We start from the raw sequence: 72,089 nt of genomic DNA, 5'->3' as shown, positions 1-72,089 counted from the left end.
ACGCTTAAACCTAGAAAAGTATTCCTCTGCATGAGCTCTTCTTCCATACCTTACAAGAAAATCTGTAAATCTGAAATCTTCTGTAATTTTACAAGAAAATCTGTTTATATACTTATGTAAAACATTGTTATAGTCTTCCATTAATTTTGTTGCAGGTAGTGAAGATGCTTGCCCTGGTGGTAGCTCTGTTCGCCATCTTGTGGCTCCCCTACAGGGGGCTGTTAGTCTACAATTCGCTGGCAAGCATGTTTGGTGGTGCACTCTACATGCAGCCCTGGTTCCTCATGTTCGCCAAAACTTGCATTTTCATTAACAGGTTTGTTCACTCACTTCAAAATCCATTTTGAGCTTCACTCCATTTGTAGACTGGCTGGCCGCTATGGCTTCTTATAAAATGAGCGCTGCTATCCAGAGATTGTCAGTTTTTGGTGTGAGGGTAAGCATTCCTGACGGCAATTAGGAGGTACTGGGTTCGATTCCCGGGCTGACAAATTATTTTTGAACTAGCCGTTAGGCTCGCTTCGCTCGCCATATACGTCTAGCCAGGGGGCTCTCACCCTGGACCCCCGACTGGTTTGTCCAAAAATGAGATCAGCTGGCTCGCTTCGCTCGCCTGCATGTAGACCTCAGTGGAACCTCTGTACCGAAATTTGAACGTATTATGTCAATTTGATCTCGAAAAACACCTGTTACTATATCGGCGTATCTTTGGCGAACAAAATTCTTCCACCTCAGCTAAACCTGTGTACTGAATTTTTTTAAATATATTTCCATCAATTATTGAAAAAGGTGAGGGAACGCAGAAAAGCTGAGAAAACGCTAATTTTGGCTAATTGGATAAACAAGTATTTAGGAGGTCCTGGATAAATGCAATTCAATCTTCAACTTGGTGCCAACCTAACAAAGTCAACTCAACTTAATGCCAACCTGACAAAATTTTAAATTTAGTTACCAGAGCAACTGTTTCGAAGAGGTACTCTCTCTAGATTATAGTTCTATATTAACATATGGTATGGACATTTCAATTATCATTTTAAGATATTGGAATAAGAAGAATATACATTCTAAAAGAACTTTAAACCCTTAAAAACCACCCTTAGAGTTAAAATATCGCCAAAAGATTTCTTAGTGCGCCTCTAAAGGGCCAACTGAACATACCTACCAAATTTGAACGTTTTTGGTCCGGTAGATTTTTAGTTCTGCAAGTGAGTGAGTGAGTGAGTCAGTCAGTCAGTCAGTCAGTGAGTGAGTGCCATTTCGCTTTTATATAATATATAGATAGTAGCGCTCATGTTGTCAATATTTGCAGTAGCAGAAGTCTTGAATGCAGTACCTAGCATGAATAATTATTAATTCATTGGCATTTGAATAATTGCAATATCTCGGTAATTTCCATTCATATTCAGTTCCATCTGAAATAAATCATATTAGAATATGATTATAGGCCTATATATATTACAATATGATTCAATATAGAATATCATCTGATATATCATTTATATCATATAATAATCAATATTATTATTAGTAACTTATTTATAGCTACAAGGAAATTCAATTCAATCATATTTATTTCCTCACAAAAATTTACAAAGCGTGTACAAAATGCGTTTGTTACAATAAAATAATATTAAGATAAACTACATTACTGTTCTTATTCTACATTTTAACAATATTGAAAAGTGGAATCCTCCAAGAAGACTATTGTGGAAGGGGGAGAGAGTTTCTAGAAGCAGATAGTACGGTAATAAGATGAAAGGAGATGAAGAGTATTAAAGTAATACGCAAAACTATTGATATAGTAAATTCACAAAGATGAATTACTGAGTGCAGCCTCCAGACTGGCAGACAACAGACTTACACAATTACAATACAATTTTACTTTCCTTGCCCTATTACCGGTACGGTAAGGAAAGTATTGCTTTCCGAAAAAATTAAGGTACCCCAATTTCTAAATGTTTATACGTTTCAAGGTCCCCTGAGTACAAAAAAGTTGTTTTTGTCAACATATCAGTTGGAGAGTGCGTAATCAAGATGAAAGTATCTAAATTTAGAGAAAGAACAAAAAATTAGCCAGATCAGATCATGCTAATAATAGCTAGGTACCAAAATACTGATGAATGCCTTTTATTAAAATTATCAATGATCGAGGATGAATCTTTTGCTATCAAGCACCCCGAAGACTTCTGCAACTGCAAATATTTAAGTTTGTTGTAGTTTTGACACTGTGTATCCTTGAAAATATTTGAAAAACAGTTTTTGATGGAATGAGGAATGCATTTCACTCCTGAGGAAGAGCTTTTCCACTCCTCCTCATCACAAAAATTTTTACTTCAAAAATAATTTACATGGATACTTCATATTACATGATAATTACTTTATATTACATTTCAATACTTTTACACTATAATTCTGAATTTGAATTTTCTTAGATTGATAGGAAAGCCAAAAATAATAATAGATAATATTACAATAAATTGAATCACACTTATAGATCATTGTAATAATAATATTGATAAATAAATTATTGATTGCTTGATCTTTTATTATTATTAAAATATAGGCCAAGAAATTCAAAACAAGTAAAGTGTTGATTTATACTAAATAATTATTTTATTATTTTTCAGCGCCATCAACCCGATACTGTACAACGCCATGTCGACGAAATTCCGCAACGAATTTCGCAAGCTGCTGGTCTGCGGTGGTTCGGAGGACACCCGACACAATTTGGGGGGATCATCCCGATACCAGACGGCGTCAAATTTATCCAGGATACACACCAAGGTCACCGACCTCGAGTTATGATAGGATACAGTATCAAATGTATTGTGTCAAAGTATTATTTGTATCTGAAGTAACACTAATATAGAGTTTACAGTAGAATTAAGTATGTATATTGTAGCTATAAAGTGAAGTAGGTAAGTATTATGGATCTGATTTTACTTTACTTTTGTTCCTCAAAAACGCTGGATAAGTTTATGAAAGTGGATCGAAAGTATCCTATGTTGTATTAAAAGTAAAGTAGCTAGGCTACCCACGGTATTGTATATCTGATGTGCATTATAAGCTACTCTTGATCCTCAAAAACGTTGGATAACATTTAACACTTTTATCAGAGATATTGTGGAACTTCTCCATATTAAGATTATTAGATATTAAGATCGACAACATCTTTTTTTCCGTTCTTATCTTAACGTTGGATAAGTTTTTATGGAAGCGTATCGTAAGTTGTATTGAAAGTATAGTAATTATTCTATATCTGATGTACAATAATTCCATTCCTCAGAAACGTTGGATTAGTTTATAAACGAACTAGGCCTATATAGAGTGAGTCATATGTATGGGAATCCAATAAATTGTAGACTGTTGTAGATATAATACTGCAACTTTCAGGATAAGTTATTGGTCAAATACTCTACCTTTTGACGTACAACTGAATTGTACATCCCTCATAAGGGGGAACTAAGGGTTGTAACTCGAATATTTTAAATGTAAACACCCATTGTGTGGTACATCATTTTAAAGGCCTTTCTGAAACAAGAAAGTTGGCATCGACAAAAATGTTCTATGATACTTTAATCCAAAATGGCTGCTGATTGAAGTTTCAGTTTTGAAATAAATAATTGATAGAGTTTAATCAGCCACCATTTTAGGTAAGAGTATCATAGAACATTTCTATTGATGCCATCTTCTTCGTTTTGAAAAGGCCTTTAAAATGATGCATCACACAATGGGTGTTCACATTCAAAATATTTGAGTTACAACCCCTCATTTCCTTAAAAACTAAGACTTCAATCAGCCGCCATTTTTGATACAAGTATCATAGAACACTTTTATTGATCCAAAAAGGCCTTTAAAATTATGTATCACAAAATGGGTGTTTATATTTAAAATATTCGAGTTACAACCCCTAAGTCACCCCTTATGAGGAATTAAAATTTAGTTGTACGTCAAAAGGTAGAGTATTTGACCAATAACTTATCCTGAAAGTTACAGTATTATATCTACAACAGCCTCCAACTTATTGAGGGATTGAGTCATACATATATGACTCACTCTGTATATATGTTTTTTTTTTCAAAATAGACTACATATTCATGAAATGAATACTATTTTTCATTAAATCAAGTTTTGAAAACTTTCTAGTTTTACAAGAGCTTAGTATATTGATGAAATTTTCTCTAAAACTGAACTCTGGTTGGACGTAGCCTATGTCTGTTGAATTTAACCGTAATTAAATGCGAATTAATAACTCCTTGATGTTGTCAAAGCCATGTAATTTAATAAAAGAATTATTTGATGTTGACTAGTACCTAGTTTCACAACTAGTTGGGTTGACAACAAGGCTGTTACACCATTATCAAATCAAATCAATTTTATTGCCAAATTCACATAAATAATTCACAAATACATGGAAAACAAAATTCAGTTTCATATATATTAGAATTTTTTCTGAGATAAAATTTCGTGGAACAATGTTTCCATCTCATTCCTCTCCATTAGCCAACTCTTGGTCAAGCGTCTGAAATCTGAATCTATTCAAGCGTAATGCATCATTTGTTCTACTTGGCAAAAGGTTTAAAATACGAGGAGCAACATATAGAAGAAATCTCCTGAATTTCTCATTTCTTGGACAAGGCGGAATAAACAATGAGGCTTGCATTGGCAAGGTTGCATCTCTTGATAACGGTTGAATTAAATAGACATAGGTGTGTAAGTGGACTATGATATTGAAAAACATTACCATTATTTATATACCTAATAACTTTCCAATCAGTTGGAATTCAAGTTTTTAAAAACCATTCCCCACAAACTAAACAATAAAAACCATTCAACTGGAACACAAAAAATATTTCAAAAGAAAACTGTTGTATTATCAATCAACGTTGAAGCTTTAAAGGAAATATTTTTGCATATAAGTATTACCATAGAGAAACAATAGCGTACGGTAAGTAGATATCCCATGGTATAGGGCGTTTATGTCGCAACTTTTACTGTTATCTAAAGCCGATTACTGTTGATTATTGTCGAGTTTTACTGTTTTGTTGGGGTGAGAGTGTATGAACGGCACAATATGAGAGACTACCAGTGTCACACAGCTTCACGGGAAAGAATTACATGAACTATCGGCTTGAGATAACAGTAAAAGTTGCGACATAAACGCCCTATACCATGGGATATCTACTTATGCTATTTTTCTCTATGGTATTAACTATATTATTTGAAATATTGTGTATTTCATGAGCAAATAAAACTATGTAGGTTTACAATGTATAGAATGTAATTACATAGAATGATAGAATTTTATATATATGTCATAAATCCTATCTTGTAAAATTAGCTATCAATTTATTACTATCATGGAATAAGCCTGAATGTGAAACGGGAGATATGTAGTCTATGAGAAACTATTTGATGTTTTATAACAGTATCAAAATAAAATAGAGTGAATATAATTTTTAAATGCTGGAGAGAATTTTGTAAATATTTTGAATGAGATGATGATATTTCAATATTCAATGTTGACCATTCAAATATATAGTATTCAATATTGGTAGATTGTTTTTTAATGAATGTACCTTTTTTCATTGAATTAGCGGTATTTCTTAAGTATAATAGGTAGTTTATTATATAATTTCAATTACGAAAACTAGAAAAGCCGTTGTTATGTTATTGTTATTGTTGCTTCATAGTCCAATATCGGGGACCGAGCTTCGCTCTGGAGTACAAAAGCATGAAAAATTTATTACGAAAGTAGAAATTATAATAACATTCATACGGAAATATTCTATCCAATCATAGTAAATTTAGATTAATTCCCAAAGGGAAGGCGAAAATTTCCCTCACAAAGGCCCGGTTGCACAAAAGCCGGTTAGATTTTAATCCTGATTAACTTCACGTGAACCAAATCAGGAAGACCATTTCAAAAAGATGGATTTACTGGAATCAATCAGGATTGAAAATAACCCGGCTTTTTAGCAACCGGCACTAAGTACCTGATTTAATTATTTCAAAAGTTCAACAGCTGAGTCATAATTTTGACACAGTCCACCACACACATGAACTCGCTCACTCACTTCCATCACCAACAGACGACGAAATAATTATTATCAGCTGTTTTTCCAAGGATGATTAATAATTATCCTTTTAATGTCCTTCAGCAAGTTTTCCAAGGGATGAGACCTATAGTTCAATCGAATCTTTATATTATAAACCTACTATGTTCTGAATTTCGTGAGAATCGTTAGAGCCGTTTTCGAGATCCGGTGAAATACAAACATATAAACATCTAAACATATAAACATAAAAACAGAAGTTTGTCATTTAATAGTATAGGATATCATTTTAGTTTATACTATCTAAACATCCAAACATCTAAACATATAAACATAAAAACAGAAGTTTCTCATTTAATAGTATAGGATATCACTTTAGTTTATACTATTGGTATTTACAGACTAAAACTGTTCTAAACTCAATAGTGTTTATTAGTTATTTTATTTTCATTTTAATGTATTGTTTTAAAAGTTGTATGCTCATTGCTCAATGTGCGTTATGAGGACAATAATGGGATTTAGTTCCTGCTGCCCTCAAATATGTATATTTTAAAATGAATAATAAGTACCGTGAATATTCTATGATTGAATATTCTATTCTATGATTAGTATGTTTTGAAACTAAATAATAACTATTGCACTACTGAAATACAATAACAAGTTCGAAATAAAAATATATGGTATTGAAAATTAAAAATTAATAGAGAGATTATGAAAAATAAGATTGTTCCATGTACAGATTCTCTTCTTTATTAAATGCTTACCAATCAATATTAGGGTAAAATTTCGATAATGGTGATGATGATGATGAAGATGTCAATTATTACTTCATCAAGCTAAAACATTGCAATACTGTTTCAATAATTGTTCAATTACTGCGAAATGATTATTGAATTTTCTAGTGAATCAATTCAGGGGCTCTGTTTTTATACCGTAGTTCATAATTCAAAATTTTATGAGAGAAAGTCCACTCTGAAATTCGAATCTCTAATCTCTCTGAATGATACTCTTCCCCGGCTTCATTAATAAGGAGAAATAAATTGATGAGAGATCAGGGATGAAAATGCTGTAACTTGAGCGGAAAAGAAGATTGAAGAGGGAAAGGAGAAGGATGAGAAGGAGGAGGAAGAGGATGAGGAGGAGGAGGAGGAGGAGGAGGAGGAGGAGGAGGAGGAGGAGTAGAAGGAGAAGGACTAGAGCCCGGAGAGGATAAGGATCAGGTGTGGGAAGAGGAGGAGAGAAAGAAGAAAGAGAAGAAAAAGGAAGAGTGAAATGAAATAATTGATATCTGTTCTAATTTGATGAGGTATTCAGACCAACAAGCTGAAATAAGTTTTTTGAATTGAGGGAGTAAATTATTGAACAAGTTTTGCCCATATGAGGAACCTTCTTCACATTTAATATTGTATATAATTATGGTGTTTTGTAAAAGGAGAAGGAAATAAATCAATCTCAATGTATCTCCACATATTACTTTCCTTGCCCTATTACCATAGGTAAGGAAAGTATTGCTTTCCGAAAAAAATTAAGGTACCCCAATTTCTAAATGTCTATACGTTTCAAGGTCCCCTGAGTCCAAAAAACTGGTTTTTGGGTATTGGTCTGTATGTGTGTGTGTGTGAGTGTGTGTGTGTGTGTATGTGTGTGTGTATGAGTGTATGTGCGTGTGTGTACACGATATCTCATCTTCTAATTAACGGAATGACTTGAAATTTGGAACTTAAGGTCCTTTCACTATAAGGATCCGACCCGAACAATTTCGATCAAATGCAATTCAAGATGGCGGATAAAATGGCGAAAATGTTGTCAAAAACAGGGTTTTTCGTGATTTTCTCGGAAACGGCTCCAACGATTTTGATCAAATTCATACCTAAAATAGTCATCAATAAGCTCTATCAACTGCCACAAGTCCCATATCTGTAAAAATTTCAGGAGCTCCGCACATCAATGCAGATAGATTCCCAATTATCAGGCTTCAGATACAATAATTGAAACAAAAAAATCAAGTGGAGTAGATTGAACTTGAAAATCTCCACAATTAATGTTCAGTTACATTTTCACCTAAAATTGAAAATAAGCTTTAAATTCGAGAAGATCTGATTATTCAATTGCAAATATTATAGTTGATTCTATTAAATCATTCACTATGAAGAGATGGCAGACCTCATGTGTGTCTCCAGGGTTATTGCCCTGTCACCAGCTGGCTCAAATCTTTGAATAGTAGACTTGAGATGCGCGGGAACACAAGCGTCAGGTGATCAATTTTCATAACGGCAAGAAAAGTTGTGTGAGTGCGCCAGACCAGATTTTTTTCATATACTGTACTATCAAATGATCAAAACCTGTCACGTTATTACCTATGAACCCATTTCCAATTATTCAATATTAAGGTGAATTTTCGTTTGTGCGTAGATTTCCACAGTCGACAACGACAAGCATTGTTGATATTGTCCAAATTTTAAGTGCGCTAAAACAGCTGATCAAATAACTTTTCATTAATTATTATGTGTTTATTATTCAAGAATCAAACATTTCTAATAATATCAACATATTGCCATTTAAAGGTAGGTATAAAAATCTGGTGTGGCGCACTCACACAACTTTCCTTGCCATTATGAAAATGTATCACCTGACACTAATGTTCACGCGCATCTCAAGTCTACTATTCAAAGATCCAAGCCAGTTGGTGGCAGGACAATAACGCTGGAGACACACTTCATAGATATTTCTTCACAGTGAATGATTTAATAGAATCAACAGTTGCCAACAGTTTGCAATTGAAATAATAACTTTTCTCGAATTTCGAGTTTTTTTTTTAATTTTAGGTGAAAATGTTATTGAACATTAATTGCAGAGGTTTTCATGCTCAATCTTTTCCACTTGAATTTTTTTGTTTAAATTGTATATGAAGGCTGATAATTGAGAATCTAAAATCAAACTTTGCATAGATGGGGCGAAGCTCCTGAAATTTTTATAGATATGAGACTCGTGGCAGTTGATAGAGCTTATCAATGACTATTTCAGGTATAAATTTGATCAAAATTGTTGGAGCCGTTTTTGAGAAAATCGCGAAAACCCCTGTTTTTGACAACATTTTCGCCTTTTTATCCGCCATCTTGAATTGCATTGGATCGAAATTGTTCGTGTCGGATCCTTATATTGTAAGGACCTTAAGTTCCGAATTTCAAGTCATTCCATTAATTAGGAGATGAGATATCGAATCTGGATGTACACAGACGCGCATACACTGATACATACACACACACATATACAGACCAATACCCAAAAACCACTTTTTTGCACTCAGGGGACTTTGAAACGTATATAAATTTAGAAATTGGGGTACCTTAATTTTTTCGGAAAGCAATACTCTCCTTACCTATGGTAATAGGGCAAGGAAAGTAAAAAAGTATAAACTCAACCTCCCACATTAGAAATAATTGAACATAATCTTTTTGGTTATTTAGAAAAATTGAAATCCACCCAATCTGAGATCCTCACCCTGTCGTATTCGACGACGGTATTCACGCACAAACGAAAATCTACCACATGCGCAAATCAGGTAAATCTGACAAAATACACAAGTCTCTAAATTTAAAAATGAATACGCTGCCATTTTACTTATATTATTCACAAAACAATTAGTCTTCTGCTGTCACAAAGAGCTCCCCCAATTGATACCTGATCATCAATTGAACTCATTAGTTGCAAATTCACATTGCAATTGATTGCGAATCGAAAAACAGACAAAAGAATCCTACCAATCAGTGACGTTTGTTTGAGAGGATGGTCGTTTCATGATTTTTGGGCTGTTATTTAGCTTATTGATGCGTGTAGAATTCCATTCATTCAATAAATATATTATACTTTTTCATTCACGAATACGGTTGACGTTGTTTGGCAACAAGTTATTGAATATTCAATTCAATTCAATTTTATTTTTCATTAAATGCTTCGCATATAATACAATATTAACACAGGTCATAAACACTTCATCAAACAATACACATCATAAATACATTACAAATGTCACCTCAATATACATGTAATGATAATAGTCTAAATAATTTAAAAACAAAGTTAATAATCACAGATGGTATTGGAGTTGAATAAACTAGAAACATTGGAATCAAAAGTCTCCATACTTGAAAGGTAAAGATTATACAGTTAATTTAAGTAACTTATATGGAAAGAATGAATGAATATTATTCTTTATTGAGTCGACCCATTTCATACTGCCAGTTCACTCCACCCAATAAGCATCAATAAGCTTACCACTCCACCCAAACTGAAAACTCCCTGTCAAACAGTGCCGGCACTTCAAAGTATATCTCTATCACCATAATATATATAATTATTGCAATCAAGCAATCAATCATATTACAGAAAATTTAATTAGTGATTGTGATTGTTTAATTTTCAAAGTGGGCGAATATTGCTGTTTGATGTAACGATATTAAAATGGTGAATAGCTGGTGAAAAGTGTTTGTATGAAATGATTTCAAATTCCACTTTCCAGAAATAAAAAATTATACAGTGTCTGCAATCATTTTATTATTGCAGGATCATTGAAAATGCACATGGCATGATGTTATAAATGTTATTAATAATGGAGCACTCTAAAGCAGGGCTCTCCAACCCGCGGATAGATTTTGTCCGGCCCGCCGAGAGTTATTTTGCTACAGATTTTTTAAAATATATATCTATACACATTTCTGACAACAACTGTGAGTTCAGTACTCTTCTCTTTCTAGCCACTCCATTTCTTAATAAGTGTAAAATAAGCTGTAAACAAGCAGCGATCAACCATTGCAAGAAAGTAGCTAATGGTCTGCACGGACTGTACATGTCTCTCCCAGAAAAATACTCTAATAACATAAAAAATCATGCTCAAGCTATGTTTTCTCTTCTTGGATCTATCTACATTCTACAAGTGTGAGCAGACATTTTCAAAAATGAAGTTTTTTAAATCCAAATACAGATCTTCCTTGTCAGATGAACATTTGAATAAAATTTTAATCGGAACCACAAAGTTTGATCCTAAATGGGCGGACATTCCAAGTGGAAAAGAAATGCAATCTTCTCACTTAAAATAAGTATTCTCTTTTAGCTTGGTAACTTTCTGTAAATTTGTGTATTGTCAAGTTGTCTTATTACTATTGAAAAAGTTATTATCATTTTGTTTAACTTGCTAAATTCATGCATTGTCAAGTTTTCTTATGACCTTTTTACACTCAATAAATTGGACTTTGTATTAAAATGAAATGAATTGGTTTGTTTCTTCCTGTGTTTCAATTAAACCTACTTGAAACTCCTCATATTATTTTAATGGAAATATAATAATTTTACACCCCCCAAATCCCCCGTCGTGAGTGTCCCCACAAGTCAGATTCCACGTACATCCTTGTTATTGGCCCTCTAAGCCTCCCAAGAATTAACAATGTGGCCCTTGGATAAAAAAGGTTGGAGACCCCTGCTCTAAAGTATCATTCTAAAAAATATATTTGCTTGAAATACTAACTTAAGCTTCTGTCATTTGAAGATTATCTGAAAAACGATGTATGAGAACTACCTTATCAAGTAAAGATACACTCCATTTTTATGAAGTTATTTGAACACTGCAATAAATAAATGAAAATATTCTAGGGCCTATTGTGAAATATATTATACTGTTATAATGCATTGTAATGATATTTTCATACCTTAATCTCATACGGTACGGTATTCTTTTTGAGATGAGGAGATTATTATATTACACTTGAATTATAATGCATTTCCAGTAGAAATGTTTGATTGATTCGAGTGAAATCAAATGAAAGCAATAATATTTAATCTCTCAACTCAAGAAAATAATTAAAAATAAGATATTAAGTACAGTGATGAGTGGAAAACAACTATTATTTTTTCACTATGGAATGATTTTAAAACTCTGGAAACAGTGGGTTGAATCAGGACCTTCTAGGAAGTATTTAGAGTGTCCTGGTTGAATCTATTTATTATTCATGAACGATTATCAATACATTAGAATTCATCTGTGAATAGCATTATTGATACTGTACCGTATATAATCATTATTTTTAGTTTGATTCTCTCAACTGTGTAAATAAAAGAATTATTATTAGTAGGTAACCATGCCAGATGACATTTTGGGAGAAGATTTCTTATCTATTATAAGAATGAATGTCTGTTTGTTTGTTACCTATAGACTTGAAAACTACCCGACAAAACGGCATGAAACTTTGGGAATATGTTGTGTTAATATTGGGGATGGTTTCTGACGAGAAATTTCAATAGAGGGGCTAATAATAATTATTTATTAATCCATTTTACAGAACCTATGTTTTCGTACTTGCCGGCCAAGTCTTACCGTACCGAAGAACGGAAAGATGATCATGATTCAAGATCATGTTGTAATATGATTTAGCATCTAAAGTTGTATTAAACAGGTCACCCGTGCTTAATACAGTTGGAGTTGAAGTGTAGTTGATTGGTACCAGCTGTAGAGATAATGTTTCCTTAGAGGACCTATACAAATAATTATCACTCCCCTAACATTGAGAAACTGGTAAATGTTGGAAAAAAATTATTCACCTCATGAAAGAGAGTTGTTCATATATTGCATTTATCAAATACTGAAGAATGACAGTATAATTTGCAATTTTTTTCATTTAACTTAGCTGATATTCATCCTTAAATGGTAGATGGAAAGAATATGGAATTCTGTGTGATTCATCGTATATCGCATATTTCCTGGACCATCTATTGACAATCAACAACTATGACGCATTAAATTCATCTTTGAAACACTGATTTAACTCATATTTGCTTTTTCAATTCAACACTATTGATAGATATTATAATACCAATTGACTGAGAAGAATATGTTTTTGGATTAATAAACTCTGCATGACTCATAGGAAGTCCGTATTGAGCTGTAAATGAAAATATTGATTGTCAGATAAATTTCTTGATTCACCAAATAAATCAAGTATGACATGAGATACATCGACTTTTTGGCGGTAGGAAGTTCGCCGGGCCAGCTAGTAAGCTGATAAAACTATTTATTAATCATTATTGATTCATGGGAATTCATCAGTAGAGTAGAAAGCATTTTTAATATCAACGTATTCACAATTTATTATCTCCAATATAAGTGCCGTCAAGAAAATTATTTATATGATTATCCATGACCTGAATATAACTTTCCAAATCCAGGAAAGATTTTTCTCAACGTTCCACTCAGTTATCTTTCAATTATTTTCTCACTCGAATCGGCGAAAAATGGACGAGTTTTAATTGAAAGTTTGCCTTGCGGAATGTATTAATTTGAAGTTGAAAACTCGAGTAAATAAACCATCAGGGACAGCTTTCAATTCGCTTAGAAACGCCCAACAAATTAGAAAGTGAATGCGAAAACGAAGTAGTGACTTGATTGTCGGTGTTTTCCTCAAATCTGGAATAAAACTTTGAGTTAAGTTTTCGGCAAAGGAGAGTGAAACTTCCTTCTTCCTGGTTGAGGAGTTTTTGACGGATGACGAGTTTATTCTTTCTTGCCTCTTGAAAGATTCTAATTCATCCTAATTGAAAGCGAATCAACATTCATGATCTAATTATAGACATGGCGTAATTTGATTTCATTCATGAATCTTGTGAAAGTTCAAGATTCTTGGGCGGCTTCTTGAGCGATTTCGATTAAGATTTGGTACAGTAAGCAAGTTTTAGGAACTCTGAATAACATTTTTCACGAATCGACTTCTCTTACAAAAATAGTTGTTTGAAAATCAATCATTGATTATGGTGAGTGTCAAAACTGTTAAATAAATATATTCAGAGAAATCATGCCTATTTCAGGTACCTTTTGTAGAACACAAATTATTTATTTATTTATTGAAAACAAGAATATGTGATTTTTTCATTACATTAATCGTTTGAAAAACAAAGAAAATTTGAAGTACAACTAAACAAATTAATATTGGAAATAAGACATTAAATGTAGAAACATTTATGATGATGATTATAAATACATTAATATAAAATGCAATTACATCAAGTGATTATACAATCTTAAGTTCTGCACAAAATACTAAAATGAAAATGAGTGAAATGAAATAATACTTAAGTAATTAAGAAAATTTGAAGTACAACTAAACAAATTAATATTGGAAATAAGAAATTAAATGTAGAAACATTCATGATGATGATTATAAATACATTAATATAAAATGCAATTACATCAAGTGATTATACAATCTTAAGTTCTGCACCAAATATGTTCTCAAATCAATTCAGAAGAAAAATAAATTCAAAATCGAGCCTGTGCTACTTTTGCAGAGCACAGCTTATTTTTACTAGTTAGAACAACAAAATTTACTTTCTGTATAGTTTGCAAAGACGACAATGGGAACATTATATTGTCATCATACGAGAAGAACTATAAAAATTGAAATTTGAAGGTAAGTAGCAGGCTACTAATTATCTCTACCACAGGATAGAGGATAGCCTACTGTGTAAAATATTTAATAATATTTTGATGGAAGGTACTAAAGATATTGAATCAATGATAATTTTGAATAACAAATAAGTGACAGAATCTTATTGAAAAATCCCAAGTTTCAGGTTTTTATTGGGCCAGTTGAACATAGAAGTTACATATATAGCCATGTCACAATTCACATTGATACAATAAATTGCACAGGTACACCAAACACAATAGACAATAATAAATAAAACAGTCAAGTTGAATTGGAATTGAAGCACATTTACAATTAGATCAGATAATTCAGTGGTCTCCTGTACTTGGGTATTATTTCAAATAGACAAAAAATCAAATTAAATTAAATTGACTAAGGTGTTGTGATCAGCAGGACCGTAATGAATTCCTCCACTGAATAAAATGGGTTCACAATCAACCAGGATCTAAGTACTTGGAGAAAACGTTTATTTGACAATGATTTAACTTGAGTTGGTAGCAAGTTATGGAATTTGTAGCCTGTCACAGTGTAGCTCGACTTAAACTTTTCAAGTCTGCATCTTGGAATATAATTATTATTATACTCTCACGTTTTCTTGTGAAGGACTGTGTGAATGTCAATTTTTTTTGGTAGCCTATCTTGCATATCTGGTGTATATCCTTCAAACATTGGTAGATGAATTCATTGAAAACTGATAGAATGCCATTCTTAGAGAAAATAAATATTCTCCCAATTAATTATTGATAACAATTATTACAATATTGCTCAATGTTCAAACTGCATTTTGAAAAATATTGACAAAACAAAAATAAATAATGTGTTTATCTACAAATCTCATTCATTATTTAAAATACTGTCCCAATGTTGTATCAAGATACAGTTCTACAACTATATAAGTAAAATATAGGGCTTACAGTTTCATATTATATAATAATAATCACTTTCAAATGAAAAATGATTGACAATAATATATGATAATAATAATCGCGTTAGTCACAGTTATACTCAAATAGGAAATGTACTGCAAATATTTATCGTGTTATATTGTCTCTATATTATTGATAAATGGGTTTTGGTTAATCTTTAAATTTTACTAATACAGTAGAATCGAATTATTCTAGTAAAATTTACAGAGAGAAAGCTACATGAAGTTTCAAAATAATAATAGAAAACCTATACATAAGTTAATAGAAAGTGAAATGGGAAGTTGAAAGAATCAACTGTTTATTGAACAGTTTCAAATACCCACCCCAAATAAACACCAGTGTCGTCTTTTTAAAATTGAGAGAAGCAGGACAAAAAAAAAAACATGTAACTTACAAAGTCATAATAGGAAAAACTCAAAACTATAGTTGAATTAAAACAACTTCTGATATGGCGAAATATGCAAAGCAGAGAAATGAAGGGAGATGGAAAAACAGACCAGCTAATAATTACAATGATAAGTCATAGAAAGATATGCGGTTGCCAAGTTGACGATCAGACTCATTTGATGCAGTGTTTCCAAAAAGGAAACTGGATACCATATGTGGTGCATACTAGGTATCATGAGGTGTTGAACTACACAATTTTATTCAACAGAAGAATGAACCTTCTTCTGTTTTTCACTCTGTGGCTGTCAGCTTCAGCATGACAACCTCACCGCTGCTGGGATACTTTTCTCTGCCCGCATATCCCTTCAAGTCAGAAGTAGTTTTTATTTCACTATAAGTGTTGTTATTAATGACAGAACAATAATGTGATAAACAAGTGTATACACATACGCTTATCATACAATGGTGTAACATTAGCATGAGGCTTTGAACAAAAATGTTAGAGTTTAAGATTTTGTATCTCCAACTGTTTGTTGTATATTATTTTTCTGCTTCATTTAAAGTTAAATTATTCTTGTATAATTATTATTTGTTTTTTTTTTTGACGTGACAACGTCTTATAAATTGGTTTGCCGGGAGACACTTCAAGAAACTGCCTTACGTTCCCACGTTATGCGCTCACAATGAGAGCGAGTGAGAGTGTTCGTTTCGGTTCACGGTCGTCTGGAAAGAGCACGAATAGGAGCAGTGGCGAGCAACGCAGCCTGCAGCAATCCAGCAATCCGAAGGCATTCACCTGGAGAGAGAGCGGAGCAGTCAACCTGCGCAGGCGCCGCAAGCAATCTCCTGCGACTGCGCCACTAATTCAAAATGTCAAGTCAATGGTTGTCTCTCATCGTCTTAGGTGGGCGCGGGCTAACCATGCCCGAATGGAAGGGACGCGTGCCTCTCACTCACTCTCATTGTGGTTTTATTTTCATCCTTCTTCCTACTATACGAATGAATATTCACATTAAAATTATTTTACCACTCAAAGTCGTTGTCACGTAAAACTTCGCCCGTATACCGACTTTACAGGCAACCATGCAATTTTTTTCAGTAGTTTCTTATTTGTTAAGTTATTGGTTGTTTGTCTTATGTTGTTTGCTGCTGTCAAAAATAAGTTTTTTGTTTGAAGTCTCTCGCTGATAACAAAACATGCATGACGAGCATGTGTGTACACACATTTTCAACAAAGTTGTTCGGCTGTTAGTGGCCGCCCTAAGAACAAAAATTCAAGTAATTCAGTAATAATATTAAATTGAGTGTGTAGTTTGGTGAATAAAGATTTACAATACAATTTGTAAGAATTTCTAATCTCCACCAGGCACATGAGGCACTAAATCTAAATACGTGCGTAAACATATTCATTTGATCCCTGAGGCTGTTCAGCTTTGACGTCATGTGACATCATAGTACCAAAGTTCAGTTTGTTGCTGGTCGAGTTTGTGGTGTTCCGTTTTTGAAGAATCGATTTGATTATTTTCTGCATGCAAACTCCATGGGAGTTTCTTGTTGATCAATAAAGTTTGAAAGGTGATTTATTTTATTATTCAAATATAAAAATGGATTTCAACGTAAAAAAGTTAATAAACGATGCAGGAACCGCTCTGAGTAGAGTAGTTCAGGTAATTAATCAGTTTAATTCATTTCTTTTGTAGTCATGATTTAGTGTGTCTCAACTTAACCTCATTGTTTCAATTTTATATCTTTGTCTCGTCATTCTCAATACTTCAAAATCAAATTATAAATTTAATAATTATCTACTGTTCCTGTTTAAATTTGGAATTTATTGTTCCAATTATTGTCATCGTTATTGTATGATGTTCTTAAATATTCACAATAATTCAACTCGATAGCCTACTGTGAATGCTTGCTGTTATCCTACTAAACTAAGAAAACAATAAATTAAATAATATTCTATCAGTTTTCTTTTTGAAAAATGTAGGCAACTGCAAATAACATATTGATAAATATAAAATAGAAAGAAAAAATGCAGATTACACTAAGAAAAGTGCATCCTCAACCTTTCAACTTTGATCAATCAGCTCTAGTAGACTAACCATCTCTGGCTTTCTGACATGTATGAATTGAAATTAAAATTTCCATAAAAACAACTCATTTACTTGTCAAAAATGCATAAAAGTAAATGTTGATAAGGTTACATTTTTGAGGTTATGAAAGCACTAATTATCTGATTTTCGACAGGAAACCGTGTGGAGGACTATTTGTTCGAGAAGATAGAAAAGAAGAAGCCAACACGTTTGACTAATTTGGAGTATTTAGGGAATGATATGATAGAAGCCGGTAACGATTTTGGACCGGGGACGTCCTATGGTGAGTTTAATCTATTTTTTATTGTCTAAAGTACTCTTATAATATTTCAAATCACAAATAATACATCCTCCAAACATTCACTAGCTTAGTTCCATATTAGAGGAGTTACTTTTGGAGAAATCTATGGCAATGTAATGAAGTATTTCAACTCTTGAAAATGACATGAGTGATCAAACTAGGCCTAGTTGTGTTTGTAAAAAAAGGATACTAACAATTTTCCATAATAATTTCGTATAGTAGTGTATTTTTTATGGAAATTAACAGCATTTGAATGTTGTAGTATTGAGGTGTAGTCAATTCAAAACTTGAAAATTTGGTAGGCTTCTCTCAGGTCCAATGTAAAAATCAACACTATCTGTAATTTATTTTTTACTTACACAGAATTCTGATTATTGCGATTTGAATCAGAGCTAGGCAAAAAGTTGAATTTGTTAAGTTTGAAAAGTTGATTTTTTTAAGCTGCGTTCACACCAAAGCTATTAACAAATTTTTTTCCGTCCTTATAGCAGTGGCTTGGTGCAAGAACTACCTATGTGAAAATATCAACTTTCTCACAAATCAGCTTGAAAGTTCACCTTGTATTTTCCAACTACGGCATTTCGATACGGAAATGCGAGTGCTAGAAGTGCACAAGTCGACATTGGTAGTTCTGGCAAGGAGTATGAATGACAATCTAAAAAAATCTGGTGTGGCGCACTCACACAACTTTCCTTGCTCATTGATCTATAAGCCTCATTCTTAAAAGAGGATAATGTCGGGGAATAACAATATGCCGATTGGCGGCTAAATAATTAAAACTATGATTATACTATTGTTATTGTTTTCAGAGTACATTTTCGTTTGTTTGAATAAATTATGAAATTTGAGGATTTTTTAAAAGTTGTCAAAACAGCTGTTCTACAAATAAAATATCGACATGTGTTCTTTTGAATAAACTGCTCTACTTACCTACCTCACGCACAAGAAGGAGGTTACAAAGTAAATTTCTCAGGGATGGGGTGGACCCCCTGTTAGTTTCCCAGGGAGGAGACTCATGCCAGTTAATAGAGCTGATAAATAACTATACAGGGTATGAATTTGAAAAAAATCGGTCAAGTCATTTTTGAGGAAATCGTGATAGAAATTTAACAAAATTCATTCTTCTCAGGAATATTACGGAGCTCCTGCAATTTTTCCAGAAATGAGACTCATGTCAGTTGATAGGGCTTATAAATAGCTATCTAGGGTATAAATTTGAAGAAAATCGTTAGAGCCGTTTTCGAGAAAACCGTGAAAAATATAGTTTTTTAGCCATTATCCGCCATTTTGAATTGAATTTTATTGAATTTCTTATTGTCAGATCCTCATGGTATAAGGACCTCAAGTTTAAAATTTCAAGTCAATCGGTTAATTGGGAATGGAGTTATCGTGTTCACAGAAACACACACACACACACACACACACACACACACACACACACACACGCACACACACAGACCAACACCCAAAAATCATGTTTTTGGACTCAGGGGACCTTGAAATAGAAAACATGAAATTAGGGTACCTTAAATTTTTTTGGAAAGCAATACTTTCCTTACCTATGGTAATAGGGCAAGGAAAGTAATGAAACGTATAGAAAACATGAAATTAGGGTACCTTGAATTTTTTTGGAAAGCAATACTTTCCTTACCTATGGTAATAGGGCAAGGAAAGTAGCATATATGTCTTCATTGATAGTTTTCGCACTCTGAGAAAACTGTCAATCAAGACATTGGTATTATAAATTTTATACTTTTTATTGTTTTGAGATGGGACATTGGCACTTCTGGAACTGAAAATAATCGATATTAGTGGTGTATCAGTCTATTCAACTCATTTTTGAACAAAATTGACATTGGCAGTCTTTGCACCAAGCCACAGATTAGATTCTATTAGATTGAACGGAACTTGACAAACACATATGCTCATCATGTGTATGATAAGTTATATTCAATCTAATAGAATCTATAAGGACGGGAAAAAATTTTGTTTATAACTTTGGTGTAAACTCTAAACAGAGCTGAGAGATGGATAATGTTTGTACTGATGAATAAAGGATGATAATTATCATGTGCAATGATACATTTTAACAAACTATTTATTTGTAAAAACACTAATCATCTTAGCTCACTGCTCATCTTGGATTCAAGCTTTGAAGAATCTTATTTCAATACGTAGTTATGTATATTTCACATTAACGTTACATATGCACACTCTTGTCGAGTGCGTCCAAACGACGTCGAGCGCGAGAGTGCAGATGGCTACCATGCCGGAGCCACACTCTTGTCGAGTGCGTCCAAACGATGACGAGCGCGAGAGTGTAGATGGCTACCATGCCGGCGCCACACTCTTGTCGAGTGCGTCCAAACGACGACGAGCGCGAGACTGTAGATGACTATCATGCCGGCGCCACACTCTTGTTGAGTGCGTCCAAACGACTTCGAGCGCGAGAGTGCAGATGGCTACCATGCCAGAGCCACACTCTTGTCGAGTGCATCCAAACGATGACGAGCGCGAGAGTGTAGATGGCTACCACGCTGGAGCCAGACTCTTGTCGAGTGCATCCAAACGATGACGAGCGCGAGAGTAGATGGCTACCATGCCGGCGCCACACTCTTGTCGAGTGCATCCAAATGACGACGAGCACGAGAGTGTGAATGGCTACTATACCACCGCTCGCCTTCACTCGGCTCGGCTTGCCTTCGCTCCGATGTGTGTGGAGACGAGACAAGTGAAGGCAAGTGGCTGTCTACCACTGATCTTGATAGGGCACTCGTCTTCTTGTGACATTGGGTCCAATGGAGAGTGGATGCGAGACGAACGCGAGCCGCTCATGTTGTCCATTTGGCGAGCGACTCGACCAGTGTGGCCTACGTTTTTGTGCCTATAGTGAGGTTATAAGGCTGTGAAAAGGCTAAAAATAAACTTTCTACTGGTGATATTTTTAAAAAGTTTGAAAACTAGAAGAAGTTTATTTTCAGTTTTTGCACAGCCTTAAACAAGAATGATCAGTTAATATTACATCAGATATACCGGTATCAGCGACCCTCTTAAGAAGGCAGTGTATCGGCAACGTTGTTCTCCTATCTTCCTCCAATGTAGACCTCACTATAGGCATTGAAAGTTTGGAGTTGGAAATCTCCAAATGTTGTTTGAAGTTAGCCATCATTTCAATGATAATTTGTTTGTTGTTTTTTGCAGGTAGTGCTTTAATAAAGGTGGGGCAATGCGAGCAGCGTATAGGAGCAATAGAGAAGGAATTCATAGCTTCCGCCAATCACTGCTTTCTCTCTCCTCTAAGAAAGTTCCTCGATGGTGAAATGAAGACTATTCTCAAAGAACGTGGACTATTGGAGAGTAAAAGGTAACTTGTGTATTTCTTAATTCAATTCAAATTTATTTCCACACCATCATTCAACTTTATAATTTACACTGTTTTCAGAAATGTTGTGGAACTTCTCCATGATTAGGTGAAAAAGTGATTACTGAAGATGATGCCAATTATGGCATTGAAACTCGAGTCTGGGTTCAAATAAACTTATTATGTGGATTTGACAATATCTGTGTAATCACTTTTTCACTTCAACTTTATAATTCGTTACAGTCTTGCAAAGATCATTAGCACTAATCGATTCATGACAGTGTCCTGATAACTGATAAAACGGATACTCGATTTCAACTCGATTTTACCCTAGCTCTGAAGTGTAGACGTAATTAAAACTTTGAATTCTGGCCTATAGTACTCGGTAGTAAGTGTCGTAATAGGCTATGACTAGTATGTACACTTATCTTTCATTCACATTATAGTTGAAATGGTCACCATTTTGTGTAATTAAATCAGATACAGTAACTCAACTCTTTCATTTATCAGAATATTGTACTGCACCTTGATTGCGGCGGATCAATTAGCCGCTTGAAATACAGAATAGAGTAGGTTTTTAAGAGATTCCAAATTTTTATATCACTCAGCAGACAGACGTCCAGATAACCAATATCTGGATAAACAGTGGTCTACTGTGGGAACGCGCCAAACAAGCTCTCCGACAGCCAAGCTCCCCGTCAGCCGAACTCCTTTTAAAACCACTCTCGAGGGGATTGGTTGACGGCGTCATCCGAGCTCCTGAGAGAGCTGACGGGGAGCTTGGTTGTCGTCACCGAACTCGACTACCAAGCTCCTCGCACGCTCACGTTTGAGTGCCGGAGTTTTCGCGAGAAAACTGACTTATATTTCATGCACTTACTCAATGGATTTTGGAACAGTCCTCAAATCACGCCTGGTTTTCCCAGTCTTTCATTGCTTTTTACTTTCCTTGCCCTATTGCCATAGGTAAGGAAAGTATTGCTTTCCGAAAAAAATTAAGGTACCCCCAATTTCTAAATTTCTATACGTTTCAAGGTCCCCTGAATCCAAAAAAGTGGTTTTTGGGTATTGGTGTGTGTGTGTGTGTGTGTGTGTGTGTGTGTGTGTGTATGAGTGTATGTGCGTCTGTGTACACGATATCTCATCTCCCAATTAACGGAATGACTTGAAATTTGAAACTTAAGGTCCTTACACTATAAGGATCCGACACGAACAATTTCGATCAAATGCAATTCAAGATGGCTGCTAAAATGGCGAAAATGTTGTCAAAAACAGGGTTTTTCGCGATTTTCTCGAAATCGCTCAAACGATTTTGATCAAATTTATATCTACAATAGTAATTGAAAAGCTCTATCAACTGCCACAAGTCCCATATCTGTAAAAATTTCAGGAGCTCCGCCCCATCTATGTAAAGTTTGATTTTAGATTCCCAATTATCAGGCTTCAGATACAATTTAAACAAAAAAAATCAAGTGGAAAAGATTGAGCATGAAAATCTTCACAATCAATGTCCAGTAACATTTTCACCTAAAAATTGAAAATAAGCTTGAATTTTGAGAAAATGTGATTATTAAATTGCAAACTGTTGGCAACTGTTGTTCCTATTGAATCATTCACTATGAAGAGATAGCAGACCTCGTGTGTCTCCAGCGCTATTGTCCTGTAACTAGCTGGCTTAGATCTTTGAATAGTAGACTTGAGATGCGCGGGAACATTAGCGTCAGGTGATCAATTTTCTTAATGGCAAGGAAAGTTGTGTGAGTGCGCCACACCAGATTTTTGATGAGTTATATTGCATTTTTCAAGAACCAATAGTTCAAACTTGATGAAGAGGCTAGTAGACAGAAGTTTATTGAAGTCTGTTCAGCTTTTAACGTATTTATTAGCATCAATAATCGTAATACTGGTAACATAAATATATTGTTACAATTCGTCCACAGCGCAAGATTCGCATGGCCCTTAGGCCGCTCCTGAACGTAATATTATATACATACATACAGGAATCACTTGCAAGACGTACAAACACTCATTCTGAAAATGCTTGCCAATTCAATAAGATGAACATTTCCAAGTCAGTTGGATTCGAAAGAGAAATAAGTTTATTTCATTGAATGTTTGCAGTGATAGGAGGGACAAAATTAACAAGCTTTTCTTCTAATAATCAAATTCTTAGAATGTGTGAAACAGTGTCTGTGATTGTACTACTTCCCCGCCCGCTTCAAGCTGGTTTCAATGCCCAATCGGATGTGAGGGAGCTTGGATGTCGGGTACGATCACGACAACCAGACCCCTCATATCTAGCAGGGGGATCGGCTGTCGGGGAGACTCGTTGACGGCAATGGATTTTTTGCCAGTGGGTCGGCTTACGCCTGTGGTCAAAATTACGAGGAGCTTCGTTGTCGGGGAGACAGGTTGGTGGCGACCCTTCAGCCCAGCATGGCTGTAACTCATTTTTCGCCCCACTTGGATGTAATGAGCTGGTTTACGTGCGTCATATGGAGGCCGAAAGTGATTTGTTTCTGACCAGGCCGGTAAAATTTTTACGGCCCTAGGGCTGTAAAATAACCTTGAAGTCAGCTGATTCTGATTTGATGTGAACGTGTTTACAAAATAGTTTATGAAACGGAATCAGTTTACGCTTCTAGAATTGAATAAAGTTTTTGCAATAAGATACTATCATTTTATTTTGATGAATGAGATACAAATGAGATATTATAAAGTATTCAAATTCAATTTTCAGAGTATAATAGAATCTAATCTCAAACCTCCTAGTTACAGCGTTTATCACGGAACATGGTGGATAAACGGAATCATTTTATGCTTCTAGAATTCAATAAAGTATTCTGCAATAATATACTATCATTTTATTTGGATGAATAAAATACAGATAAGATATATATTATAAACTATTCAAATAATTCGATTTTCAGAGTAGGATAGAACTTCTAACCTAAACTTCCGTTGACATTCAGATTGGCCAAATTTCAAGTGTGCTAAAACAGCTGATCAAAAACTTTTCATTATTTGTGTTTATCATTCAATAATTAAAACATTTATAATAATATCATCTTATTGTCATTTGGAAGAATAAAAAAGTATAAACTCAACCTCCCACATAATTGAACATAATCTTTTAGGTTATTTAGACAAATCAGAATAAAAAATAAAAATACTTGGACAATTTCCTGATATATTCAGATTTGCTAGAGCTATGAGCTTCCACTTCTGCTTTCGGAAGTGCTTATAATAGACAATTATTCTTATATATTATTTTTCTGTGTGGCGAAAAATAACGTTCTCACCACAGGCAAAAATTTTTTTTCCGGCTCTCAATCTTTTCTAGTCCTCGGCCTACGGACTCTTACTTGAAAACCGATTTCAAGCCGGAAAAGTCTCATTTTCGGCCCTAGGTGCGAAATATACTATTAAAGGGAGTCCCATTCTTAAAGGAGTGTTCACATATTCTCATTCTGCCAATGTACTAACACTTTCATAAGTACCAATCATATTGTGTTTCTGCCCTATAAGACGGATATTGATTGGAATGAAAAACTTGAGCGCTGATTGCTTCATTCAAATTTGCCGCCGTCTCCTCCAATACTCTATCTAGCAATCAAGTTAAGGCTAGGGACACATGAGGCGTTTTTTTTTTTTGCTCTGGCGGCGGACGATGAGCCCGCGGCTCGGACCATGTAACTAAATGGAGCCAGCCATGCACACGCTATAGTGAGGTCCACGTTATAATGGGAGTGCAGAAAGATAGAAGAACAGCGTTGCTGAATCTCTGCCTTGTCATTGCCTGCCGTAGAGGATAGTAGATTGATACCGGTATATCTGATGTAATATCATAGAGAAACAATAGCGTAAATAGATATCCCATGGTATAGGGAGTTTATGTCGCAACATATCTGAAGCTGATAGTCCACGTAGTTCTTTCCCTTGAAGCTGTGTGACACTGGTAGTCTCTCATAGTGTGCTGTTCAAACACTCTTACCCGGCCAAAACAGTAAAAATCGATAATAATCGACAGTAATCGGCTTGAGATAACAGTAAAAGTTGCGACATAAACTCATTATACCATGGGATATCTACTTACGCTATTGTTTCTCTATGGTAATATTAACAACTGTTCATTCTTCTTAAAATTTGTATTTTAAACGTCATGAAAATAAACGTTTCAATGATTAAATGATAACTTTCCATAGGTAATTGAGATAATATATTTTTTTATCAGTTGTATTTCTTCAGACAACGTCTGGCAACGTTGCAGAGCTAGAAAAAGATAGAGCCATCCATTTTGTTGAATGATAGAGAAGGATAGCAATACCAATGATGATCAAATACTGTCATTATAACGTGAACCTTTCTATAGTATGTCATGCTAGATAATTAGATCTGTTTTCCATTTGATACATTCCAATATCATTTGTATCAATTTCCAATATCTATTCAATTTCATTTGTATCAGTTTTTATCCTTTAAATTACATTATGTTGTTATGCTTTCAGGTTGGATCTAGATGCGTGTAAGAGTCGAGTCCGCAAAGCCAGATCAATGCTTGGTCAGCCACCCAATGTAAGTTATTTTTTCAATTCAAAAACATTGATTTTAATTTTTCACCCAGATTAATGCTTGGCCAACCTCCCAATATAAGTCGTATTCAATTCAGAAACACTGATTTCAATTATTTACTCAACTAACATATTTAAGTTGGGCGATCTGCCGCCCTCACAACCTGTTCACAGCTTTACTATCTCATCATCTGATAAGATATTGAGGCCCGGTTGCACAGAAGCCGGTTAAATTTTAACAGTGGTTAATTTCACAAGAACCAATCGGAGAAGTCCTTTCTGATAAGACGGCTTCTCTGAAAATGCCGGCTGGTGGGGAGACTGGAAAGTTCCAACACTCTGAAGCTTTGCGATTTTTTCATTCAGTCAGCGCAAATTGGCTTTCTGGTGATCCCGAATTTATTAATAAAATATTTTAAAGGAAATAAATTCAAATTTTGATGTGTTTTGAGGAGCTGTCAAAACCCATGGTACATGACAATTCAAATAGCCCTATTGAAATACTTCATTGGATGATAGATATTCATTTATTATCATGTCTATTGTTCGGTTTATAATAAATACCATAAATTACTCGGATGCCTAGTCCACATGTTGGCCGAGCCTGGTAGGCCAATGAAGGCCAGCGCTGGCAAACCACCCATCCATACACTGGCGCTGGTCGACATTGGCCTTCATTGGGCCAACATGAGGATGCGACATGAGTAGAATATTAACACTCATGATGAATTTGGGCTTAGATTAATAATAATAAGTGTTGTCATTTTTGTAATTATCTCGTAAAGGAGGTGAGATTTTCATTTCCATTCACATTCTAAATATGCTATTTATTATCAATATACAGGGTGATTCTTAATCATGGTAAAGTAATTAATACATGATAGTGGAGGTAAAAATAAGAAAAAAGTTATTATAAACATATATCCATAAACGCTTCATTAGCGAGCTATACAGGGTGAAAGATTTCGCCCGGAATTCAGTTCCTCTGGTGAAATACACCGATGCTGAATTGGACTAGTTTTTGAAAAACTCATGGTGGATTCATATGGAAAAATTGAATAGAACTAGTGTGGAAGCTGTAGTGTGAGTAGTTTTTGAGAAATAAGTTGAAATATGCAAGAAAGCTAAGTAGAAAAACACAGACTTCTACGTTTGATGCCCAATAACTTTCTTTAATGACCAGTAAACAAATAATTTTTCGCAATAAAAATTATAGAAAATTTAATTCTTAAAATAATTATGTAAGCTGTGTAAACTAAATTCAAATAAAAGTTGAATAAAATGTATTCTTATGTAGTACATTATACCACAAAAATTTGCTGTTGAGAGAAGTTTGAGGAGAGAACTAATAACTCATAGGTTGTAGCTGTAGTAGCCTGTGTTTTTCTACTTGGATTTTAGGCATATTTCAACTTTTTTCTCAAAAACTACTCACACTACAGCTTCCAGACAAGTTTTATTCAATTTTCCAGATACTTTTCCATATGATTCCACCATAGGTTTTACAAAAACTAGTCCCCAAACAATTCAGCATCGGTGTATTTCACCAGAGGAACTGAATTCCGGGCGAAATCTCTCACTCTGTATAGCTCGCTGATGAAGCGTTTATGGATACATGTTTATAAGAACTTTTTTTCTTATTTTTATCTCTACTATCACATATTAAATTATTTTACCATAATTAAGAATCATTCTGTATACTAATTCAATTCAGATTTATTTAGAAATTTAGAAAGGTTATTGTCTGAATTCGAAGATGGTATGATCAATTCAGTTGTGTGTTTATAATGGAATAACTATAATTTCAAAGGCGTTTAAAAATACCGGGTGATTCAAAAATGACTTTACAACTTTGAATATTCATATAAATCTTATTATTAAACAAGGTACAGAGCTGGTTTTGGTGTTGTTTTAGAAGAAAACACTCCAAGTTTCGACTCAATTAGTCCGCTAGTGCGTGGTCGAGCCGCTCAAGCGCTAGTGGCAGTTACGTCAAAGATGGCTGCCCTCACTGGACCCGAGCGTGCTAGCTGTGTGTTTTGTTTTGAAGAACAGCAGAGTGTACCTTGATATGTTGCAAAAATGTTTTCCTACAGTTACGTTGAAAAGTGGCCATTGCTGCACTGATTACAAAACACAAAGAATCACTTTTCCGCTCTAGTGCGGGAAAAATTTTTCTGCACTCCAGATTTGCAACATGGCAACGCAAAATACTTAGTAGGTTATATGGAGCAACAGTGCAGCAAAATCAAAATGAAGTTGGTAACAGTGACTGGGCTGCTATAGTGAGCAGAGGTGCAACGAAGCACAACGCGCTAATTATTATTCATTGTATATTATAACCAAGGACAACGAGGACTTTAGGATTTTAGGATTAAGGTTTTTAACAATAATAAAATTACACAGAAAAACATTTGATGCATTTCAGGCAATTTTACCCATAATTACCCACTTTTCATATTCAATGGTAACTGTAGGAAAAACTTAATGTGAAATACGTGCGCAAAGTTCCTCTGCTGCACTCAAGAAACCATTCCGCCCTCGCCTACGGCTCGGGCGTAAACGTTTCTTTCGGTGCAGCAAACTGTCACTTTGCGCACTAGTTGCACAAATAACTATTGATACCACACATCGATTAGGATGACCGAGAACGAAATGTTTTCTGTATGCAAGATGGCACACCACTAAACCATCTGACTGACGTCCGGGATTTTCTTAATGACCGCTTTCCTAATCAGTGGATTGGCCGTAATGCGCCAATTGCATGGCCCCCTAACACCGCTGGTTTTTGTCTTGTGGGGTTTCATAAAAGATATGGAGTACGTACCTTCTTTGCCAGCCACTCTACCTGAACTTAGAGCAAGGATTTGCGCTGCTGTTGAGCAAGTTACGCCTGAAATGCTGGTGTGAGTCTGGGAAGAAATCGACTATCGATGGTGGTATGTCTGCATGATAACCAACGGAAGTCACATAGAACATCTTTAGTTTAAGATAAAATAACTTGAAGTGTTTTCCTTTAAAACAACACCAAACCCAGCTATTTACCTTGTTTTATAAGATTTTTATTAATTTTCGAAGTTGTCAAGTCTTTTTGAATCGCCCGGTATTCTTGAGAATCCAACCTACTAATATAAACTTGAAGTGTTTTCCTTTAAAACAACACCAAAACCAGCTCTGTACCTTGTTTTATAAGATTTATATGAATTTTCAAAGTTGTCAAGTCTTTTTGAATCGCCCGGTATTCTTGAGAATCCAACCTAGAACTAACCTAATAGCAATGTTGTTTCATGCAAACAGAAGGATGGACTAAGTCCAGAGTTCTTACTTGATCAGGTAATATATTATGGAATTCAGTGTTTATTAGTACCCTGTAGAAGTTTGCTTGCTTTGATGTACAGTAGCATTAATTATTGCCGATTTCTATTTATTTATTTTTCCTCCACCTACTGTCTAAAGTACTTACTTTACTCCCTGAAACCTAATACTAAAGTGTCACTTTTTCGCTCCCGGTAGTAAAAAACAGAAAGACTCCCTAGGGAGTAAAAGTGACTCCATTTAAATAACATGTGGAGCATCTCTATTTTGAAACTTACATTGTAATAGGTTAGAAGGTCTAAGCTCAGATGAGAAAGCATAATAGAGGTGTCTGTGTCAATTGAGTCAACTGAATTCAATACCACAACCAGAAATTTGATCAACTCATGAAATATATGTTTGTATGATAATTTTTATATTCTTAATATTAGTAGACGATAAAAATTTATACAATTTTTAAAATATTTTATTCTATTCAAAATATCAGCCAACAAATATTTTTGATCTGCAATTCAAATCTGAACCGCGTGATCTGGAGTCAGCCATTTTTGGTAGCTGCCCAGCTGATATAATTGTTACAACTTTTGCCGATAGATAGCGCAATCGGCAGTGCCAATCAGACGACCGGTTTTTAGGTTTTAGATTTAGGTTATGTTGTTAGGAATCATTGTCACCAATACGTAGCATAAGTTATTAGAATGATTTTATTTGCAGTTTCTATAAAAAAATGTAGATGGAGGAAAAATGTTGTGTACATCACGAGCGAAAAATACTTTTTCTCCCTCAGGAAAATTGCTGCCCTCGGCTTCGCCTCGGGCTTCAAACTTTTCCCACAGGGAGAAAAAGTCGTACTTTTCACTCTAGATCTACAAATAACTATTATTTGATAGATTAGTTGTGATAAAAACACTTCGCTTATATGGGCAGGCTACTCTTGTACAAATTAATAGAAACAATATAAAAACTTGTAGTAACCTTTATTATTAAAAACTTTAAAATATTTCAACGACTAGTCTCGACACATAGGAAACTAGTTTTCAAGTTGAAATGTAGAAAATAAATAATTATCTATTTATAAAAAACTAGTCGTTAAAATATTTTAAAGTTTTTAATAATAAAGGGTACTACAAGTTTTTATATTGTTTTTATTAATATTAGTTGTGATATTTATAGGTAATAGAGTTTTGACGTATGTATTCCATTTTTTAGACTGCGTTTTTTTAGTAGGCGATGTTTCAATTAGTTTGAAATACCTTCTAGTTTCTCAAGAACTGGATAATTCTATTTGGTACAATTTTTAGTTTTTTTATGTAGTACTGTAGAGGTTTTATTCTCGTTTCATAGTATTTTTATGCCCATCTTAAATATTGCTAATTCATATAATCAGAGGGCTCGAGTATTTATACAGGGTGACTCAGAATAACGGGGAACTTTTAAAAACGCCATAAAACATTAGTGGGAAGGGCAAAAAAGATTTCATTCAAACTAATGTAAAGTTCAAGACTTGCCATTTGAGAATTATTAATAACATCTATCACTTGACAATTACTTCTTTAAGATGGCTTCCTCCTACACCCTTGAAATCTGTGTTGACGATTCCTTATTGATCGCTGTAACATCTGAGTTTCCTGGTCCCATGATCTGTCCACCTGCGATTTTCTGTTTGTGGAGCCATCTCAAATCAAACGTTTTCACAACTTGACCAATAACTGTGGTTGAATCATAACAAACAATTCAAAATGAAATTAACAATATCCCAGCTCAAATGTTGCAGCAATCGTTCAGGAATCGTCAACACAGATTTCAAGAGTGTATTCGTGCAGGAGGAAGCCATCTTGAAGAAGTAATTGTCTATAATAGACAAACGCAACCCTTAAAAAGTAACCCTAAATTACATAAAAAACGCATGAAAAATATACAAAATCTGTTAAGCTCTCTTTTCATGCGTTTTGTATGTAATTAAGGATTATTTTTTAAGGGTTGCGTTTGTCTATTATAGACTTATTCTACATCTTTCTCTTCGAAATAAAATTTTCTAGAAGTTCTGTGAAAAATATGTTGTGTTTATTGTACATTTAACATAGTAAATCTCCTTCAAACCTTAAAGGAACTTGTTTTTCGGGACCAAGTTTTGCGTATTTCGTCACATATCTTGAAAATTACTGTAGCTAACGGTCTGGAAACTGTTTTATTTAATTTCTCAGTTCATTTTACATAAAGTACGCTGAATTTAACATATTAATTAACAGCCAACAAATACCCGTAGGGCAGGGGAACTGCAATTCAGACGAAATCTTTCACCCTGTATAACTTGGTAACTAAGCATTTTCGGACCTATGTTAATTAGAACCCCTCTTTTGATGTGAGGAATCACCCCCTAGCTTATGGGCACCTTTTATCAGAACACCCTGTATAAATATTTTTGATGAATGAGTTGTCCCCGTGTGCAAGCTGCTCAAGAATATTCTCTTGATTAATCTATTCAAATTAATCAAATGCTATCACTTACTCACTTACTTCCAAGGCCATCTATATCTAATCTGTATAAAATGGCATTAGGATGATATTTATTCAATGTAGTATCATTTGATGAATGAATGAATGAATGATTTTTGCAGGCGGAACGCGACCTGAGAGTGGCGCAGTCCGAATACGACCGTCAGGCTGAGATCACCAAACTGCTGCTGGAAGGGGTGAACAGCTCCCATGCCAGTCACCTGCGCAGTCTACACGAATTCGTCGATGCGCAGGTCACTTATTACGAGCGATGTCATCACACCATGCAACAGCTCAAGGCCGAAATGCAGAGGTAAATTTATTGAGACATGAACAATATAATTTCTCGAAATTAGGAAGATAAATAGTTGAGGGTTTAGTCTCTCCCAATCATTTATTTTATGTTGAAATTGTACAGGTGACCAACGAAAGGTGTAACAAAAACCATAGATTCTACATGAAATTCATTCAATTTATGAATTATTCTATGTATTTATTTCTAATTCAAGTTCAGTTTATTTCCAAAAAAACATAATACACGAATAAGAAATACAATATACAACATATTTTGGAATCCCCCTACTACACTATCCATCTGTGTGTAGGGGGGAAGGTAGGGAATTTCTATTCAGAAATTAATCAATTTCTAATCATTCTATTCAGATGTACAATATCGAAGATGAAGTTACAATTTGAAATTCGAAAAATCGCTCATCCGTGTAAGAGTAACCGTCCACTGGGGAACCGTAGTCAACCAAATCTCGTGATATAGTTGGATCGGACGAATCTGCCGGCCGTTAATTCGGCCGAATATGGTCGTCCATTGGAACCGTTTACGTCAGTCTAGTTCAGTAGTTGGCTGGTTGCCAGTTATTGAATTAACTACTATCATAGCCACCAAAATTTTCCATATACAATGATTATATTGAGATTTTGAAAATTGAATAAACAAATATCCACTAAATTAGTTATTCATTACAATAATATTACCTTCAGATCCTATTTGTTCAGCAATCTTTGTCCACAGATTCCTTTGAACATCACGACGATGATATCTTTTGTCTCGCATATCCCACAATGGAACATGCTCTTGAACCAAACTTATCAACTTTTCGTTGTCCATAGTTACAACTTTATAAAACAAAACAACTTCAGAAAACAAAAACAGACAAGACTGTGAAACAATTTAAGGTTAGGACCACTTAGTTGTCTCAGCTCGAGTAGTTAGTTCGGCCGGAAAATCCCATTAAATTCGGATCGAAAAATTGATTGGCCGGAGACGGCAACCTGTTGCATTGGACGAGCTATTCCTTTCTTTGTTGGGGGATTGTTCGGTCGCGTTCGGTAGTTTTCGGCCGATGCTAGCTCGGACGAAAACGGTTCCAGTGGACGGCCCACCTGAAACGTTAATGAACCCTCAAAAGAGGGGTTTGGTAAGTTGGTCAACTGGTATGACAAATGCCTCAACCTTCACGGCAATTACGTTCAATCATTAGTGTAAGTAACGCTAAAAAAACCCTCGTATGTTGTGAAAGAGCAATTTCAATATTTACGTTGCGTTGCTATCACCAGGTTGTTTATCATCTGTAAGCAACCCAAGAATGAAGTGTAGAGGATTTTTGGTCCTGCAAAATTATTTCTTTAATATTTGAATATTTCCTATTTTAGTGATGATAATGTGAAATATTTCTTCTATGTTTTGTTTCGAAGCATCTAAATTTAAAAAATATAATTTGTGAAAATAATTGAGCACTGAAAACAACTAGTATGTGTAAACTTATCTAAATTTGGGAGAGGAATAGCACAAGGTTACCTTATTTCTTCTCTCCCTATCATTTTGATGATGTACTTATTGTATCAATCAATAAATATAATAAAGAGGTAAGTATCTCAATAGTTACAATTCAATATAAATTCAATCCGGAATAAAATCATCTAAATTACACATTTTTTTTCTATTTGAAAAAAATTATGAATTTAAAAATCTGAAAAAATGGGATAGACTTCAAATGGGTTAGACAATATGACTTTTAAATAAAAAGACTAGAACATAGCTTAATGAAAAACCTTGAAGTCCAAAATTATTTAAATTGAAGCTCATCCACAGCAACACACTGATAACAGCGCTTAAGAAATGATTCGAAAGCTCACACAAAGAAACTCCACGGTATCTGGAGAAGCTCCTCTTCTATTGATCGTTTTAGCTCCTCATCATTATTAAAGCTATGGGTATAAACTTTTTCCTTCAAGTAACCCCATAAAAACAAGTCACAAACAATTAAATCTGGCGTTCGGGGTGGCCAATCTAAAAAATTACTTCCACGACCAATCCAACGGCCATGAAGTTTCTCATTCAGTAATATTGCTTGACATGATTTGCGAAATGAGGTGGAGTACCATCTTGTTGGAAGATTGCTTGATCCATTTCTGGTACCATCAAATGAGGCAAGACCACCGCAACGTAGTAAACAAATCAGATAATAACTCATGGAAGTAGTTTATAAAGAAAGCGAATTGGATTTTTTTAAATATGCCGCCATTTTGTTTCCACGAAGGTTAGAAAGCTGAAATTTTCACAGAATATTTTCAGAACTTACTTTGTAAACTGTGTAAAATTTGAAAAAGTTCGGTACATGAATGGGCACGTAATATAAAATTAAACGTGGACACCTCTTCGTGGGAAACGGTGTGCATTTTATTGGTAGATCAAATAATATAAATTTAACATGGAAAGTCTTGAAATTATGAAATAGTATATTTCGCACCTTGAGCAGAAAATGAGATTTTTCCGGCTCGAAATCGGTTTCAAGTCCGAGGCCGTAGGTCGAGGACTAGAAAAGATTGAGAGCCGGAAAAACATTTTTGCCTGTGGTGCGAACGATATTTTTCGCCACACTACAGGTATTGCTGACAAAATAAATAAAGAATACTCGTTATCGTACCTATCTCTTGATTTTAGTGGTAGAAGATTTGCAGTCAGGATTTAAGATTCTTTTAAAATTTCACTTGGAATATCACGGGTGTCGTCATCTTCAAGCATTTTTGAAAATTCGGAATGCGCTAATCAACAATAAATAATTGAATAAAAATGGTTGCGAAGTGAATGTTGAATTAGTTTGATTCGAAATTCGAACTGAAATAATGGCAACTTCAGATGAAGAAAGTTGACACTCGCCCGATCTAGTGGATGACTTATTAACTACGGACTCCCATGTTAGCGGCTGGAAAGAGTACTCTTTCCGGCCTAGGCCGGAAAGAAACCTGTTTCTTACGTCAGACGAGAGTCGTCTGCAAACAAGGTCTTTCAGATCTACGTAGGGACTGGAAAACAGCTGCTTTCTGTGCAGTGTGGCGAAAAACTAATTTCATTACTTTTAAAATTTAAATGAGAGGGTTGAATTAAAATAGCAAAATTGTTTTGCTTTGATGTGTAGATTTGTTCCACAATGATATGAAAACATAGTGCTGTCTACTCTACAGAAAGAATTTTATTGTATTGTGTGATTGTTGGATTTGTGTTATTCTTTTTCTCTAGGTTTTTATTTATTTGAAACGATGTTGCAGTGATAGGAAACCGAGTCCAGTCCTTCGACTGAACAGTGAAGAGTTGGATCAGTCCTCACCAGCTCACATTCCTGTTTCCGAAATTCTCCACTCCCATGCTTAAATTTCAAAAATTTTCCTCCAACTTCTTGGCTTTCCAACACTTTTCAACTAAATGCTTCGAGTTTCCACACTTTTTTCAAATTCTAATCCTCACCAACCCACATTCCTGTATCCAAAGTTGTCTCCGAAATTCCAAAATTTTCCTCCAACTTCTTGGATTTCCAACACTTTTCCACTAAATCTTGGAGTTTCCATTCTTCCCTTCAAATTCTATCCCTCACCAACCCACATTCCTGTATCCAAAGTTGTCTCCGAAATTCCAAAATTTTCCTCAAACTTCTTGGCTTTCTAAACACTTTCAGTTTTTCACCAAATGCTTGGAGTTGAACACTTTTAGATCTCTTTCAAGTGCTTGATATTTGAACACTCAAATTTTATGTCAAAATTAATTAAATTTAAGATGCTTGACCTTAGAACACTCTCACGTTTTTGCCTTCAAGCTTGGAACTACCTTACCTAACCTTCACTTTCAGATTCACTATAATGTACGATATTCAAACTCTCTAATCCACTTTAAATGCTTGACTTTTGAACACATACGATCTTTTTCTTTTAAGCTTGAATCTACCCTACCTAACATAAGCCTTTAGATCTATTAAAATGCTTGACTAATACAATCGTTTATGTAAAACTTCATCTTTAGATCTCCTTCAAATGTTTATCTATAGGTGCGTACAGATATACGCGCCGCGAGCATGAGCAATTCACTTTTAATCAGCTGACTATATATGTATTTTTACAGAAACGGTAAGATACAGTTATAAAAAGCTTGGCATCAGCTGATTAAAAGTGAATTGCTCATGTTCGCGGCGCGTATATCTGTACGCACCTTAAAAAACACTTCAACATTTACTTCAAAGCTTGAATTAAAACACCAAAATATGTCCTTCAAATGCTTGATACTTGTATAGATTGTAATTTCCATGAAGTGGTATATCATAATATTGTATAATTGTAATTGTATCATAATATTGTATAATTGTAATTGTGTCAAATAATTTTACAGACATACACTATGTAGATAATAGACATAATTAAATGAAAAATCTCATAATATCTCTTTCAATTAATGCTAGACTTGTAAACAATTATTTTAAAATCAATCCGTATTCAATAAATTGAATACTTTTAATGGTAGTGTTGTTTGTTGGTAATATGTTGTCTTTTTACCTATACATTATGTTTTATTAATATTCACATTTCCTTGAAATTGTTGGATTCTAAACAGTTTTTAATCAACACATTCAGAGATAAGCTTATGTTTAGACATATTTTCTTCAAATGCTTCTGTTTTAAACAATCTTAAATGAATTCTAATTCACTTTCAGATTCCATTTTAAATGAATAGATTTAAATAATGTGGTTTTCTTCAAGTGTTTGAAATTCTAAAATTTTCTTGAATGTTCTTATCAAATGTTCTGATTCACATTTTTAATGCTTGATATTTGAACACATCTTGATTCCTTAAACTGTTCGATATTCAAATACTTAAATATATACTCAGAATTCTCTACTTTTAAACTCTCTTGTTTTCAAATTTCCTGATATTCAAATACTGTACTTGAATATATTCTCAAAATTCTCGACTCTTGCATTTTCTTGCACCTTCAAATGCACGCTTTTTACACTTCTTCAATACTATTTATACTTTTTTCAACTACTCTCTTTTCAATTACATTTAAATTTGGTTTCAAATTAAATCCCAACCAATGGATTGTTAGTTATAATTCTCAATTTATCTTTCATTTAAATTTACTATTTATACTTTTTTTAACTACTCTCTTTTCAAATACATTTAAATTTGGTTTCAAATTTACCAACCAATGGATTGTTAGTTATCATTCTCAATTTATTTTTCCTTTAACATTTCAAATTTGAATGCATTTTATTCAAATTTATTCTTTATTTTCAACTTCAAGTAGTTTGCTTGAACTATTAAATTGGAATATGCTATAAACTGAAAACGTAGATTCAATCATTTTATTGTCATCTTCTACGATATCATGTGCTGCAAAAAATTGATAAGGGGTATTTACAATGTTGGAGTTAGCTGGCTAAGTCGAGCTATTCGCTAACTCCTGCTATTTGCTAAGTCTGTGTTAACTCAATGCTATAGTGGTACGTTAGAAACAAAATAGCAGACGAGTTAGCAGATAGCGCAGGTTTGAGTCCGCTAACTCTGTTTAAACGGCGGCCATCTTTGTTTTGGTAATATTTGGTAGCAAAAGTGGGGTTATAAACTTTTAGTTACACAAATTATCCGCTGTGATCGCTATTGCCGTTAGCTTATAGCAGTTGGTTCTAGATGAGGCGTTCACAATCCAGAGTTATCAAATAGCACTTTAGCTGGCTAAAACAACATTGTGAACACCCCTTTAGAATTCTAATCATTAGTACTAGACACTCCATTGTTTTATCTTGTTGAAAATGCATTTCAAATCGTATGGATAATCTTTTTAAACATGTAATATTATAGCAGTATATTATCATGGAAAACTTAAATCAAACACTGTTACGTTTCATTGTTTAAACTTGTCAGACAGCAATAATTACTGGACTAATATTCTTATGGAAACTCAATCTGAAATAGAACATAAAAGCAAGAATTAAACTAAGATTAGTCTTGAGGTAGAATATTGCCTAATCAAATTCAATAACTATTGTTGTTACACAAAACGCAGTTTTAACAAAACGTAGATTTAACTAATTTTATCCCTTTAAAAACTACAACAGAACTTTTCAGGATGGCTGTAAATAAGATAACCATAGTCAGGATGATCGCCAATATTCGGAACGAATAGGCACTAGCAGAAGAAGAAGATCCCTTTAAACGTTCTCTTTAAAATAATCTTGCTATATTTTTATTCTTCTTGATTTTTCTCCAACAATATTGCTACATTTTTATCTTTCTTCCACCTAATCTGTGCCACGTTTTCTCTCCTCATCTGCTCGCTTTTTCTTTTGCCTTTTTCTTCTTATTCTTCTTCCACTCCTCTAATATCTATTATCCACTATCATTTCCATGCGCAATCCTTTCCTTAACCACTCTGGATCCACCCTGACTGTACCCTAAATACACGATCATATTAGGCATTATTTGAGATTTTCTATTATTATTAAACAAAAATCCAAATTAAATGCTGTAATTCACCCCGAAGACTTCTGCTACTGCAAATATTGACAACAGGGTAAACAGCTAGATAGAAATTCGATGAGCGCTACAATTCAAAAATTATTTGTCAGCCTGACAAATTATTTTTGAATAGTAGCGCTCATCGAATTTCCATCTAGCTGTTTACCCTGTTGTCAATATTTGCAGTAGCAGAAGTCTTCGGGGTGAATTACAGCATTTAATTTGGATTTTCGTTTAATAATAATAATTAATTCATTAGCATTTGAATAATTGCAATATCTCAGTAATTTCCATCTATTTGATATCATTAATTTTTTTTCCAAACCAAATCGATAAGCCTTCAGTTTCAGTAGCTATTAAACTACAAAGTTGTAGTTTGTAATAATTTGAAATATTTCTTTTAATTTGAATTCTTCACATCAGTGACAAATCTCTATAGTGTGATTCATATTATAAAGTCAGCATCTGATCAACATTTTGTTTGCTATCCTTGTCTGTCTTTAGACAAAACAGATAACTCTATCCATTTCTAACTCCAAACCCTTGCTAAATCGTTTGTATGCTATGAAGAAATATGATTAATTTCAATAATATTTCATCGTAATTTCGAAAATGTTTTATAAAAACATGAAAAGATATATCTTCTTGATGAATAAAATAAACTTGAGATCTAGTTGACTATTATTAACAACTAGCTGACCCAGCGAACTTCGTACCGCCAAATAGTTTAATGCATCTCATGACAAATTGTAGCTGGATGCACACCTGAGGAGGCGCGATGCGGTATTTTATTTATATAGACAATTTTCTAACTGCAAAATAAATAATTTACTAAAAATCAATTAATTCTGAACACCAAAGACTGCACAATTATTCGAAATGAAGCAATGTCTTTGGAGCATGTAAGTCTTTAACCTGAGGCCGCATCGGCACTGCTGGATGGTTTCACACAGAACAGTCATTTTGTTTTTAGTCGACGCGTTTAGAATAAAATACATGGGTGGTTATGGAGCAGCACACATTCTTGTCTACTATCTACCGACGGCTGTTGTATGACGTAATGATTATAACATCTGTCTTTTATTTCTGTGTGTGGCCAGCTCACAAATCTTCTCCCATAAGGATTACATGTAAACTTTGAAGGACCGTAGGAAAGAGTCCTGAAGTCGGATTATAAATTTGATAGGCCATAAACCTGGTCCTGAACATAACAAACCCAACTGAAAAAGAATCATCAAATTCGGTGCACACATAAAAAAGTTATTGAATGTCAAAATTTGAGGCTCGATTTTTATTTATAAGAAGATTGAAATCATATCAGATACTGTATATCGGAATGACTTGAGTCATAGCCATCTATTATAGAAGGTGAGAATCAGAGAACATGTGTTCCTATCAAAAGTGATAGTGTTGTGTTCCTTAAAACATTGCATTTCTATAATTTACTTTGACTTATAAACAGTAATCTAACTGCATTTTACCGTACACACATTATTCATCTGCTGCAATATGTCTGGAATGTTGTATGTACACTATTTTTCTTTAATTTTGTCAGTGTGACTTTAGTTCAGTTAGATTTGTCAACCCAAATCAATTATCAAAACCACATTTAGGGTGTTCCTCTATGATAATTACGAGGGCCACTTTTTTCAATCTCCGATTGGTCGACGTTTTGTTGACGCTTTCAATTGACGTCTTTCATATTCCGAGTCCACTCACGCCCAACATCATAACGTTAACTGAAATCATTAACGTTAACTGCGTTAACTGAAATCATTCACTGTTGGTTTTTAGCTGAGCTATTGCTTGCAAAAACGAATAACGCTACGTAACTACCACTTGGCGGCAAATTCAAGTGAGGCGGCCATGTTTGTGGGTCTATAACTCGACAACAATTGACAATCTGGCCGCACCGCTCACAGGGCGTATGGTGGGGATGATCAGCTGTTCAGCTCTGTGAAAGTCGCCTCCCTACAGCTTGACTGTGTCCAATTTATGATAATGTGATGTTGAAGAAAATGACCCTCGTATTTAGATAGATATCCCAGTTGTAATTGAGAATAATTTACCAGTTATATTAATTTATCAATGTATTATATCTTACACACATATATTTATTCTGCTAGCATCAGTATTTTGTCTTGAATGTTGTATGTAAGTTTATACTATTTTTAATGATTTAGTAATGAGTATGACTTGACTTAGAGAGGTTCCCTGCAATAACTATTAACCATTGTATTATACCATAGAGAAAAGATAGCATGATAGCATAAGAAGATATCCCATGGTATAGGGCGTTTATGTTTCAAATTCCACTGTTAACTCAAGCCGATAGTCCTAGTAGTTATTTTTCGTGAAGCGATGTGACGCTGGTAGTCTGTCATACTGTGCCGTTCTTACACTCTCATCCGGACAAGACAGTAATAATAGACAGTATTCGACAGAAATCGGCTTGAGTTTATAAAATACTAGCTGTCAGGCTCGCTTCGCTCGCCATATCCGTCTAGCCAGGGGGCTCCGACCCCTGGACCCCCGACTGAATCGTCCAAAAATGAGATCAACGGGCTCGCTTCGCTCGCAAAAAACGCAGATTTTGGGCGTATCTTTGGCGTTATTTCAAATTCCTTCTAACACAACATTATTACACCCTAGATTAGCTTCTGTACTAAATTTGAACAATTTCTGTTCATTTGTTTTCGATAAATCTGAGAAAAACGCTGGAAAAACGCTAATTTTGGGCGTATCTTTGACGTTATTGCAAATTCCTTCTAACACAACATTATTACACCCTAGCTGAGCTTCTGTACTAAATTTGAACATTTTCTGTTGATTTGTTCTCGATAAAGCTGAGAAACGCTGGAAAACGCAGATTTTGGGCGTATCTTTGGAATTTTTTCCAAATCCGTTCTTAGTGTGCCTCTAAAGGGCCAACTGAACATACCGACCAAATTTGAACGTTTTTGGTCCGGTAGATTTTTAGTTTGCTAGTGAGTGAGTCAGTGCCATTTCGCTTTTATATAATATAGATAGGCTTCATATTTTGAGAATAAACTACCTATAAATAAATAAAATGTACCTATACCATGGGTTATCTACTTATGCTATCTTTTTCTATGATTATACCTCACACACACACATCCATTTATTTTGCTAGCATCAGTATTTTTTCGAATGTTGTATGTAAGTTTTTACAACTATTTTTGTTTGGTTTTGTGCCAAGTTTATGCATTTTGTTGCGCTTGTATGGTTTAGTTTGTCTGGAGCCCCGCCCGCTTCCGCATCATCTGCATCCTTCCTGCATTCCTCGAATCACGTGGGGTCACAGGGGGGGCAGGGGGGACCCGTTACCCCCCCGGGAGCAACGGCATCTCCCTCGGGGGGACAGCGTGCCAGGGTGCTCTGCGACTATGACGCCAAAGATCAGTCCGAACTCAGTCTTATGACCGATGAGGTGAGTTGTAATCATTCTATTAATTAGTATTTTTATTTATTTTAAGAAATAGATAAATTTGAAGTAGGCCATTTATTGTGTACAGTAGAACCTCCACAATTTGGACCTGTATGAAGTTGGATTTCCACATATCAGTCTCATTGATTATTATACAGAGTGGGTGGAAAGTCCAAGAAAGGCTTAATATCTCATACACAATAGTTATTTGTATATCTAGAGTGAAAAGTACGACTTTTTCTCCCTGTGGGAAAAGTTTGAAGCCCGAGGCGAAGCCGAGGGCAACAATTTTCCTGAGGGAGAAAAAGTATTTTTCACTCGTGATGTACACAACATTTTTCCTCCATCTACATTTTTTTATAGAAACTGCAAATAAAATCATTTTAATAACTAGGGAGTTTTTCTGTTTTTTACTACCGAGAGCGAAAAAGTGATACTTTAGTATTAGGTTTCAGGGAGTAAAGTAAGTACTTTAGACAGTAGGTGGAGGAAAAGGTAATTTGATGGTGGGTGTGATTGGGGATCCCAATCAAAGTGCAACTTTAATTTATTAAAACTTTTTAAATTGAATGCAACTTTATTTTTTTAAATAGGAAGGTGGTCTTGCGATACATTATTTCGATGCGAAATTTCAAGAAAATATGAATGGTACAAACCGCACATCGATATCTCAAACCGTTCAGAAGATATTCACATTATCAATCAATGGGCGTGGCTGGAGCTCAAGGCTTCTTCTTCCAGTCACGCCAAAAACTATTGTAATTTAATGAATATTATGTTTGTAAAAATATTTTTTGTATTGGAAATAAATTCATTTATTATTATACTATTCCTATGAAAGGATTTCGTCCAATCATCTACTTCCAATCCATCAGGACATTCCGGATTTATATAGAAGGGAGCTGAAGTCCAGAAGGCCAGCGGTCAGGATGGCAGAGCGATTGAGAGATGAGAGGTTCTCTCTGAACAGAAGATGGAGAGAGGAGGTGCCCCCCGGAATACCGGAGAGCTATTTCTCATGCAGTAGGCCTCCTGGTTTTGAGCTCCCCCGGCGCATCTGGGTGACACTCAACAGAATTCGAACCCAGCATGGGAGATGCAACGCGACATTTTTCAAATGGGGACTTGGAGACTCCCCAGTATGTGGGGCGATGGAGCAGACAGTGCACCACATTATATTTGAGTGTGAGAGACGTGCCTACCTGGGCGAGGCTAACGACTTCACTGTAGCAAGTCCCCGGCAATACAGTATATTCATCCCTTGACGTGCACTTATAAAAGTGTGAAATTTTAATAATATTGACAAAAAAAATGCCATACGCTAAATAAATAATACTATTCGAAGCAGAAAAAAGTATGAGAACGGCTTAGAATATCATAAAAGATTGTGATTCCAAGGTGGGTGTGATTGGGGATCCATCTCAAATTGAAAATACTACTTCTCTATGACTTCAAAAATTTGGTCCGCCATCTTGGATCCGCAATATTCAATGCAACTTTTTTTAATGGAAGGTTGTCATGCGATACATGATTTCGATACGAAATTTCAAGAAAAAATGAATGGTGGAAACCGCACATCGATATCTCAAACTGTTCAGAAGATATTTACATTATAAATCAATACTATTCAAAAAAGAAAGGAGAGAAAAAATATGAGAACGGCTTAGTATCTCATGAAAGATTGTGATTCCAAGGTGGGTGTGATTGGGGATCCCTCTCAAATTGAAAATACTACTTCTCTATGACTTCAAAAATTTGGTCCGCCATCTTGGATGCGCCATATTGAATGCAACTTTATTTTTTTAATGGGAAGGTTGTCATGCAATTATTTCGATACGGAATTTCAACAAAAAATGAATGGTGGAAACCGCACACCGATATATTAAACCGTTCAGAAAATATTCACATTATTAATCAATACCAGTCATGAATTTCATTTCTGATATGCATGATATTGATTAATAATGTGAATATCTTCTGAACGGTTCGAGATATCGATGTGCGGTTTTCACCATTCATTTTTTCTTGAAATTTCGCATCGAAATCATGTATTGCATGACCACCTTCCTATTTGAAAAAATAAAGTTGCATTTATATGGCGGATCCAAGATGGCGGACCAGATTTTTGAAGTCATAGTAAAGTAGTATTTTCAATTTGAATAGGATCCCCAATCACACTCACCGTCAAATAACCTTTGTGTATGAGATATTAAGCCGTTCTCGGACTTTTTTCTCTCCTTTCTGCTTTAAATAGTATTGATTAATAATGTGAATATCTTCTAAACGGTTTGAAATATCGATATGCGGTTTTCGCCATTCTTTTTTTTCTTGAAATTTCGTATCGCATGACCACCTTCCTATTTATAAAAATAAAGTTGCATTCAATATGGCGGATCCAAGATGGTGGACCATATTTTTAGAGTCATAGTAAAGTAGTATTTTCAATTTGAATAGGATCCCCAATCACACCCACCGTCAAATAACGTTTGTGTATGAGATATTAAGCCGTTCTCGGACTTTTCACCCACTCTGTATAAGCCAATGACACCTTATTATGACCCATGAAAATGGAGATAAAAGAGAGAATTAATAATAATACTGTAATAGGCAATTTTATGTGCAATAGAACGGCTTAAGCCTTTGTATATTGCAGCTGTCAATAAAGATCAATTATTAATGTATCAATCATACTAGTAGTTCTGTGAACAGTAGACCTCACGCAGTATTCTCATCCACAAGTACCTGGATTGAAACTATAGACCTTATAATGGAAATACAGCAATAGACTGGCTTCTCCACACATTTGTGTAATCACTTGTCAGCTGATTTATGATGAATAATTCTATAGTCTGATTTTTACTTTCCTTGCCCTATACCATAGGTAAGGAAAGTATTGCTTTCCGAAAAAAAAATTAAGGTACCCCAATTTCTAAATTTCTATAAGTGGTTTTAAGTGGTGGTAAGTCCAAATAAGTGTTTTTGGGTATGGTCTGTATGTGTGTGTGTGTGGTGTGTGTGTTGGTGGTGTGTGTGTTGTTGTGTATGAGTGTATGTGCGTCTGTATACACGATATTCATCTCCCAATTATTGACGGAATGACTTGAAATTTGGAACTTAAGGTCCTCACAATACAAGGATCCGACACAAACAATTTCGATCAAATGCAATTCAAGATTGCGGCTAAAATGGCGAAATGTTGTCAAAAACAAGGTTTTTCGCGATTTTCTCGAAAACGGCTCCAACGATTCTGATTAAATTTATACCTAGAATAGTCATTAATGAGCTCTTTCAACTGCCACAACTCCCATATCTGTAAAAATTCCAGGAGATCCGCCCCAAAGTTGATCCGCCCCTATGAAAAGTTTGATTTTAGATTTCCAATTATCAGGCTTCAGATACAATTTAAACGAAAAAAAAAAATCAAATGGCAGACATTGAGCATGAAAATCTCTACAATTAATGTCCAGTAACATTTTCAACTAAAATTGAAAATAAGCTCGAAATTCGAGAAAAAATTATTATTCAATTGCAAGCTGTTGGCAACGGTTGATTCCAAAGACCTTAAAGATGCATAGACTCACATGCAGCGCTAGTATCGTACTTGGAATTGAAATCCGCCATTGAGGGGGCAACCCATAAGATTATTACATACCAATGCCACCAATGCCTTTGTGATCTATAGTATTACAAATATATTTATATAATATCTCGTGCTAAAATACCCCAATGGCGGCCTTCAATTTCAAGTAAGAGCTATCATTGGGAAGGCATAGGCATTGTGGGTCTATATCTCTTTAAGGTCTTTGGTTGATTCTATTAAATCATTCATTATGAAGAGATAGCAGACTACGTGTGTCTCCAGCGTTATTGTCCTGTCACCAGCTGGCTCATATCTTTGAATAGTAGACTTGAGATGTGCGTGAACACTAGCGTCAGGTGATCAATTTTCATAACGGCAAGGAAAGTTTTGTGAGTGCGCCACACCAGATTTTTACTCTAATATTGGCGTATGAAGGAGACTCCTTTTACCTTTTATATTATCCTTGAAATGCAAAATTTCCAAAAACCTTGTATATACGACGACGCGCAATTTAAAAATCTGGTGTGGTACACTCACACAACTTTCCTTGCACATATTTGAAACTACGATCAGACTTTTGTATATGTGTATAAATAATTGTTTTCAAAGTACTTCTTCTTTGTGTGAATAATTGTGAAATTCGATGATTTTTTTAGTCGTCATTTTTTCAAAGTCGTCAAAAGAGCTGTTCTACAGATGAAATATCTCGACTATGTGTTCTTTTTATGAACTGCGCTACCTACCTACCTCATGCACGAGAAGGAGGTTACTAAGTCCAATTCCCAAGGATGGGGTGGACCCCCCATTGTTTTTCCAGAAAGGAGACTCATACAGTTGATAGAGCTGATAAATAACTATACAGGGTATGATTTGAGAAAAATCGGTCAAGTTATTTTTGAGAAAATCGTAAAAAACATGGTGTTTTAGTAATTATCCGCCATTTTTCTCGAGAATATTACGGAGCTCCTGCAATTTTCCCAGGAAAAAACTCATGTCATTTGATAGGGCTAATGAATCCATGGTTTAAATTTGAAGAAAATCGTTAAAGCCGTTTTCGAGAAAACGGTGAAAACATGGATTTTTAGTCATTATCCGCCATTTTTCTCAAGAATTACGGCTCCTGAAAATTATCCCAGAAATGAGACTCATGCCAGTTGATAGGGCTTATAAATAGCTATCCATGGTATGAATTTAAGGAAATCGTTAGAGTCGTTTTCGAGAAAACCGTGAAAAACATGGATTTTTAGTCATTATCCGCCATTTTTCTCAAGAATATTACGGAGCTCCTGAAATTTTCTCAGAAATGAGACTCATGACAGTTGATAGGGCTTATAAATAGCTATCCATGGTATAAATTTGAAGAAAATCGTTAGAGCCGTTTTCGGGAAAAACGTAAAAAACATGGTTTTTTAGTAATTATCCGCCATTTTTTCCGCCATCTTGAATTGGATTTTATTGAATTTCTTATTGTCGGATCCTCATGGTATCAGGACCTTAAGTTTAAAATTTCAAGTCAATCGGTTAATTAGGAATGGAGTTATCGTGTTCACAGACATACACATATACACACACACACACATACACACACACACACACACACCACACACATACACACACACAGACCAACACACAAAAATCATTTTTTTGGACTCAGGGGACCTTGAAACGTATAGAAAACATGAAATTAGGGTACCTTAATTTTTTTGGAAAGCAATACTTTCCTTACCTATTGTAATAGGGCAAGGAAAGTAAAAAGGAACATACCTGTCAAATTTCATGAAAATCTATTACCGCGTTTCGCCGTAAATGCGCAACATATAAACATTTAAACATTAAGAGAAATGCCAAACCGTCGACTTGAATCTTAGACCTCACTTCGCTCGGTCAATTAAAAGAGTCAAGAATCTCTTATCTGGCTTCTTGCAAAGATTTTATTTTATTTTCGAATTAATTGGAATGTTCGAAGAAATCGATTCTATTGGCCAAACGGTTGCCTATTGTGATACAGTAACAGTAGTTCGTAATGAATAAAGAAATTCAATATTTTTTCAAATTTTTTCAGGTGATAACAGTTTTCAAAATACCAGAAAGCGAGGACTACCTGATGGGGGAACGGGGCACACAGCGGGGTAAAGTACCAGCGGTATTTGTTGAATTTCTAAATTGAAACAACCCCAAAAAACCCAAAACTGTATTCTTCAACCTTCTATATTCACTTATGTATCTGTGGTACGGATTTCTGTATTCTCTAGCAATCTATCACTCCCACTTTATAGACTCGGTGATATATAACAAAAGACCTATTAGAGATCTAAAAATGTAATATTAAAAACAAAATTGCCTTCAATCTCAAAAGTTGTGACCTTTATCGTTCAATTAGCACTTCAAATTTTAAGGGTGTGCTCACATTGTATGAAAATTTATCGTCAAATTTAAACGTACGTCATTGTACGAATTGAGTGCTCACAAGAAAAACCATGGGTGTCATATTGTCTAGTGTTTCAAATGTGCAAGTATTTCGACTTTTCGTTATTAGTGTTTATACGGATCTATATTATCAAAGCTTTTCAAAAAACAATAACATATTGCAATTCAAAAGCCAAAACTTAACCTCCTTCACTTGCATATACGTACGTCCAACCGGTATTGGGTGTCATTTGTGCAATATCTCAAAAGTGCGTGTATTTCAACTTTTCATTACTTGTGTGAAATATCTCAGGAAAAAACTCATGTCATTTGATAGGGCTAATGAATCCATGGTTTAAATTTGAAGAAAATCGTTAAAGCCGTTTTCGAGAAAACGGTGAAAAACATGGATTTTTAGTCATTATCCGCCATTTTTCTCAAGAATATTACGGAGCTCCTGAAATTTTCTCAGAAATGAGACTCATGCCAGTTGATAGGGCTTATAAATAGCTATCCATGGTATGAATTTAAGGAAATCGTTAGAGTCGTTTTCGAGAAAACCGTGAAAACATGGATTTTTAGTCATTATCCGCCATTTTTCTCAAGAATATTACGGAGCTCCTGAAATTTTCTCAGAAATGAGACTCATGACAGTTGATAGGGCTTATAAATAGCTATCCATGGTATAAATTTGAAGAAAATCGTTAGAGCCGTTTTCGGGAAAACGTAAAAAACATGGTTTTTTAGTAATTATCCGCCATTTTTTCCGCCATCTTGAATTGGATTTTATTGAATTTCTTATTGTCGGATCCTCATGGTATCAGGACCTTAAGTTTAAAATTTCAAGTCAATCGGTTAATTAGGAATGGAGTTATCGTGTTCACAGACATACACACATACACACACACACACACATACACACACACACACACACACCACACACATACACACACACAGACCAACACACAAAAATCATTTTTTTGACTCAGGGGACCTTGAAACGTATAGAAAACATGAAATTAGGGTACCTTAATTTTTTTGGAAAGCAATACTTTCCTTACCTATTGTAATAGGGCAAGGAAAGTAAAAAGGAACATACCTGTCAAATTTCATGAAAATCTTTACCGCGTTTCGCCGTAAATGCGCAACATATAAACATTTAAACATTAAGGAAATGCCAACCGTCGACTTGAATCTTAGACCTCACTTCGCTCGGTCAATTAAAAGAGTCAAGAATCTCTTATCTGGCTTCTTGCAAAGATTTTATTTTATTTTCGAATTAATTGGAATGTTCGAAGAAATCGATTCTATTGGCCAAACGGTTCCTATTGTGATACAGTAACAGTAGTTCGTAATGAATAAAGAAATTCAATATTTTTTCAAATTTTTTCAGGTGATAACAGTTTTCAAAATACCAGAAAGCGAGGACTACCTGATGGGGGAACGGGGCACACAGCGGGGTAAAGTACCAGCGGTATTTGTTGAATTTCTAAATTGAAACAACCCCAAAAAACCCAAAACTGTATTCTTCAACCTTCTATATTCACTTATGTATCTGTGGTACGGATTTCTGTATTCTCTAGCAATCTATCACTCCCACTTTATAGACTCGGTGATATATAACAAAAGACCTATTAGAGATCTAAAAATGTAATATTAAAAACAAAATTGCCTTCAATCTCAAAAGTTGTGTCCTTTATCGTTCAATTAGCACTTCAAATTTTAAGGGTGTGCTCACATTGTATGAAAATTTATCGTCAAATTTAAACGTACGTCATTGTACGAATTGAGTGCTCACAAGAAAAAACATGGGTGTCATATTGTCTAGTGTTTCAAATGTGCAAGTATTTCGACTTTTCGTTATTAGTGTTTATTACGGATCTATATTATCAAAGCTTTTAAAAAAACAATAACATATTGCAATTCAAAAGCCAAAACTTAACCTCCTTCACTTGCATATACGTACGTCCAACCGGTATTGGGTGTCATTTGTGCAATATCTCAAAAGTGCGTGTATTTCAACTTTTCATTACTTGTGTGAAATATCTAGAATTATAAAACATTTCGATTAATATCAACATATTGGCATTTAAAAGCCAGAATCTAACCTCCCAAACATTTCATTTCACCTTCAAACCCTACTTGAACAGATCTTTCTAGGTTATGTTCATACACTAGACAATTTGAAATCTCGCTGATCTGAGACACTCCCCCGGTATTCACATTGAGTAGCATCGTAGAGAAAATATAGCATAAGAAGATAGTGTTGTGTATCAAATTGAGATGACTCTGTGTCATATTGTGTTGATACGTGTGTGGTGATACTGTATCATGTGCGGTGATACGGTATCATTTTTGGTGATACCATACAGAAAAGATAGCATAAGAAGATGTCCTATAGTGTCGTGTATCAAGTTGATGTGATACTGTATCATGTGTGGTGATACTGTATCATTTTTGGTAATACTGTATCATTCATGGTAATAGCATAGAGAAAAGATAGCATATAAGTAGATATCCCATGGTATAGGGCGTTTATATTGTAATTTTCAATGTTAAATCAAGCAGATAGTCCTAGTAGCTGTTTTTCGTGGAGCTATGTGACGCTGGTAGTCTTTAATATTTTGCCGTTCTTACACTCTCATCCCAACAAAACAGTAATAATAGACAGTAGTCGACAGTAATCGGCTTGAGTTAACAAAAAATACGCTTTAAATTTGGAATATAAATTACCCACGTCATGAAATTTCTTCTTATTTATGGTATCACCATAAATGATACCGTATCACCGCACATGATACAGTATCACCACAAAATGATACAGTATCACAACACATGATACGGTATCAACACAATATGTATGATACAGTATCATCTCAACTTGATACACAACACCATTGGATCTTCTTATACTATCATTTCTCTGTGGTATCACCATAAATGATTCAGTATCACCACACATGATACAGTATCACCACAATATGATACAGTATCATCTCAAATTAATAAAACAATATAAAAATCTTGAAGTACCCTTATTTTTTTAGAAACTTTGAAATAGTTCAACAACATTGTTGAATTTTTATTAATTTGTTGAACAAATAATTGCTACAAAAATATTTGTTGAACAAATTAATGAAAACAATTTAAAAATCTTGAAGTACCCTTCATTTTTTAAAAAACTCTAAAATAGTTCAACAATATTGTTGAATTTTTATTAATTTGTTAAACAAATAATTGCTACAAAAATAACTTGTTGAACAAATTAATAAAAACAATATAAAAATCTTGAAGTACCCTTTATTTTTTAGAAACTTTAATATAGTTCAACAACATTGTTCTAAGTTTTTAAAAAATAAAGGGTACTTTAAGAATTTTATATTGTTTTTATTAATTTGAGATGATACTGATCATATGTGGTGATACTGTATCATGTGTGGTGATACTGTATCATTTAGTGGTGATACTGAATCATTTGTGGTGATACCATACAGAAAAGATAGCATAAGAAGATGTCCTATAGTGTCGTGTATCAAGTTGACGTGATACTGTATCATGTGCGGTGATACGGTATCATTTTTGGTGATACCATACAGAAAAGATAGCATAAGAAGATGTCCTATAGTGTCGTGTATCAAGTTGATGTGATACTGTATCATGTGTGGTGATACTGTATTATTTTGTGGTGATACTGTATCATTTATGGTGATAGCATACAGAAAAGATAGCATAAGTAGATATCCCATGGTATTGGCGTTTTTGTTATAATTTTCAATGTTAACTTAAGCAGATAGTCCTAGTAGTTGTTTTTCGTGGAGCTATGTGACGCTGGTAGTATCTAATATTGTGCCGTTCTTACACTCTCACCCCAACAAAACAGTAATAATAGACAGTAGTCGACAGTAATCGGCTTGAGTTGACAAAAAATAGGCTTTAAATGTGGGATATAAATTACCCACGTCATGAAATTTCTTCTTATTTATGGTATCACCATAAATGATACTGTATCACCGCACATGATACAGTATCACCACAAAATGATACAGTATCACCACACATGATACAGTATCACCACACATGATACAGTATCAACACACATGATACAGTATCATCTCAACTTGATACACAACACCATTGGATCTTCTTATACTATTATTTCTCTGTGGTATCAGCATAAATAATTCAGTATCACCACACATGATACAGTATCACCACAATATGATACAGTATCATCTCAAATTAATAAAAATCTTGAAGTACCTTTTATTTTTTGAAAACTCTAAAATAGTTCAACAACATTGTTGAATTTTTATTAATTTGTTGAACAAATAATTGCTACAAAAATAATTTGTTGAACAAATTAATAAAAACAATTTAAAAATCTTGAAGTACCCTTTATCTTTCAGAAACTTTAAAATAGTTCAACAACATTGTTGAATTTTTATTAATTTGTTAAACAAATAATTGCTACAAAAAATAATTTGTTAAACAAATATAAACAATATAAAAATCTTAAAAACTTTAAAATAGTTCAACAACATTGTTCTAAGTTTTTAAAAAATAAAGGGTACTTCAAGATTATAATATTGTTTTTATTAATTTGAGATGATACTGTATCATATTGTGGTGATACTGTATCATGTGTGGTGATACTGTATCATTTTGTGGTGATACTGAATCATTTATGGTGATAACACAGAGAAATGATAGTATAAGAAGATCCCTTGGTGTTGTGTATCAAGATTGAGATGATACTGTATCATATTGTGGTGATACTGTATCATGTGTGGTGATACTGTATCATTTTGTGGTGATACTGAATCATTTATGGTGATAGCATACAGAAAAGATAGCATATAAGTAGATATCCCATGGTATTGGCGTTTTTGTTATAATTTTCAATGTTAAATCAAGCAGATAGTCCTAGTAGTTGTTTTTCGTGGAGCTATGTGACGCTGGTAGTATCTAATATTGTGCCGTTCTTACACTCTCACCCCAACAAAACAGTAATAATAGACAGTAGTCGACAGTAATCGGCTTGAGTTGACAAAAAATAGGCTTTAAATGTGGGATATAAATTACCCACGTCATGAAATTTCTTCTTATTTATGGTATCACCATAAATGATTCAGTATCACCACAAAATGATACAGTATCACCACACATGATACAGTATCACCACACATGATACAGTATCACCACACATGATACAGTATCATCTCAACTTGATACACAACACCATGGGATCTTCTTATACTATTATTTCTCTGTGGTATCAGCATAAATAATTCAGTATCACCACACATGATACAGTATCACCACAATATGATACAGTATCATCTCAAATTAATTAAAACAATATAAAAATCTTAAAGTACCCTTTATTTTTTAAATAAGATCACCACTAAATGATACAGTATCACCACACATGATACACACATCTTATCCTTTTCTTTATAGTAGCATTCACACATCTATTTCAAGATCGGGATCATTCGTGCGTTTCCGTATGTATTCGTACCGCAGTGTGAGCGCAGCCTAATAGTCAATTTCAGTCTTGCTCAGTATTATTCTAGTAGACTATGCAAATTCACAACTTGTTTTGTAATGATAGGCTCCACGCATACACTCTGTGTCAATTTTCCAATTTTCAGCTTGTCTCAAATAATATTATCTAAACGATTAGCCGAAGTGGTGTTGATATAATCATAGCAATAATTGTTTAGTTTTAGAGTGTATAATAATAATATTGTTGAACAATGTACTCAGTTGAGTAATAGTTGTTGTTTTGCCACAATATTGTTGTTCGTATTGATCTTGTTTTTTGTATTCTATGTGAAGGAGAGATTGATCTACACTGTGATACAATAAGGTGCGTACAGACAAACGCGCCACGAACTCACGCATTTCACTCTTCATCAGCTGATTATATCTGTATTTGTACAGAAACTGTAAGGTACAGATATACGAACTCCCTACCTATACTCTAGGGTAAAACCTTACTGCAACTTTCTATTATTATATAATTGATTATAATGATACCATATTAGTGCAATTGGCTCATTGGAATTTCATACAAATCTCAACTATAAAAATATCACTCAAAATCTTGCAATAAATCTCATATATTGTTTGGTGTTCTATTTTCTATAAATTCAAAATGTTTAGCTTGTATATATTTTTGGACGAAAATTGAACTTGAACGTTTTACAGTAGAAACATAACCTATTTTTTGGACATTTTATTAATTTTATCAAAATTTGGGAATGGAATAGATTTGGGCCAAGCCTGTTGTTCCTTCCTAATCATATTTTTATGATTTGTGATTCTGTCCACGAATAAATAAATAAATATTCTCACTTCTAAGAAACAAACTAATCATAGATGATGGTCATTCACACCATAGATGTTTAAACATTGAACGGTTCCTAACAAGAAAGTTGACCAATGAACTTAGTAATTAGGAACTTTCCATGAAATTCAGTTGAAATATAATTAAAAATCTAAAAAGAATTATGTAATTGTATTTTGACAAGATTGTAATGATTCATTTTACATTTTTGTTTCAAAGGCTCCAGTATGACATTCAAATTAACAAATTATTCGCCATTTAAATAAAGCTCTAAATTACAAAACTGTTGAAAAAACACAAATATTAAAAAATAATTGATGCACAAAGCTTATCTTGAATGAAAAAGACTAAGAAATTGTCAAAAAACCACTGATTTATTGATAAATAGAAAGACCGGTTTCGGTTATTACACCATTGATTATAATGATACCATATTAGTGCAATTGGCTCATTGGAATTTCATACAAATCTCAACTATAAATATCACTCAAAATCTCACATATTGTTTGGTGTTCTATTTTCTATAAATTCAAAATGTTTAGCTTGTATATATTTTTGGACGAAAATTGAACTTGAACGTTTTACAGTAGAAACATAACCTATTTTTTGGACATTTTATTAATTTTGTCAAAATTTGGGAATGGAATAGATTTGGGCCAAGCCTGTTGTTCCTTCCTAATCATATTTTTATGATTTGTGATTCTGTCCACGAATAAATGAATAAATAAATAAATATTCTCACTTCTAAGGAACGAACTAATCATAGATGATGGTCATTCACACCATAGATGTTTAAACATTGAACGGTTCCTAACAAGAAAGTTGACCAATGAACTTAGTAATTAGGAACTTTCCATGAAATTCAGTTGAAATATAATTAAAAATCTAAAAAAAATATGAAAAGAATTATGTAATTGTATTTTGACAAGATTGTAATGATTCATTTTACATTTTTGTTTTCAAAGGCTCCAGTATGACATTCAAATTAACAAATTATTCGCCATTTAAATAAAGCTCTAAATTACAAAACTGTTAAAAACACAAATATTAAAAAATAATTGATGCACAAAGCTTATCTTGAATGAAAAAGACAGAAATTGTCAAAAAACCACTGATTTATTGATAAATAGAAAGACCGGTTTCGGTTACTACACCATTGTCAATCTCTGATAAACTCAGTTTATGAGTTATGACTCAGTTTCAGTTATTACACCATTGTCAATCTCTGATAAACTCAGTTCATGAGTTATGACTCAGTTTCGGTTATTACACCATTGTCAATCTCTGATAAACTCAGTTTATGAGTTATGACTCAGTTTCGGTTATTACACCATTGTCAATCTCTGATAAACTCAGTTTATGAGATATGACTCAGTTTCGGTTATTACACCATTGTCAATCTCTGATAAACTCAGTTTATGAGTTATGATTCAGTTTCGGTTATTACACCATTGTCAATCTCTGATAAACTCAGTTTATGAGTTATGACTCAGTTTCGGTTATTACACCATTGTCAATCTCTGATAAACTCAGTTTCGGTTATTACACCATTGTCAATCTCTGATAAACTCAGTTTCGGTTATTACACCATTGTCAATCTCTGATAGACTCAGTTTCGGTTATTACACCATTGTCAATCTCTGATAAACTCAGTTTCGGTTATTACACCATTGTCAATCTCTGATAAACTCAGTTTCGGTTATTACACCATTGTCAATCTCTGATAAACTCAGTTTCGGTTATTACACCATTGTCAATCTCTGATAGACTCAGTTTCGGTTATTACACCATTGTCAATCTCTGATAAACTCAATTTATCAGAGATTGACAATAGTGTAATAACCGAAACCGGTCTTTCTATTTATCAATAAATCAGTGGTTTTTGACAATTTCTTAGTTTTTTTCATTCAATATGAATAATTACCACAATATCAACTTCTCAACTACACAAAAAAAAAACAAAGCTTATCCACTGAAGTCTTACACTAAGTCATATATTAAATAGTTATCACAGTTCGAAATCGCAAATTAAAATTGGGGAATGTTACAGGTACTGGTAGAGTGGTGGTGCTTATTTTCCCTGAGGCACTTATTTGTTGTGGCAAGTTTTGGTTTGATTACTGTCAGGTTCGCGAAAGCCGGCGCTTACTGGCTTTGCTGCCGATGATCATGTTCTTCCGTTTGATCGGGCAGCTGGAGATGCGGAAGCACTTCCTAGGACTGTGGAAGTCAGAGCGGCAATTGGTGCAGAATCTGAAGGAGCAGTCTGGCGTGACACACACTGACACACTCACCTAGATTGTCGTAGTTGCCCCCCTGGCCGCACCGGGCCAGGAAGAGATGCGGAAACACTTCCTAGGACTGTGGAAGTCAGAGCGGCAATTGGTGCAGAATGTGAAGGAGCAGTCTGGCGTGACACACACTGACACACTCGCCTAGATTGTCGTAGTTGCCCCCCTGGCCGCACCGGGCGGGCAGCATGCAGCGCGGGCATTGCACCAGTTTCGCATTTCGGTCCAGTTTTTCTCCTTCCTTTCTGAAAAATTCGAATCTTGCATTTGCAGGACTACTACTTGTTGATTGAGTTCTTGCTTTGCTTGGACTTGCGGGAATCTGTATGTTATGAAGATCAACAAAGGGCGACCGTTCAACTCCTTGCTTCCTCGCTTCTCTCATTTTATGAGACTTTGTTGTACTTCCATTTTCCTATGTATTCATCGCGATTCTCCTGTGCGCAGCCAGCCGTTTTCCAGCTTTGGCATCGTTCAGTAAAACATCTCTCCATGTTATCGTAATTTGTGACACCGAATCAAGATCATCATCGGACAAATAAGCGAACAATTTCGATGTGACAATGGTGTGTGCATAGAGAAACAATAGCGTAAGTAGATATCCCATGCTATAGGACAAATAAGCGAACAATTTCGATGTGACAACGGTGTGTGCATAGAGAAACAATAGCGTAAGTAGATATCCCATGCTATAGGGCGTTTATGTCGCAACTTTTACTGTTATCCCAAGCCGATTACTGTCGATTATTGTTGATTTTTACTGTTTTGACCGGGTAAGAGTGTATGAACTGCACAATATGAGAGACTACCAGCGTCTTAAAGCTTCACGGGAAAGAACTACAGCCCACGTAGTTCTTTCCCGTGAAGCTTTATGACGCTGGTAGTCTCTCATATTGTGCAGTTCATACACTCTTACCCGGTCAAAACAGTAAAAATCAACAATAATCGACAGTAATCGGATTGAGATAACAGTAAAAGTTGCGACATAAACGCCCTATAGCATGGGATATCTACTTACGCTATTGTTTCTCTATGGTGTGTGCCTCCTTATGTCCCAAGTAGTAGAGAAAATCAACAAACTCTGATTCTTCAAGTGATCGATGTTTGAACTGAATGGGATGTGTCCACTTCTTCTTGGTTGGAGACAAACTAGAACACAAACTGGAGACAAACTAGAACACAAACTGGAGACAAACTAGAACACAAACTGGAGACAAACTAGAACACAAACTGGAGACACTCGGTGCAAGGGCTCTCCTACCTTGCTAGTTCCAACTGGAAAAGCAAGAGGACCTCAAGTAAGGCTCGGGAACGCCTTTCTCGACCCCGAGACATCGATCCTGGCCGCAGGAAACGCCCGGTACCCATGGTGGGGGACCCGGTGACCAGCCGCGACGCCCAGTTCCGAGGCTCTTCTACCTTGCTAGTTCCAACTAGAATAGCAAAAGGACACCCAGTGACAACCGGGAACATTTCTCCCATACCCGAGACCATACTCACGGAAGATCCCAGATCGTTTCTACTCCTATCACTCCCCATAAAATAAAGGTATAAAATAAAGGCAGGCATTCTATTCTGTTCTATTCTATTCTATTCCCCGCCCAACCCTGTTAGGCAGTGCGAAAGCACGGCCCCTCTTTCATAAAAGAGGGAACCACTTCAGCAAAGTACTCAAGACCCTGTTCCAACCCCCGACTCGGACGAGGGTGGTTGACGGATACCACACCAAGCTATTGATAATGGTGTTGATAATAATCAGCTGATAGTTGCAGTGATAGTAGTTTTAATTTTTCTGCTCAAAATTTTCAAGTTTATTTCAATATTATTGAAACTTTCGGATTGTTTAGTGTTACATCCGGCTCTTATCAACCCTTTCGAAATTCAAAATTCATCAGTCATATCTCGAATACGTATTCTCTGAGTGTTAATCTTTGGTGAAAACAGAAGTTTTAAACTTAACCTCACTTTGGACTATTTATGTGCCAAAATCAAGGAATTGAAGAAGTTTTGGGCAATTGCCTGTTTCTCTTTCCAAATATCGTGTTTGTGACTGTTCTAATAAATAAATAAATAAATAATGCTTCTGATAATGGTGTTGATTTGCTACTGATTTTGAGAGACCTCCAAGGTGTTTGTTGTACATTGGACTCATCCAGGGCATCATGGTATAAAGAGGACGTTTCTGCAAGAACATTGTCATCATCGTCATCTACTGTAGCAGTAGCAAAGCTATTATTTAATTTCTTTGCAGGCGATAATTCATAAGAATAAGTGATTTGTGGTGAGAATCTCAACTTTTTGATTCCATTATCATCATCATCATCATCTCTGTTTTCAAAATAACTACTTGGCGTTTTGGAACTGTTGAGTGGTGTTTCGATTTTAGATTGAGTGGTGTTTCGATTTTAGATATAGATTGGTCAGAAAAGTCTGTGGCAGCTTAGGCAGCTTTAGTGATTCATAGGTGACCACTGAAAGTTTGTTGCAGTGCAAACCATGGCATGTTGATAGAGCCGCCTCAATGATGCATTGCATGTTAATAGTAAGCGATTTTAGGTCATTTCAAACAATAAAATAACGTTACATTAACCCTCTAAAGGTGGGCCACCAACCATTAAAGCTACCATATCTCAGTTAATATTGGTCCAATTTTAAAAAATCTGGTACCAATCGATAGGCAATTAAATTTACTCAAAAAAGTTATTCTTGAAGAGTTTTTGTAAAACCAACGGTTTCTGAGTTATTTAAGGAACAAAACTTTGAATGGCCGCCATTTTGTTCTATGAATTTCAAAAATTATCATAATTTTTTTCTAGCTTTGTCTAGTTGTTATAAATGATCGTACAAAGTTTCAATTTCGTATGTTTTACCATTATTCAGAAAAAAAATAATAGGTGAAAAAAGCAAAATGGCCACTGTGTGAGTAACTGAAGACTTCTGTACACTTTAAATATGATATTTAGATATGGTTTTTACCCAGGAACAATGCCCTAGGTAGGTAGTTCGTAAACAAACACCCTGTATAATAATTCTAGCTGATGAAAAGTTGAATGCGTGTGTTTGTGGTGCTCAAGTCTTTGAATGGCCCTAAGGGTCATTAAAGCACCCTTAAGGGTCATGAGCACCCCCCGAGAGCACCTTAAGGGTCAAGACAAATAAAGTGTTTTTTTAGGCGTTTTTGCACTGGCGGTAGACAAGTGGGCAGGGCAGGAATATCTCCAATTGGCTGATTATCAGCTGATTGGGTTGGCGTTCGGTAATCAGCTGATAATTTTCTTTGACTGATTAACAGCTGATCGGGTCGGCGTTCGGGAATCAGCTGATAATCATTCAATCTGAGAGCTTCCTGCGCTGAAGACTCGTCCACCGCCAGTGCAAAAATGCCTGAAGAAACGCTTTATGTGGTTTGGCCCTAATTCAATAATAGGTCGATTGAATGAAATCATTTTCAAGCAAATGCTAGGTTTGGAGTTAGTTGCTTTCTGTTATTAAACAGCCTATTTGATTTCTAAGGTATATAGACTCAATCTACACCTTTTCCATGTGTATTTGAGAAAGTATCAATTTTAATTGAGAATAGTCATTTGTATTTGAGAAAACGTCAGATGTAAATGAGAATAGTCAATTGTATTTGAGAAGTCATCACTTGTAATTGAGAAAAGTGAATTTTATTTGAGAAAGTATCATTTCAATTTGAGAACATACGATTTGAAATCGAGAAGTTGTCAGTTGTAATTGGGAAATGATTTTAAAAAACCAGTACTTCCAGCACTTATATTTTTCATAACTCTGTACTCATATAAAATAATATGATAATATATTTAATATTCCAATAAAACGTTTAGTTTTTGAATAAACCATTATTTTCAAGCCCCAAAATCCATTGAAGAATTGCCGATCAAGAGATTCAATTGATTGACGATAAATTCAATTGCGCCGTAAAGATAGAGAATTTGATCTTCATCAAGTGCAATATTCCACAAAATGTTTGAAGACAAAAGTCGCGTTGCCAATTTACATGCATAGAAATAATTCTCATTAATCATTTGCAAATAGTACAGGGGAAATACTTTCACCATTGAAAATATTAATTTCCCCCATGCAAAGCCTATGATAGTAATTGGAATACTGTGTACGTAGTACAGTATCCTTTCCTGCTCATATCAAACCTCTACTGTAGGCTACAGAAGAGTCACGACATGTCAATTGGAAAATTTTCTCATTTTCAATTGATATCTTCTCATTTACATTTGACGATTTCTCAAATACAATTCACTATTCTCAATTACATGTGATGACTTCCCAAATACAATTGATACTTTCTCAAATTAACTTGATACATTAAAATTTTTGGAGAGAAATAGTACAGGCTCAGCCTAGTTTTTCCTCCAATGTCATAATTATATTATGATTATAGTGTTTTATACAATAAATGAATGAATGATACTTTCTCAAATAAAATTGGAAAAGATGTAGAATATTTTTTTTTTATTATTATTATAATTTTCACAATAAAGCACTGAATGGGAGAGAAAAACTAAGGATACTCCTTGTACTATTTCTTTCCCAAATTTAGATATTATTTTAAAAGTCCGAAATGAGGTTATGATTCCACTTTTCTGAAATTTAGTCCTTTTTCACTCAAAAACAACAGAAACTAAGAATTTTGAAGGTTGAGAAACTGGATAGAAAACAAAAATATCACACTCAAATCACTAATAATTGAAACATTTTCACGTAATTTTACAAAATTTAGAGCCAGAAAAATAGAACTTATTTTTCAGCACAGCTGACAAATTTATAGATCAATCCTTTTAGGATTATCCTAGATAAATTCGATGAAAACTCAATTTCCCGGGTCGACATTTGAGTTTGGTCGGAATCGAACTATAGATCTAGGCTTATCTCCGAGAGCTAAACAAAAAAGCTTCTTTCGAATTTTCCGTGCGAGGCTGTCGAGAAAATTTGGGGGTGTCAAGGGTGGTAAAATTTTCGTGATTTGGAGGTTTTCCCACAGCCTCCAGTGTGTTGTCTAAATGATTTTGAGGTGGGTTCTCCGAGACAATCAGGCTGTGAATTTTTTGTCTTTGCAGCTTTAATATAATGAGATTCAACCTTGTTTTATTGCATCAGTCTCTCCTTCCCATGAATACAATCACAAGTTGATAGGGGGGCATCAGTAGATAAATAATTTGTAAATTTATTCACCTACTGAGGTCCCACTATTATGATGCCAGTAATTTATTCAATAATAACGCAGCCCAACGAATATACTAAATTTTAAAACGCCAGCTCATTTCTATAAGTTATCACTTGCTTCAATAATACTATTAATAATTGATATTAATATGCCTTTAACGAAGCAATTAGGAAATGTTATTGATAATGTTGAAATTGAAAGTCCAATATATACTGTTAAATTTTTAGAAGTGTTTGTTATATTTAAAGACAATATGTGTGTTAATTTCAGTTTTATGTTCTGATATGAAGACAATATGTTAGTTTCATTTCTATGTTCTGAAAAAAGACAAATTTTGTGTTAATTTTCTATGATTAATTTCATCGTTTATGTTGTAAGTTTTAACTTGTGTACATAAAAAACAAGAAAATGGAGCTCAGTATATTTTTATAGGATTCTGTCTATCCCAGAATTTCAATTTTTCGAAGTTATTTTTGTACCGTACGTAGATTTCCTTTTCCCTTTTTCATATGGAAGATATCTTAAGAATAAATTATTTTCCCTGGTTAACTCAAATCAATAACTTGAGTAAATATTCATTCACTTATTTTATTTCACAATCGTAATAAAATCATTTCATTCATTCATCATAACACTTTCTTCTGCACCACTGATTTGCCTATTCAAGGTATTCCAATATGTTTGTAAGCATTAATCGAATCCATATCTGTATGACCTTTATCTATTTATTTCACAATCATGATAAAATAATCACTTCGATAAAGCAATAAGCAGTTCAATATCTCTCTCCACTGTACAATAAAATTGTATAAATTTGTTACACTTTCATTATAAATTATGAAGATAAATAATGAAATTCTGGGATCTAGAAGACTGTTTATCACTTCTATGTTACAACTATTTTATTACTGCTTATTTATATTTTTATACCAGTGTATAATAATTCATTATCTCTGGCTGCTTATTCATATTTTTATACCAGTGTATAATAATTCATTATCTCTGGCAGTTTCGTTGTTACTTTTAGTTTTATTTCATTTAAAGAATAATTTAGTCTTCACTTATTTTTGTACTTTGGTTAATAAAAATATTCTTGATAGCATTTATTGTCCTGTAAAAATGTTTAGGAATTGATTAGAGCAATGTAAATGATTGAAGATCTTCCAGATATTGTAATGTTAATAAATTATGTAAATATAGTGTGAGATATTCATTCAGATCTTGTCTTTAATTTTATATAGAACCTTATCACTGAACTGTACCTTATAAGATAGATAGATACTTGAGTCTATTAATCATGTATAAAAGAACGATTTATAAACTAGATGCATAATCAAATCAATACTATTCTAATTATAATTTCAGATGAAAAATCTTACTTAATTAATACAAGCTCATGACAACTCCAACATTAGGAGTCAATTTTGCAAATCTAAATTTCAATGAAAAATTGAACTACTAACAAATAATGCACTTAAGGCTGTGCAAAGGCTAAAAATAAACTTTCTACTCGTGACATTTTTCAAAGTTTTTTGATTTGTATATCATCAAGCAATCAAAATGAAAAAGTTTTCTCAGGAAAACATTTTTTTTCGATCATTACTTTTTGAGATATGAACGACTGAAGTTTGAATTTTTGGGACAGAACATTTCAAATTCGGTACGATATAAATCCATGAGATTTAGATGATGGATTCTTCATGGTATTGATGATCAAGTAAAACAAAAATTTTCTGAAAATATAAATTTTTGGAAAAGTTATTCAATTTTCTGAAAATATCAATTTTTTTAAAGTTATTCAATTACCAAAAATAACCTAAAATAACTCAACTGAAAATTATTTTTGGTTATTTTTAGTAAATTGAATAACTATCTTGAAAATTGATATTTTCAGGGAATTTTTGGTTCACTAGATCAACAATATCATGAAGAATCTATCCTCTAAATCTCATAGATTTATCTCTTACCGAATTTGAAATGTTCTGCCCCAAAAATTTAAACTTTAGGCGCTCATGGTCTCAAAAAGTAATGATCAGAAAAAAAATATTTTCCTGAGAAAACTTTTTCATTTCGATAGCTTGATGATATACAAATCGAAAAAAATTGAAAACTATCACGAGTAAAAAGTTCATTTTTAGCCTTTGCACAGCCTTAATTGCTCTTCCACATATATCTAAGTTTATCTATTTACTGTTTGAAACTATCCACATACCGTGTCTATTTCTAATTGTGTAGAACTTGGCTGTTAAAGTTACAAGAAAACGTTACAAGTTTCTATTTATTGAGTTTAGCCTGTAGATTAATCCCATAACTTGTAATGGGACTATTCATACTTGCTAGGCCGTGCTGAGTGGGAACAGTCCAATCAGATCTCATGGAAATCATATTACATTGAGTCGGTCACTTTCACTGTCACAAAATAAAATTCAAAGAAATGAAATTCAAAAAATAAATATTCCATTGACTAGTAAAATATAATAATTGATTATTTTATAGAAGAAAGAACTACTTCACACTGAAGATGTCACCATTGGTGTTGAAACATGTTTGTGATTTTTTTAAATAAATAAGTGATATTTTGACAACAACCTAGAGTTTTCATGAAGAAAGAACAGTTAATATTATTACATCAGATACGGGCCTACCGCTACCAGCTAGCCTCTATAGAAGGCATTGGCAAGACAGAGAACCAGCAACGTTTTTCACCAATTTTCCTCCACTGTCATTATAACGTGGACCTCACTAAAGCTATCGCTATCGTACTAAATCACAAGAACGCTCCTCACGAGAAGGCCCCTGGTTTCCATTGTTGATTATCGTTTTCAAATTACAGCCTGTGACCTTCTCGTCGTGCACTACTTTCGGTTGCCTAGCAACGCTGCGACGCTACCGATGACACTTCCACTTTTGAGGTTGTCCGGTCACGTGACGTCGCGGCGCGAAAGGAAGTGGATGGGTGACCGCGCGGTCATGGCGGGAGGGGGAAAGCGAAAGTCGTCTGCTGCCTTTTTCAACTTTAATTATTTCAGTTTCAGTCTGCGTCGAACCAGTGAACGCGTTGTTTCGATATTTATTCGCGGTTCTAGACGTGCACTACTTGATATTAAGTTCGACTACTTTCTATAGCGGCCATGGCACAAGTCATTCTCAAATCGAATGCTATCTCTCCCGAAGGTAAGTCTAACCTAACCTAACTTGTTTGTTATGCAAGATTGTTGTTAATATTATGCTCGCAGCAGGTAACTTACCTGTTCTAAAGCAGGTGTCTAACTTACCTTTAAAGTTGGCATGGTTTTTTTTACGTAAAACCCGTCTTGTCCAGGATGTGAATATATATATGTACCTATATTATATGTTCTGTACTACATATATTAGCATTTATATAATATAGACATAACTACTCATCGTGCTTTATACAATAAATATAGTAAAATATATTCGGTTGATTCGCCATCGAATTGAATTGTCTTTTTTCGTTGGGGCTACTCTTAATAGAAATAAAAAATAAAAATTCAAGTACCCCATTTTTCTCAAAATTTACTTAGGCTACTTTTCACCCTTTTACAATTTTTAAAAAGGGTACTAGAATTTTAATTTCTATATAGTGTGTGTTACCTGTGGTACCTATAAAACATATAGTCTCACTAAAATATGTTATCTGTAATAAATAACTTGACATATACCGTACTCCACAATCAAGTATTTCAATAATAAGGCTTCTCAAATTTTTAATGTCATCTAAAATGAATAACTTGACATATATTCAAATGAAGTATTCCAATATAGGGCTACTCAAATTCTAAATTAATAAAAAAATAATTTCATAGTACGGTACACTTTTTTCTTCAAAACTTTTTATAAAATAAAACCACTTAGGCCTACTATTGAATTATTTCTTCGTTAATTAACTTGAAATATAGTTGTTTCTTCAGTAATATTAACTTGACAACCGTTATACAAACTCTACCGTTTGTAATATAACTTAATTTGAGTATAGGCTATCGTACAATAAAAGACTATTTATATACCATACCGTTTTTTATTTATTTCTACAGGGCTACTTTTAAATTAAAGGGTAATAGTAATTCTATATAAAACCTACCTATATATATTATAAGGTAGACTATATTTATTCATTTGCATACAAAAAGTAGCCTACCTACTAGCCTATTCATAAAATAGAAATTATAACAATATAATTCTATGAAGCTGAAATATAGTAGCTATTCTCCTAAGATCTTTGGTACAATAAAGTAAATAAGCATACAGTTATTTAATATGATATCATGATTTATATAATTATTTTGTACAATATAGGGTATGATTAGTACTGATTCTGTTTTTTATTTTTTATATGTTCATTTATTTTTTCCTATTATTTTTCCTCTTCTTTCATTGTAGTTTTTCAATATTCTTTTTTTTCTGTACCGTACTCTTAAGTTACTATGTATAATGAACTATTGTAATTGTGTTGTTATGGAAGCTATTTTTGGGAAAAAATCCTGAATGCTTCCATGTTTGTCATAAATAAATAAATAAACAAACATCATAGATTTAGAATAGGCTATTTATTGCAATATTCTGAATATTTTATATACCGTAATAGACGAATTTGTTTCATCGAATTGGTTTCTATTTTCTACGGATTCGCAGATTAAGACTGAATTTTTATTTATTTTGAATATTTCACAAAATGGACTAGATATTATTAAAATATATAATTTGACTGAGTAAATATCAAATATAAAAACACTCATACCCAACTAACTTTAAATGATGACAATATATTATGAACCTAGAATATAGAAACTATTCTTCTATAGCTTTTGTACAATAAATACAAATTATGTAGGTCTATATTAGACTATCATTTATTAATTAAATGTATTAATTGACTGAGTAAATATCAAATATAAAAACACTCATACCCAACTAACTTTAAATGATGACAATATATTATGAACTTAGAATATAGAAGCTATTCTTCTATGGTATAGCTTTTGTACAATAAATGCATATTATTTAGGTCTATATTAGACTATCATTTATTAATTGAATGTATTAATTGACTGAGTAAATATCAAATATAAAAACACTCATATCCAACTAACTTTAAATGATGACAATATATTATGAACTTAGAATATAGAAGCTATTCTTCTATATAGCTTTTTTACAATAAATACATATATGTAGGTCTATATTAGACTATCATTTATTATTGAAATGTATTAATTGACTGAGTAAATATCAAATATAAAAACACTCATACCCAACTAACTTTAACTGATGACAATATATTATGAACCTAGAATATAGACGCTATTCTTCTATAGCTTTTGTACAATAAATACATATTATTAGACTATCATTTATTATTTGAATGTATTAATCGACTGAGTAAATATCAAATATAAAAACACTCATACCCAACTAACTTTAAATGATGACAATATATTATGAACCTAGAACCAATATAGAAGCTATTCTTCTATACCTTTTTTGCAATAAATACATATGTAGGTCTATATTAGACTTCCATTTATTGATATTCTATAGATATATGCTGACAGTTAATGGTATACAGAGCTCGTGCTGGTTTGATTGCGTGTGTCAGTCATAAAAAACTGGTTAAATTTTTATGGTCGTCGTAATGTATGAAAATTTTCGTTTCAAAAATTCGTCGAGTCATCCATTGCTGTTTGATGAAAACTGAAGTTTATTGTCCAAGATTGAGGGTTGCTGATTGTATTGAATACAATAATATAGTACAATTAGTATAAGTTGAATAGTATTATCAGAGAAAACTCATATAATTCTGTAATATTCCTATAATCCTTGTAATTCTGTGGTATTATCTAATACATGTATTAGAGGTAGCTATGGTATTATTATTGAAAATTATTTAGCGAAATGGAATGGAAATCTTTAGAAGTAGTATGTTGCATTTGAAAATAACTCTAATGCGAGTTGAAACATGATGATATGCATTAATGCAATAAATTATATAATATGATATGATATGCATTAAATGTGTAACTCACCCCATGATTTCTATTTCATTTCAATATGATTTGAATTCGTTTTTCAATACTGTTATCTATTTATTTATTATTATTATTATTATTATTATTATTATTATATTATTATTATTATTATTATTATTATTATATTATTATTATTATTATTATTAGTCGTAGAGCTCCCGAAGTGGAAGACGCTGAATAAAATCATGATCATCGATTTTTATTAGACTTGGCGGTTTTCTTATTCGCCCACCAGCTTTTCATTCTATGAGAAAATGCAGCTTTTCTTTCTTCACTCCATCTTGTGCCAACTCTTGGTGCTTTTATCTCTGGAATAATTTCCCATTTGTTCACTTTTGTTTTGAAATTATTTCTATTTTTAATTTCATCATCAGTAATTCCTGCCAAAACTAGATCTTTCTTAACATTCCTAATCCATTCTCCTCCATAGGCAAGCGAAGCTACATATTTTACTATTTTTTTTGTGATTCTATGGTTAGGGAGCCTCATGATATGACCATAGAATTTTAGACGTCTTTTTCTCATGTCTGTTACAATATTTGAATGTTGCTATTTATTTTATTTATTCAATCATTTAAGCTGGGTTCACACCAGCTTAATCCATATAGATTCTATTAGATTGAACGGAACTTGACAAACACATATGTTCATCATGTGTATGATAAGTTATGTTCAATCTAATTTAATCTATGAGGAATAAGTTAATAAGAAAGCTGCTTAGAATTACGGTACACAAATTTTTGAAGAGTACCACCTGCTTACGCTCAAAACGGTTGTGAATAGAAATAAAACTTCTAAAATACTCCGGATTATTCAGTTATTTATTGAGAATTCATAAATTAGTTACGGGTACGGTAGGTGCTTGAATCTTATTAAAAAACGATGAATAATAAAAAATACGATTCTCAATATATGTTCGAGAATAAATTCAGAACAACAAAGCTGCTTAGAATTACACAAATTTTTGAAGAGTACCACCTGCTTACGCTCAAAACGCTTAAATCTTATTAAAAATGATGAATAATAAAAATTATGATTCTCAATATATGTTCGAGAATAAATACTGTACAGAATGAACTTCTACATCCACTAGTAGAATTCAAAATGTTTTTATTGCCATGAACAAATAAATAAAAGATTATTGAAAAATGAAGATTCATTGAAAAATTAGAATTCGTCTGAAAAAAGAATTGGTTACCTACTCTGTTGTATATCCATACTTTTTCACTGTTAAAATTAAACTTGAATTTTAAAAAAAACTTTTGAAGTGAAAATGCACTTACTTTTTGTATAGTGACGATCGTTTCGACCTGTTGTTGGTAATCATCAGACAGTTTTTTAAAATTCAAGTTTAAAGAATTGGTCTTTATGAAACACTCTCAGACATAGTATGGGTTCACAGATCTCAAAATGAATAATATTGTACTGATAAAATATGGTGTCTAATTCTAGTAGATCAGAAGTAGGCGTAGACTATTTTTATCAATATTATTATGTGACCTTCAATGCTCTTGTTTACATAGGAATTGAATGGATCTCCATTTTTTGAAAAGTTTTTCATTTTGGAGATCAGTGTAAATATTTGTGTTGTGTGTGCTACATTATTTAACAGTGAACTTATTGTATGTTTGAAGTTGTACATTTGTAATCAATTAGGTGTACGGTATACGGTGTATTCTACGGTACAGTATCAAAATTTTAAAAATTAAATGAAAATATTATCTAGGATATAAAGACCTATATTTGAATTTGAATGCGAAAAAAAGCATCAAGTAGGTAGCCTAGTCTATTCTACTATTTTATTAAACTTATTTTTTATAAGAAATAGTTGTCATTAGGGTCAAATCACATTGTTACCCTTCACAAAGAACAAGCCTACAACTTTTTATTGTTTACACTTTTTATGACCTTGATGATAGGTGGGCTAATAGAATTTCCAACTCTTTAATTCTAAACTAGATAACTCACCCATGACTCAGTTTTAGAGTAGGAAAACACAATAACGGGATGATCAAAAGAAACTATAGTGGGGTCAACGTTATATGGCAGTGGAGAAAGATAGGAGAAAAACCTTGCCGATCCTCTGTCTTGTCAATGCCTTCTACAGACGGTAGCTGATATACAGGTTTATTGATGTAATATTAACTGTTCATTCTCGTTTAAAATAATAAATTATATTTTATTAAGCAAGAAGTTTTATTTTTCAATGATTTCATAAAAATTTTCCATAATTTAGATGAAATATTTTGTTAATTATTAACGTGGAACTCACTATAGATGAAATCAGTTCTCGCTTTCCCAGTCAAGTAATACATTGCTGGGAGTTAGCAGAGAATCTCACTTCAGCTTTAGATGTATACAAAAAATAATAATAATTCATTCAAATCAATTTGAGTTTTCTCTGTTGATTCTTTCACAATCATTAATTCGATATTCTGATTGTGGAATGTAATAAATAAATACCCTTCTTCATCATCAATAAACTAGTAGTTCTGTGAACAGTGGACCTCACGCAGTTTTCTCATCCACAAGTATCTGATGTCACCTGTTCTAGTTGTGAATCACAATATTCACAGTTAAATCATAATTTACTCTTAAAACTGTTGTTTTTTTCTCCAAGATCAAAAACTCACTTATGTTAATAGGACTCAGTTCACGTTTGAATTTGTATCCCATATGATAAATATCCAGTTTCGTGATAATCGTTCCATCATATAAAAATATTTCTCAACTACAGTATTTCAAAATTTAATATTTTTCAATCAAGAATATCATAAGGTAAACATATCGAGTGCTTGGTGTATTCCTCATTAGGCTAAGACTGGGTGGAGAAATCCTTCCTCATACTTCGAATAAGCTGTTGATAGGATGGAAAACATGACGGAGAACAGGCAATTTGAAAAGAATGAAGGAGCTTTCTCCGTGTTTCAAACCCTTTGCAGTATCGAATGGCTAAAACAATAATTTGAACAGTGACATTCACTTCAAAATGTCAGCTTCAGAAGCATATTATTTTTGATGCTATATTGAACCTCGTCACTACAACAAAACGTGATTTTGTAAATAGTAAAAATGAAATTAAACGCTGATTCATCATTTTATCAATAATTCACGGTCACAGCATTTTGTTTCAACCACAAATTTCAATGTGTCACCTTACAATTCAGCAAATAACAATTTGAATAATTACGAAACAATCATAATAACCAATGCACGTTCAAGTATATACGCAAAACTTTGAAAAAATTTAGACATTCCTTTTAATGACTGACTTAAACAGAAGACCCTATGACTATCAATTTAAACTGTCAGTATTGTTTTAATGAGAAGCATTAATGATATTAATGAGGAATACTGACAGTAAATGAAGTGAGCCTAACTGTTATTGAAATCAATAAAAAATCGAGAAGCAGAAATTGATGTCCTCTCCATTGTTGGGAATCAATTAAGTTTTTATGATGCAGCTGCGTTTATTATACTGTAGAATGCATCTAACAAGTTGGAAAAAGCTCAGTAGATATTACGGCATCTCATTAAAAAATTGCATGTTCACTATCAATTTAAAATTGAAGTAATTATTTCAGTTTGAAAACTTAACAACATATCAGTTTGAATTTTTAATGAATAATGGTGCAGTATTGAACAAATACATGTGTTGATTTTTGGAGTTGTAGTCAATAAAATAAACATAGTATAGTTCACAGCACACTTCATTTATTCTTCAAATACGAAAGTACTTTTGTACTAAATTTAAACATTTTCTGTTCATTTGTCCTCGATAAAGCTGAGAAAACGCTGGAAATACGCAGATTTTGGGCGTATCTTTGGAAATTTTTCCAAATCCGTTCTTAGTGCACCTCTAAAGGGCCAACTGAACATACCTATCAAACTTGAACGTTAACATAGTATAGTTCAAAGCACACTTCCTTAAATGTATTCTTCAAATACGAAACGTGACATGTATCTTCATTCCATCAGCAAAAATAGGT

General features: G+C 33.8%; 3 protein-coding genes across 5 annotated transcripts; 2 read left to right on the top strand and 1 right to left on the bottom strand.

The window, feature by feature from the left end:
* Positions 1-156: 156 nt before the first annotated feature.
* Positions 157-2,883, top strand: LOC111063965 (thyrotropin-releasing hormone receptor). The gene is made up of 2 exons (XM_039422614.1): positions 157-316; positions 2,628-2,883. Exons 1-2 carry the CDS (start codon positions 165-167, stop codon positions 2,803-2,805), a joined length of 330 nt encoding a protein of 109 aa, XP_039278548.1. The 5' UTR covers positions 157-164; the 3' UTR covers positions 2,806-2,883.
* A 15,044-nt stretch (positions 2,884-17,927) lies between these two features.
* LOC111060428 (endophilin-B1) lies at positions 17,928-48,066 on the top strand. Of its 3 annotated transcripts, XM_039422611.1 has the most exons (7): positions 17,928-18,216; positions 21,436-21,598; positions 26,104-26,170; positions 29,464-29,499; positions 32,100-32,290; positions 42,029-42,227; positions 47,867-48,066. In XM_039422611.1, the coding sequence occupies exons 1-7, from the start codon at positions 18,174-18,176 to the stop codon at positions 47,969-47,971; spliced, it is 804 nt and encodes a 267-aa protein (XP_039278545.1). In that variant the 5' UTR covers positions 17,928-18,173; the 3' UTR covers positions 47,972-48,066. The 3 variants fall into 3 exon arrangements, with proteins under 3 accessions (XP_039278545.1, XP_039278546.1, XP_039278547.1); XM_039422612.1 differs by lacking the exon at positions 29,464-29,499; XM_039422613.1 differs by lacking the exons at positions 42,029-42,227; positions 47,867-48,066 and adding an exon at positions 35,542-35,648.
* Positions 48,067-56,926: 8,860 nt separating this feature from the next.
* LOC120350168 lies at positions 56,927-57,238 on the bottom strand. The gene has a single exon (XM_039422610.1). The coding sequence runs from the start codon at positions 57,236-57,238 to the stop codon at positions 56,933-56,935; it is 306 nt and encodes a 101-aa protein (XP_039278544.1). The 3' UTR covers positions 56,927-56,932.
* Positions 57,239-72,089: the final 14,851 nt, after the last annotated feature.

Source organism: Nilaparvata lugens, chromosome 3 (assembly GCF_014356525.2).
Source record: "Nilaparvata lugens isolate BPH chromosome 3, ASM1435652v1, whole genome shotgun sequence".
Classification (NCBI taxonomy): Eukaryota; Metazoa; Arthropoda; class Insecta; order Hemiptera; family Delphacidae; genus Nilaparvata; species Nilaparvata lugens.
This window is presented reverse-complemented; position numbering and strand designations above follow the sequence as displayed.

Coding starts and splice junctions, on each gene's coding strand:
- LOC111060428 (XM_039422611.1), top strand. CDS start 18,174: ATGATAGAAGCCGGTAACGATTTTGGACCGGGGACGTCCTATG. Junction 18,217..21,435: donor TGGACCGGGGACGTCCTATG/GTGAGTTTAATC, acceptor TGTTTTTTGCAG/GTAGTGCTTTAATAAAGGTG. Junction 21,599..26,103: donor GGACTATTGGAGAGTAAAAG/GTAACTTGTGTA, acceptor TTATGCTTTCAG/GTTGGATCTAGATGCGTGTA.
- LOC111063965 (XM_039422614.1), top strand. CDS start 165: ATGCTTGCCCTGGTGGTAGCTCTGTTCGCCATCTTGTGGCTCCCCTAC. Junction 317..2,627: donor ACTTGCATTTTCATTAACAG/GTTTGTTCACTC, acceptor ATTATTTTTCAG/CGCCATCAACCCGATACTGT.
- LOC120350168 (XM_039422610.1), bottom strand. CDS start 57,238: ATGAGAGAAGCGAGGAAGCAAGGAGTTGAACGGTCGCCCTTTGTTGAT.